Source organism: Lithobates pipiens, unplaced genomic scaffold (genome assembly GCF_037356315.1).
Source record: "Lithobates pipiens isolate NorthernLeopardFrog02 unplaced genomic scaffold, aLitPip1_a1.2 Scaffold_19, whole genome shotgun sequence".
NCBI lineage: Eukaryota > Metazoa > Chordata > Amphibia > Anura > Ranidae > Lithobates > Lithobates pipiens.
This window is the reverse complement of record NW_027507764.1, coordinates 413,466,686-413,538,774: the sequence shown is the minus strand read 5'-3', so window position 1 is coordinate 413,538,774 and position 72,089 is coordinate 413,466,686. Positions and strand designations below refer to the sequence as shown.

At 43.1% G+C, this 72,089-nt stretch overlaps 1 protein-coding gene across 2 annotated transcripts; it reads left to right on the top strand.

Moving 5' to 3' along the window:
• The first annotated feature begins 51,926 nt into the window (after positions 1-51,926).
• TGIF1 (TGFB induced factor homeobox 1) lies at positions 51,927-67,823 on the top strand. Of its 2 annotated transcripts, none has more exons than XM_077492517.1 (3): positions 51,927-52,354; positions 60,818-61,044; positions 66,365-67,823. In XM_077492517.1, exons 1-3 carry the CDS (start codon positions 52,339-52,341, stop codon positions 66,938-66,940), a joined length of 819 nt encoding a protein of 272 aa, XP_077348643.1. In that variant the 5' UTR covers positions 51,927-52,338; the 3' UTR covers positions 66,941-67,823. The 2 variants fall into 2 exon arrangements, with proteins under 2 accessions (XP_077348643.1, XP_077348642.1); XM_077492516.1 differs by lacking the exon at positions 51,927-52,354 and adding an exon at positions 53,507-53,718.
• Positions 67,824-72,089: the final 4,266 nt, after the last annotated feature.

Here is a 72,089-nt window from a genome sequence, read left to right as displayed (position 1 = left end):
CTAGTGAGTGGGGATACAAAAGGGGGTGTCACTGTACTCCGGCAAGTTTATGAAGCATTTCTTGCACTTACTCCACTGTGGATCAACACTTCAGTTTTATTTATTTGGACTTTTTTGTTTATTTCACTAATATTGTGGCCACCGTGTAAACAGGAAATTCTCCTGTATGTACGGCCCTTGTCCCGCCCCCTCCAAGGCAGCCAGAATACATATTTTTTGTGGCCCCCGGCGCTCGGGCATTCGTTGGGGGCCACAAAAGATATACATGTCAAAATGACCAGGCTGGCCATCCGAAACCAGAACACAGGCCGGACTTTGGACATGCCTAGTCTATCACGTAAAATCTCAATAAAATACATTTACGTTTATGGTTGTAACATGACAAAATGTGGAGCATTTCAAGGGGTATGAATACTTTTTCAAGGCACTGTACGTTTGTGTCTAGGAGGAATACTAAATAAGATTACTGATATCTAGAAGTAGGGTATACCAGGGTGAGGAGAGTTTCATAACCCAATATGTTTGACTGAAGCATAATCAGAAAACAATTGGCATGTCTAAAGCAGGCCATACATTAACCAATTTCCATTCCTTCAACCATAGGTTGAAGGAAAGAAAATTGCTTGATTCCTTCATTAACACATTCAGTGTTGATGGAGAAATCCCTGCTGCAAAGCTATTGTATTCTGACAAAGGGAGGCTTCCCAGCCATCAGAATACAATGATCACTGCTTGCGTCTATAGCCACTGGCAGTGATCAAATTAAAAAAACTGACAGGCTGGTTGTACTGAAGACAACTGATAGATGAATTTCAGTACAACCAGCCTGCCCATAGATGGATCATAATTTAGCTGATTCCTACTGAACCAGTTAAATTTCAATCAATCTATGGCTGGCCTAAATGGTACATTTATCTGGTCTCAATATTATTGGGGTGGTTCTCATCAATGAGATGAAAGGGCTATTTGACATTCTGCATATGAATGTTTCAGCATATGGCCTATTATTGGTGGCCTATAGGAACAGACTAGTAAGGTATATGAAAATATAGTTACCGGTATGTGCAAGCTGAGGAAAAGAGAGATCCTATCACATATTAGTTGTTTGCTAATGTTCAACCACTGTATAAAGTTCATGGCCATCTTTAGGAAGACATACTCTGCTTAGACAGGTGGCACTAGAAATCACTTACTACAGGTTATCTGATTAGCTGTAGACACAACTGACTCCTTAAGTATAATTAAATGGTGTAGGGTGTTTCTCAGGTAAGAAGGTAATATAAATAGTAATAAACTCACAACTCAAGTATGGCATAAAAGATGTTTATCTGTCTTTACAGACACCACAGTATTGTACTGTACTGTATTCATCTGATAAAGAATTTAATCAATGTAGGCCACATATGGGTTGAATTCTGAATGATTTGTTAATCAAAAATCAGACATTTTGTGCATTTTATAATCTGATCGGGCCACCATTGATTTTGAAATTCGCCCAGCCAAGGCTCCAATTTCACCTTATGTTGCTACAAAAAAGACATTTTGTGGCCGGGAATCTTGTTTTCTTTCCATGTCACAGGCCATGCATGTTTTTTTTCGATTATATTTCTCGCACAATTCTCCCATCATTGATTAGAAATTTGTTTGTTTTTCAAAAAATTTCCAACATGCCCGATCACTCAAATTTGTTGGCTGCACAAAAATCAGCCCACGGTGTGAAATTTGAGTGAAAATTCATAAAAAAATTGTTCAGAATTCGACCCATGTATGGCTGGCTTTAAGGTCTTGCTTAAAACGAATGTGGTCTGTACTTATTTGTCATTCATGACAAAACTGGGTCTGTTGATTTCAGGATGTTGCTGTGTATGGGACAATGAGTATTTGGATACAAGGAGCAAGTTACACCTGGGGAACACATTTCTGGCACCCTAGAGTTACTAGGGACACAATAAAATCAAAGTAGATTATGGTGTTGGGATGAAGGGGAGGTTAGACTTTGGTGCAGAGCATCCTCACCAGAAGAGATGAGTATGCAAACAAGGGGTTAAAGTGGTTGTAGACCCAGTTACACCACTTTTCACTACAGGTAAGCCTATAATAAGGCTTATCTATAGGTACTGTGAATATCTTGTGCTGCTCAAACTGTTGGCTCTATATAAATCCTGTATAATAATAATATTAATCTCCTAAATTTGCACAGATTAGGAGATATTCACTGTATCCGCATATGCCGACGTCATCGCTCGCTCCTGTCGTTTCTTCAGTAGCCATGCCGTGACATGCCGTTTCTTCAGTAGCTGTACCGTGATGTCATCGGGGCTCCAGCCAATCACAGCGCCGGAGCCCACGAACCCGGAAATAACTCCGGGAGACATGTCGCCGGTCACAGCGTTGTGCAGGGACCGCTGCAACAGCTTTGATCTAAGGTAAGTATTTCATAATGAGCTAGAGTAAAACTTAGCCCAAAACCAGAATTGTACTACATTGCATCTCACCAGTCATTAGAATGAAGGAAGATATCTAATGAAAGGAGAAGAATCAACATAAGGGACACATCATACTAACTCTAAGTTACTGTGTATCCCTGGTGCTGATTTTAGGTTTTTATTTTTAGTTAAACTTAGGCTTAAAGCCTATCCAAACCCAAAAACAAAATTTGCATCTGTGTGTGCAGGAAAGAAATTTGCTCCGTGTATGGGCTGGTGCCAGAGGTCCCGCAGGCTCCTGAGATAAATCTAGCACTGACACTTGTCAGTAGTTTACAGTGCTTTTCACTCAGTTGTTTCATATATCCTAATAATATGTCATGGAAATCAGAACCATATTTTGTACATGTGCCATTAATTAAATACTGTAAAAAAATGACTTCTGAACATTTAAAGTCTGCTCACTACAGGCTGCCTGCAGAAAACTTCAGGAGGGGGCGGAGACAAGACCAGTCATCCTGCAAAAGTAGAGAGAGCAGCAGTGACCGGTCTTTATTACAGGACGCTCCTGCACAGAGGCAAAGAGTCACTCTGGATCACTGCACAGATCAGGAAGAAATTCACAAAACACACCAAGATACAAATACAAATACACAAGACTCTTGTACTTAAAGAGGGATTCCACCTACAAAAAAAATATTAAAAGCCAGCAGCTATAAATACTACAGCTGCTGACTTTTAATAAATGGACACTCACCTGTCGCGGGTTCCAGCGATGCCGGCAGCCGAGGCCGATCGATCGCTCGGCCCTCGGCTGCTGCCGCCACCATTCTAGGTGAGGGAATCAGGAAGTGAAGCGAATCGGCTTCACTTCCCGGTTCCCTACTGCGCATGCGCGAGTCGCGCAGCGCAATAGGAATTGTCCACGCTGTCTCTGAGACCCGTGTGTGTCCCAGCAGACAGCGCGGCAGGACAGGAAATGGTGTAGACTCCCACGGGAGTCTATGCCCGGAAGTGGGTGTAAATACCTGTCTTTGACAGGTATCTCCACCCCCCTCCCCCCTGAAAGGTGCCAATTGTGACACCGGAGGGGGGGAGGGTTCCGATCAGCGGAGGTTCCACTTTAGGGTGGAACCCCGCTTTAATATTTACTTTTCCTGGAGCTTTGAAGCGGAATTAAACCTTTACCATTTTTTCCTTGGGACTTTAGCAATTATGTACTACTATGCACAGTATAATAGCGCATTATGGCAGACTTACCTTCCACTACTGTACTGTCAGTGCTCCAGCTCATCACAGACACTGCTATTTTCTCCCCATTTTCCCTCTGGGTTCTGACTTTTCAGGTCACTTGGTTGGCCAGGCTGCAATGATGTCACTTCTGAGCATGTGCATGGGAGTCCCATCATCATGGCACAGTGTGCTGCCATAAATGCTCAATGAGCCAGCATGCATGGCTCAGTGTACATAAGTGCTGACAAGCAGGAAGAAACTGAAGATTTTAATAGGGTTTAACCGGTCAAAAAAATCCTACCTGTCAGTGTTTTCTAATTTTTTTAGGTTTAATTTCACATAAGACACACTATCTCTACTGTTTCAGATTGGGATATACAGTACTGAGAGTGGAGCAAACCAAAGTAAATCTTTTCTCATTATAAATCTCATGTTTTCAGTGTTAAAACATTACTGCAAATCTGCCACTAGAGGGAAGCAAAGCTCAGTGTGGTGCTGTCAAGAATGTGCATGTGGTCAGGATCAGGAATCACATAGACGATGAATAGTTACAGACCTTAAAAACTCCAAACACACGGATTTCTAAAATGACTTATTCATAAATCATACAAGCCCACCTCACTAGTTCAGCATTTGTGTATGTATGAGGGGAATATATTATAAGCCAACAAAATACTAGTAATAATATTAAAAACATAATTTCTTCATTTAGTTAGTATGAGCTTCCACAAATGGACATCAAGCTCTCACTGACATGTCTTTTTCAGTCTGTGCTGCCTGTATGATCTCTCACGGAATCAGGGAAAGTGTATTTACATTAATAGTATTTTATTAAAGGACGTGTTAATACTACTTACATATACACTATATTACCAAAAGTATTGGGACACCTGCCTTCACATGCACATGGTTAATGGTATCCCAGTCTTATTTGATGGGGTTCAATACTGAGTTGGCCCACCCTTTGCAGCTATAACAACTTCAATTCTTCTGGGAAAGCTGTCCCCAAGGTTTAGGAGTGTATCTATGGGAAAGTTTGACCATTCTTCCAGAAGCGCATTTGTGAGGTCAGACACTGATGTAGATAAGAAGGCCTGGCTCGCAGTCTCCACTCTAATTCATCCCAAAGGTGTTCTATCGGGTTGAGGTCAGAACTCTGTGCAGCCCAGTCAAGTTCCTCCACTCCAAAACCCACTCATCCATGTCTTTATGGACCTTGCTTTGCGCACTAGTCCAAATCATTTGATGGAGGGAGGATTAAGCCCCATACACACTATCAGATTTTCTGCTGATTTTTTACTTCAGATTTACCAAAACCATGTAGTAGAAGGGCCTGCCTAATTGTATACAAATTGAAACTCCTATGGTTTGACCTCATATTATATGGTTTTGTTAAACCTGAAGGAAAAAATCTGATAGTGTGTATGGGGCTTTATAGTGTGAGGTTGTTTTTCCAGGGGTTGGGCTTGGCCCCTTATTTCCATTGAAAGAACTCTTAAGGCGTCAGCATACCAAGACATTTTGAACAATTTTATGCTCCCAACTTTGTGGGAACAGTTTGGGGATGACCCCTTCCTTTCCAATATGACTGCGCACCAGTGCAGAAACAAAAAGTATTGAATTAAAAAAATCAGCCAAGTAGCGTGTTGTGGTGCATTGCAACGTATGTGTGTTGGGGCTGCATTGTCTTAGTGTAGTGGTGGCCAACCCAATAAGTACAAAGGGCCTCAAGTGCGACCGCTGCATGTCCACAGAGCCACAAATTGGAATTTGTACTTAAATTACAGATAGCTTGCGGGCTGAACAAGAGAAACAGATTCCTCCATCCACATAAATGGTGTCAAAATAAATGATCTGTTTTAATAGCAATCAGTGGAGGCGGGTGCTGGGGGGTGTCAAACAATAGACTCCCCCAACCCCCCTCCTTTTGGCCAATCAATCGGTCAAACCCCCCCCACTGCTCGGTCGGTTAGTTGGCCAAACCCCCTATACCCCGTCACTTGCTCGTCCGTCCATCAGCCCCGCACTTACCCCATCTAGGCCACAGGCTAGGCCACCTCAACACCCCCTGCCCCCCCCCCCCCGCTCTCGGCCAATACGATTGCTTCTCCTCTTGGCCAATCTGGTCTTAAGACTCGCTTCCTGATTGGCTGGGATGAGAAGCAGGAAGACAATAGTGAATATTAATTTGCTATTGTCAAGCAACTGAGTGAGTTCGGCACCCTGCATGTAGATTAGGGGCCAGGCGCATGGATTAGGGGGGGCGGCCCCTGCGCCCCAATGGACACACACACACACTTTACCTTGTATGGCCCCCACGCACAAGCCCTTATGTTAACAGGAAAGGTAAGGTGATCTTGGGTTATGCTTTTTTTTGTTTATTCAATAGGAAACAACATTTTGCAGCATGAAGAGAAAGTGTTTCCCATAACATGAAGATAGAAAACAGTGCCATATAGATCTGGTATAACACGGGCAGTCTTATTAATCATTACAGAGACATAGAAAACTGTGAATACAGACATTTTATGTGTAAAATAATTTAAACTTTTTTTTTCCCCCATTTGGATGCTGGAACAAGTGGTTAGAGTTGATAGTTACTTATCTAGGGGGTATCAAATCTTGTGAAAGGTGTTTAGCCTGGACAGCAATGTTTAAAATATACACCCCATAATGTAAATCCAGCAAACGTTGCCTATAAATATAAAAAGTCATGCATTTTAATAATTGATTTTTTTTATTGTATACTCAGTTTTATCTGTGTAGTTTTTTTTTGACAGGTTTAGAACCTATCGTGATCAGGCTTATGCAATAACCTGAGCATTCACACTACCAGCATTGTAAGGTTTACTCACTGAAATATTTATATTGAGCCCTAAAAAGCGATTCAGAAGAGCTGCAAAACGTTCTTTTTTTAAGGTCGTTGTCATGTGACCTTAAAAAAAAAAAAAAAAAAGGGCCCACTAGCACCCAAAAACCGTCGCAAGAGCAGAGCTAAAACGCTGCTAAAGCACAGAAATGTAGGTATTTAGGGCTGATTAGAATTATTAAGGGGTTATTAGGGGTTATTAGGTTATTAAGGGGTTAAGTAAGAATGAATTGAAAAACTTGTTTTTAAAAGTGTAAAGTTGATTTAAAGTGGTTGTTAAGCCACTACTATAAAAACCTCCCATCCCCTCTGTAATGTAACTATATGTGTCCCTGTGCCTGTGTTATATAAAAAAATGTACATGAGCACCAGGAGCCGCTCTGATATAGGTACAAATCACCATATTTTTCATATAACATAGACACAGGAACACATGGTTATTTTATCGAGGGGATGGGAGGATTTTATAGTAGTTGTGAGAGCAGTAGGAGGGGAGGGGGTGGGCACTGACACAGAACAGATAGGCAGGGAGGGAGGGGGGAAGAGGAGGACAGAAAAGGACAGAGCGGGGCTGCAGATGATGGAGGCAAGTAAACTGATCACGGTGTCAGGGCTCAGCAGCCATGATAAACCGTGGTCAGTTTACAGGGAGGAGGACATAGACAGGCAGGATAAGCCAGGTTTTTTTAGGTGATGGAAAGGGCCAAATTACGCGGCACAAGCACTGTGCTGTATAACATGCTTTCAGACCCTTTTCACACTGGGGCAGTGTGGGCATTGGCGGTAAAGCGCCGCTAGTTTTAGCAACGCTTTACCGCTGTTATAGCGGCGGTTTTCGGCCACTAGAGGGGCACTTTTAACCCCTGCTAGTGGCCTGAGGAAAGGGTTACTAGCGCCCGTGTTCTGATGCTGCCGAAAGAGCTTTGCAGACGCTTTGGCGGCACTGCCCATTCATTTCAATGAGCAGGGCATTTTGGAAACTGTGTATACACTGTTTCCGCACCACCTCAAAGATGCTGCTTGAAGGACTATTTTCCCGTCCTGCAAGAATCTCGCCCCAGTGTGAAAGCACTCGGGCTTTCACACTGGGGTGTCTTGAAAGGTGCTTTACAGGCACTATTTTTAGCACTAAAACACCTGAAAAGCGCCCCAGTGTGAAAGGGGTCTAACTGACATAATACACAATGTCACCTGTTTTGCAGATGTCTGAATTAAATGGAACAAAGTAAATAAAATGGAACATTAATGTTACAATGTGTCTCTGAATCATGCTTCTGAAAAGTGTTTTGTGAAAACCTATATCATACCCAAGCTCTACTGCTCAATTCAAGATTTTGTGCTGGAGACCGATGCACAGGCTGGGATGTTCAGTCCCCAGTGCTGTCAGTCCACAGTGAAAGATCCTGGCAACTCAGTATACTCCTCCATTAGAACTTTATTTGCTAAATATAAATAGACTGTGTACAAAATACTAACGCATTTCGGGTAATGCAGCCTTCCTCATTGATATGCGTAAGGCTGTATTAGCCAAAATGCGTAGCAAATAAAATTCTAATAGAGGACCTCAGCACCACAGCATGCCCAGCAAAAGAAGGCGGGCCATGTTCAAAGCTTACAATTGTAATCTACTCACTTATACAAGCATTACAATGGTTCCAATCAACCAAGCATATCAAAACCCTTGAAGAGAACCTGAGCTGTGGACGTTGTCTCCAAAAACGCAGAGGGCAAAAGACTAAGCAAGAGCATTACCTGATCTTTTTGCCATTGCTGACCTGACATTCCTAATGTGGCGTACACACGGTCGGACTTTCCGACGGTAAATGTTGGATGTGAGCTTGTTGGCGGAAAGTCCGACCGTGTGTATGCTCCATCAAACATTTGTTGTCGGACTTTCCACCAACAAATGTTGGCTAGCAGGTTCTCAAATTTTCCGGCAACAAAACTTGTCTGTCGCACAAAAGTTCACGCATGCTCAGAAGCAGAAGCGGCCGGTCTTGTAAACTAGCAATCGTAATGGAGAATTAACATTCGTGATGTGGAAAATTAGGAAATCTCCAAATGCAGTGCACAATTCTTCTTTAATGGGATAATAATGAAGCTGCTTTGCTGGTGATACTTATGGAGTTATTGCAAACACATTTTCAAAGGCTTTTTTTTATAGTGATATCAAGAATAATAATAATAGTGCTGAATGAAAAATGCAAAAAAGAAAAGGGTGAATCAACACTCACCAAACTTCTCCTAACACAAAATTAGCAGAAGGAGCCCAAAGGGTGGTGATAAAGAGCTGAAAAACCACGTAGCACGTCTAGTATGCCACTACATTCATAATTGTTGGCCAACATTTGTGTGACCGTGTGTATGCAAGACAAGTTGGAGCCAGCAACCTTGAACAAAATTCCACGGTTTTGTTGTCGGAAAGTCTGATCGTGTGTACGGGGCATTATACTATACTATGTCTCTATATGAAGGCAGCCATCTTGGGTAGAGGCAGGGCTTTGCCTCCTCATGTCAGATCTGCTCTTCCCTCTGATGACTGGTGAGGGAAAAATTTAATAAGCAGAAGTAACGGTTCAGGAAGTAAGCAGAGGGAATCAATGCACTACAGGTCTTCAGATACAGGTTTCTCTCCAGTAAGGAGAACAGTGAAAAGCCCCCTACCGACATCAACAATCCTCACCCCAAATCGGTTCAATAAAAACCATTGGACTTCCAGCCTGTGTGTATGTCAGCCGGTCCAACAGAAGCTGGCTGTTTGGGTGGCTTCTGTCAGATGAGTATGCTGGAAGGCCAGCAGCCGACTGGCTCCCAATCAGCACTCTCAGCCAATTGCGGGGGGACATCTCCCTGTCATAGCACAACAGCACAGTGGAAGAAATTGTACTAAGGTTGGATTGTTCGTACAGCGGCTCCGACTGGAGCTGTCATTTTTTATTTATTTTTTTGTTCAACCCAGCAGGCTTTAGATTCACACTGCAGATAAACCACTATGAGGCTCCCGGTAATAGGGTGCCTAGGCACAGGAAGTACAATACTCCTTTTCAGGCGGAATTCAAGACAAAATGCTAATTTTACATGGTGCTACTTAGGTACCATTGACTTTTATAATTGTTCCCTATAACATAGGAAATCCTATTTTGAGGACTAATAAAGCGCCTTTTCAATCAATGACATTGTATGTCTTTTTAACATGTTCTGAAAGCTTTTTTTTTTACATACTTAATTTTTCTGAACATGGACAATGGGGGTTATTTACGAAAGGCAAATCCACTTTGCACTACAAGTGCAAACTACAAGTGCAAAGTGCAATTGAAATTGCACTGAAAGTGCACTTGGAAGTGTAGTCGCTGTAGATCCGAGGGGGACATGCAAGGAAAATAAAAAACAGCATTTTAGCTTGCACATGATTGGATGATAAAATCATTAGAGCTTCCATTCATTTCAGATCTTCCCCTCAGATTTGCAGCAATTGCACTTCCAAGTGCCCTTTGCACTTGTAGTGCAAAGTGGATTTGCCTTTTGTAAATAACCACCAAAGTGTTTTATGAACAGTGCAAAGGTTCATTTGAAATGAAGCCCCCACATTATTAAAACTTCTATACATAGACTTTGTGGTATTTTTAGACTTAATTATGAGTTTTTTTTGGCACTGTATTTGCAATGGTTCACGCCTCAAACCACCCCATAAAGTCATCTGTATTAATGAATCTAGTGGGGAATATTTCACACACAACAAATGGAAAAATTCTTTGTGCAAGGAGCCTGCAGAACAACGCACTCTGACTTTTCCAGCAGTACCAGGAACTTGTCTTACACACAAAAAAAGAATCCTGCATTGACAGAGGTTAAAACTCCACAACCGGAGAAACCTGTCTCAAGTAATCTCAAGTAATTGTAATCTGTAGCCATCTGACCACCTTCAGAGGAGTAGAAACATGTAGAGACATCTAGAGCAGAGATTATACAGACTGTAAAGCAGCACTTCTATGCACAGCCGTCTCGAGAATATGAGTAAGACCACCATTGTTGTATAATTTATTTTACAGAGAACACAAGGGCACTGACTTCTCACTTCCCACTAATGGCAGCACTGGTGGGAAATGTTCTTTTTTCTGCCATTATGTGTATTTATTCGTACGTTCACTTAACCGGCCAAGACACGGAACTGCCTCTATCTAAATAAGCTATAAGTCAGGTTAAGGAAACAGAACGTCAAATTCACTGTGCTATAATGCAATATTGTTTTATGGATTTGGATTTAAATTTCATCAAGTGTTAGCTTTGAAAAGAAAAATCCTTTAATAGTTTAACATTGCCAAAAAGCTAAAATACTCTGTTGCTGTCATTTGTATTTAAAGGGGTACTGTAATGGTTTAGGGGGGAATTTTATTTTGTTTTCAACAATTTTAAAGTGATTTTATCTTTTTTATAAACTTTCTCTAAATAAACATTTAAAGCCCATCTCTACTTCAAAGTTCTTCCTGGTGCTTCCCCTTGACCCACTTCATCCATCCCTGCAACCAATTAAAAAAAAAAAAGTTTTATACATAAATACCCTAATTCCAGCTGGTCACACAACATATGCCCTATTCTCATCTAGAGCTAGCTAAGGGGGTGTAACATTGACAGCCTGGGTTCACAGTAAGTGGTTTTATGACACTGAGCGCCATTCAAACTGGAATTAGGGAGGTGACCATAGGCAGAGTAGGACTCAGATCGCTGATACGTGGAGAGGGTGTAGAGTAGGATGCAAAGAGTATGCGTGGAGAGGATGAATAGTCTTTTACCACCATTTTGTTTCACAAGAGGAGAAAAAACATTTTAAAATAAATCTGTAGCTGTAGAAGGAGCCCTGGTGGGTTTTCTAAAGAGATAATCATATTTATGTCCTTGCCGGCACACTACCGATGCCTCACGCAGAGCCATACGGAGGGAAAAGGGAAAGAAGTCACTGCTCCCACTCACACATAGCTGTGTAAAAAAATCAACTTGAACTATTGAGCTCTGTAAACCAGAAGATTTATACAGCAAAGGAGAACTTAGGTAAACATAGAAAAAGTAGCCACTCCTCCTGCTGGCTTCATACAGCAATACATCATTTTCAAGTGCAATATTTTATATTTAAGTGACTAAAAATGCATACATATTTTTAAACAACTGATGTAGCATTGTGTGCAAAACACTGTCCTTCTATGACTTACACCTGGGGTGGTTATACCAACTAGTATTCCAAACTTCTGCAAGTAGACTCCATTAAAAACTTAAAAACAAAGGAGCTGAGATTACATTTTTATGCCAGGAAAACTTAATAAGCTATGTGTAACTGGAGGGCCATGAAACTGAGTGAATCTCTGTTGTATTAAGTCTGGAATATTTTATACATTTTGACAAAATGTAAGTATATATAAAGCCATGATGTTTGTGTTCGTTTTAGGTTGAGTATGAGATGTCAGATTATTTTATTTGCCATCTGTGTCCCCTTTTGTGAGATTTCCTTTCACTTCCTGTAGACACAAAATGAAGTGTGAGTAAACAGCTGACAACAAATATCCCATTTGGAAGATTTCCACTTAAGGCTCGGTTCACGCTAACCCAACTCCAAAGTCACGTGACTTTCAGTGTAACTTTGGGATAGGACTTTAATGTGACTTTTTACACTATGTGGCATTGAAATCATATCAAAGTCAGACCAAAGTAGAGCAGAAACGTTTTCTAAAGTCGGACAGACTTGTGTAGTATCTGTTAAAGTGGGAGTAAACCCTTTTCTTTAACTTTAACCTACAGGTAAGCCTATAATGAGGTTTACCTGTAGGTACTGTGAATATCTCTTAAACCTGCACAGTTTAGGAGATATTCACACTGTATGGGCTCTGAAGGGACAGCATACCCGTGCCATCCCTTCAGAGCTCCGTGCTGCTGTCCGTGACTCCCACGCTCTATTTGGCTGGACTTTATATGCAGATAGAGAAGCTTATGGATTTCAATCAGTTGTACAACTGGAATGAGTGTTCATAATGATACACATAAACAATCAAACCAGTTGCTAGCATGTACTCCATTTTCCAGGATGTGGGCAATACAAGTGACAGTCAGTCTTCAAACAGCCCACTGGTCCCTGGAACCTACTTGGCTCCCTGGAACCTAAGGGCTCCCTTTATGGGACCATTATTCTGCCTCTTGCACATATGTCAGCACTAGCTGGTCCCTGACAGTCTGATCTTGCTGGCGTCACTTCTCTTTTGGATCCTGAGAGAGCCTTGCTGCTGGGCAGCCAATAGGAAATGCCTATATCAGTTAGTGAAGTTGACACCTGTAGAAGAGCCTCACTCATGTAAACAGAAGAGAATACTTGGGATTGGCTCATCCAGTGACCGTGGCTTAAAGTGGAGCTAAACTCTTTCAATCAACATTAAAGTGGATGTAAACCCGATTCATGAAATTTGACCCGGACACATATTTCTGTAGTGTTTTCTTATCTCTCTCCAAAGCCCTAAGTCCTGTGTCTTTCTGCTGCTCCATTCTTCTGTTATCAGTATGATAACTTCTGACAAGTTCTCCAACACTGGAAATAAAAGCAGCCTAAAATTTGTGTCCGGGAGGGTGCTATAAAAAGATTAGCAGAGAGCTGGCCTATTCACAGCACAGCTCTGCAAGTTTATTTGTTCCTCTGCCTATGTGGAGAGGGGGGTGTGTGCCTTTCCTCCAATCAGCTGTCACGCAATGTATGCCAAGACTCCCCTCCTCCTGCTGGAACAGGAAAAATTCTAACACAATGTTCATTTTCTAAAGAATATAGCAAGTTGAAGACAGCAGATATACATGTAAAACTTATGTAGGGAGATTTGTTTCATCCCTATTAACTTCACTGGGTATATGTGAGTGTTTGCATCCACTTTAACTATTTTTAATCCTTATGCTGCTAGCATTACTAAATAGATAGGAATGTATACTTTATTTACTCGTTTTAAAAAAAAATTCACATTTGTTTGGTTACTTCCTGATTTCTGGCCTAGGCCAAAATGATGTCATATACAAGTGTGTGGTTATGGGCATTTTTTTGTCTTTCATCTGAAGGAGAGGAGGAGGGGCTTTCTCAGGTAAGCATGCCTGCATACCTGAGCTAATGGCAGATGGATTCCAGGAAGTAAATGCTACATGAATGATCTGCCCCTACTCAAGATAGCCGTGGCTAGAAGTTCTGGGGGGGGGGGGGCATTTTTTAAATTGATTTCTCAACTAAATAAAGCATGGAGACATGGGTGGATGGGTGAGTTTGCTCTGAATATTAAAAACAAATTAAATACGTTTTTAGTTTGTAGTTCTCAGATACAATTAACTTTTGCTTTAATGTATGTAAAAAGGGTATTTAGATTTAGTTATTTTTTTTCATTCCTGCGACTGGTTAGAGGGGGTTGGGAGGGAGGGATTGGAGGGGGTTCATGCATGACGGAGTTGAGGAAACTTCTGGATGGCTGGTTTTCTTTCAGATCCACCTGTCTACTATTGGGAGTTGTTGGATGGCCAGAGCATGATGCTTATGTGCAGCCACTAGTTACCCATCAGGTCAACCTTCTTTGTGACTAACAGTAGGAAGATTCCATAGCCACTAACATGCTGATAGTCTCAAAACTTAGTGTTGATATGATGTAATATTTGAGAAGGGTGCATGAGTGTTGATGGTAGAATGTTAGTTTATCATCAGGTCCTCTCCTTCTTGGTGTAATAACGGAACTACTGCTCTGATGTGCATTGCTATTGCATGTAATAACTCTGGAGGCAGAACCTGATGATATTGGTATGGTAGTCCTCATGAAGTTCCATTCTCCATCCAATTAATAATGAATAGGCTTGATGCTTAAACATTGTTTGATGATATTAGGATGGTTGAAGCCTATAGGGAGGTAAAAATAGAACAGTTCCCCATCGGGTCCACTTTTTGGTGGATTGACAGCCCTGCCGATGTTCTTTGAACAGCAGGGAGCAAATACTTCTTGATCCCTATGAGGTGACCCTTCTGATCATTTTCAAATGTTGGCAACTCTGGTACTGCAAAAACCCTTCAAGGGCAGGAACACTGGTTACTGTCTGTGTTACCCAGGGAGGAAGACACTGGCACCATAGGCAGCCATAGGGAAAGATGAGCTGCCAATTTTAGCACATTGTATTAAGAGAGGTATGGACTCCAAAGAGAGAGATATAATTTTGCCCCTGTTCAAATCATTAGTAAGACCTCACCTGGAATATGCAGTTCAGTTTTGGGCACCAGTTCTCAAAAAGGATATCGGGGAACTGGAGAAAGTGCAGAGAAGGGCAACCAAACTGATAAGAGGCATGGAGGAGCTCAGTTATGAGGAAAGATTAGATTCACTCTTGAGAAGAGCAGAATAAGGGGGGATATGATCAACATGTTCAAGTATATAAGGGGTACATATAGTGAACTTGGTGTTGAGTTATTCTCTGTACGGTCAACCCAGAGAACACGGGGGCACTCTTTACGCCTAGAGGAAAAGAGATTTCATCTTCAAAAACTGAAAGGTTTCTTCACAGTAAGAGCTGTGAAAATGTGGAATAGACTTCCGCCAGAGGTGGTTCTGGCCAGCTCAGTAGATTGCTTTAACAAAGGCCTGGATTCTTTCCTAAATGTACATAATATAACTGCATACTAACATTTATAGGTAAAGTTGATCCAGGGAGAATATGATTGCCTCTTGGGGGATCAGGAAGGAATTTTTTCCCCTGCAGTAGCAAATTGGAGCATGCTCTGCTGGGGGTTTTTTTGCCTTCCTCTGGATCAACTGTGGGCATAAAATTGGGTATATTGGATTGTACGATATTTTTTATTTTTAAGGTTGAACTGGGTGGACTGGGTGTCTTTTTTCAACCTGACTAACTATGTAACTATGTAATTTACATAAATTCCTATAACTTTTATATATTTGTCCCTGAATTCTCCTAATAACTCTTTACTAAAATCAGACCTTATTACTAATTTAGGTAGCTGTCTATTTAAACCATATGTTTTATACATTGTAACTAATTCTACATATGTACATTTATTATACATACAATACATTTTTCATAAATTGCTTTATGTAACACAGGCTTAATAACATTGACGGATGCATTTTAGGAGCTTAGCGGAGCCAAATTGAACACATTCCTTATTTCCTGTCCAGCAATCCTATAGAAGAAAACATATCAACTATAGACTTGTATATGTAAAGTTTGCCAACGAAAAAAAAAATCTGTCCATGGCAACCAATCAGCTATATTGGCTGCTTGCAATGGACACAAACAAGCACACAGCTGTGAAAATTCAGCTTTTTAATCAGTAAACTTATTTTTATGAATCTGAACGAAGTTCTAATGTTTTTTCTCTGGGTCCATTCACACAGATCTGTAAAGATTAGGATTGCACCGCATTTACATCTTTAAATAAAAAATAAATAAAAAATAAATCTGTGTCTGTCTTCCTGCGTATGGACTATTTGTGCTGCAAACATGTATAAGTCAGAAACATAGAAAAGTGACGGCAGAAAAAAGATTGAGTCTGCCCGTTATTGCTTTTTTTTTTTGGTCTTTTTTTTTTTTTTTGCAATTTTCTTTTTCTTTTTTGTTGACTTGTCTGAGTATAGATCTATGTTTTTCCCAACCACGTTTGAAGGCATTTACTGTTGACTGTCTCACTACCTCTGCTGGAAGTTTATTCCAAGTATCAACTACTCTTCCAGTAAAATAATACTTCCTAAGATTCATTTTGAACTTTCCCCCAATTAGTTTGAGGCGATGTCGCTGTGTTCTTAATTTTGGTTTCATTTTGAAAAAAAAATGCCCTACTTAAAGTGGAGGGCCACCCTGAAAAAAAAAATACATTAAAAATTAGAAAAAAATCTGAAAAAAAAAATGAAAAACATTTTTTTTTAACTTACCAGAAATGCCTGTTGCTAGGCACATCATCCTAATCTGCCTCTTCCTCCTCCGCGGAGATCTTCTGGTCTTCTCTCCTCCGTGCGGCGTCTTCTGGGTAATGGGTCACGCTGTGTTCTGGGAACTGTGTGTCCCAGAACACAGCGCGCCCCATTCACAAAGTGCTGCGCGACTCGCGCATGCGCAGTAGGAAACGGCCAGTGAAGCCGCAAGGCTCCACTGCCTGTTTCCCTTAGCCAAAATGGCGGCGCCGGGACCTGAAACCGAGGGACGGGTCAGCCTCGGGCGGCCGACATCGCGGGTGCCCTGGGCAGGTAAGTGTGCTTATTAAAAGTCAGCAGCTACAGTGTTTGCAGCTGCTGACTTTTAATTTTTTTTTTTAAACTGGCCCTCCTCTTTAACCTTATTCACCCTCTTGATGGATTTAAAGGTATCAATCGTGTCTTTTCCTTCTTTCGTACAGACTGTACATATTAAGTTCCTGAAGTCGCTCTTGTTTTATCCGCAGACCTTTCACCATTTTTGTTACCCGTCTCTGGACTCTTTCTATCTTATCAATATCTTTCTGTAAGTGAGTTCTCCAGAACTGGCCACAGTATTCTAAATGAGGTCTCACTAAAGATCTACACTATATTACCAAAAGTATAAAGACACCTGATTTTACACATACATGAACTTTAATGGCATCCCAGTCTTAGTCGATAGGGTTCAATATTGAGTTGGCCCACCTTTTGCAGCTTCAACTCTTCTGGGAAGGCTGTCCACAAGGTTTAGGAGTGTGTCTATGGGAATGTTGGACCATTCTTCCAGAAGCGCATTTTTGAGGTCAGGCACTGATGTTGGACTGGAAAACCTGGCTCGCAGTCTCCGCTCTAATTCATCCTAAAGGCATTCTATCTGGTTGAGGTCAGGACTCTTTGCTGGCAAGTCAAGTTCCTCCATCCCAAACTCTCTCATCCATGTCTTTATGGACCTTGTTTTACACATGCGTGTAAAGGCAAGCATCCCAATACTTTTGGTAACATAGTATATATAGGGGAATAAGAACCTCCTTCCTTTTGCTGCAGATCCCACTACCTGGTAACACTGTTTGCTCATTTTGCAATCATCTGAAATAAGTACCCCCAAATGTGTTTCTTCTGTAGTGCTAACACTGTACCTCTAATGTTGTACTCTCTCAAGGGATTCTTTTTCCTTACGTGCATTATTTTACATTTAGAAACACTGAACTGCAGCTTCCACTGCTTTGACCAATCCTCCTGCTAAAGATTACATGCATATAGCATACTATTGGAGTACAAGAGCAGCCTGCATCCTGGCAACAGAGGGCGCTAAGTAGCAGGAGCTGCCTGCATCCTAGCAACAGAGGATGCTAAGCGGTAAGGATGGGTTCGGGTGTGTTCACAACCCCACATACACCGAGCCGCCAGGAAGCTGACACTGCGCAACGCTAATTACAGGCAGTGGGACATTTCCTAAACCATGGCTGCACAGAACGGGACATTTCTCAATGCCTGTGATTAGCACTGCACAGTATCAGCATCCTGGCATGCTCAGGTATGTGGGGTTGCGAATGCATCCAAGCCCATCACTACTAAGCAGCTATAACTGCCTGTGTCCTAGTAATGAAGGGCACTAGGCCGCTTCGTAGACAAGTCATGTGCATTGTTGCAAGGGAGGGACATGCCTGCATCCTAGCAACAGAACCATGTAAAGCTGTATGCATTTAAACTTTTCTCAAATGTTACATATGTACAGTGTATAGAGCACTTTTTAGACAGGATCTTTTGGCCAGCTTCTGACAGATCCCGTGTACTAGTTGTTGCATTCTAATATGGCCAGTCTCAAGCTTTTATAGCTTAAAGCGGAGTTCTACCCATAAATGGAACTTCCGCTGATTGGATTCCTGCCACCCTCCGTTCCCACATTTGGCACCTTCTCTCCCCCCTTCCAGGAGACCATTCAGATCACGACGAGCAGTAGGAAACAGGAAGCCGTAATGCTTCACTTTCTGCTTCCCTTAGTACAGTTGTCGGTGCCTGCACCCCAAGCTGAGGGACGGTTCAGCTTCGGGTGAGGACATCGCAGGCTCCCTGGGCAGGTAATTGTCCTTATATTAAAAGTCAGCAGCTGCAACATTTGTAGCTGCTGACTTAAAAAAAAATTTCCCCAGGCGGAACTCCGCATTAAGTAAAGAAAATATTTATTGTTGCCTCCTTCTTTTTTTTTTTTTTTACAGCAGCTATAGACATATGTCTATAGCTTTATGTCAGCTATGATTCTGGGATAGACAACCTTAAAGAGGTGGAGATCTACCTGAACAACATGGGAGAAGTCGAAGATCACCAGGCACAGTTTCACTTCCTCACACCCAATTTAAAACCTTGAATTGCTGTACTACTGTGTTGCAATCGTGTGCATTGCACGGCAATCATGGGTTTAAATCAGCTTCATGCCGATCTGAAGATCTCTTCTTTCTTGCTGCTGGCACCACTCTGGAGACCCCTAGCCGGGATAATAAATGGAGTGCAGTTGGCATCACTCTGCATGGGACAGGAGCCAGCACTATAGAGGAGGCATCGGCTTATGTGGCTCTTGCTCCCTACTACAGCTCCAACTTTACAAGTAGTCTCTCTGCATTGGACTCGGTTTGATGCCCTAGAATGGTGGGTCAGCAAGCCTAGACCCCGATCTACAAGTCACCTAGCTGTGATCTACTGGTTGCTGACCCCTGATATAACGTTATGGACTACATAATACTTTTTACATATTAAATCAGCTTTTAATTTGGGTATAGTAATCACATTTTTGTTTAATATAATACACATATTTATGTATTCTTATTACATGTGTGGGATATCCAAACACTGCTGAGTTCATCCAAGGCTTTTTATGACAGCTTTAACAAATGCTGTAGGATGTTTAGGTATCTGTTTACTTTACTATGCGTTACCTTATACGGTACGTACACAGTGTATTTGTCTGACAGCTTTCCTGCAAGTCACTTCATAATGTGTCATTGGAGCACGTGATCTTCTTAGCTCTTTCACAATCAGTTTGTTTTTTGCTGAATGAGTCAGAGAGACGTCACTTCCCAGCAGCGTGGTGAATAGTAGAGTAACCAGAACTCATAGAATATGCTGCATAATACAAAGAAGAGCCGTTAGTAAGGAATGACAGTTACAGAACAGCTAACACAACAAAAATGCAACTGGTGTCTTTTTTCACGTCATTTACAAGTTAATCCTACAGTCAGTGGTGTACGTAATGAAATGTAATGAGTGTATAAGAGAATTACAAGTATTTTAGGGACTGAAGTGCAAGTGCCAGCCTAATTGAATAGAAATTGAAAGTTTTTAGGTCTGGCCTCCTATTATATGGTTTTGGTAAATCAAAAAGAAAATCGTATCATGTATGGGCAGCCTTAAGCCCCATACACACTATCAGATTTTCTGCTGATTTTTTCCTTCAGATTTACCAAAACCATATAATATGAGGTCAAATCTTACAAGTTACAATTTGTATGCAATCAGGCAGGCCCTTGCACTACATGGTTTTGGTAAATCTGAAGACAAAAATCAGCAGAAAATCTGATAGTGTGTATGGGGCTTTAGTAATAGTGACTTGTCAGTTTCTAGAGTTTCTTCGGTCTCCCTGCTCTGCCCCCCCCCCCCCCCCCAATGGATGGAGAACCCTCACAGCCACAGGGCCATCTTTAAGACTAGGGCAAAAAGGGCAGCTGCCCCAGGCCCAGTCATTGTTTTGGGACCCAAAGCAGCTGCTCCTTGTGCCAGAAAATAGTTGACAAGTAGATTCGAGAGGGCCCAAGAAAATGTATGCCCAGGGTCCAAACAATATTAAAGACAGCCCTGCACAGCCATATTTAAAAAGAATACATGATAACTTCGTCTTCCTTATGCTGGGATAGCCCACTGGTTGATCTCACGCATGCACCATAGGGGACATGGTGCCGTTTTGTTATTTAGTAATAACAAACCTTGTCAGATCTTACGTACGACGTACGACGCGTGTGCTGCCCTCACATTTTTAGAACAATTCCATGGGCAAGTACTCCAGGTTTCCTACTGCCCATGCACAAGATTAAAGCATGTGTCATACAAGATTTGGTAGGGTTTGTTATTCTTCAACAAACTCTCCCTGGCCTCCTACTGTGCAGGCGCAAGATTGGCACATGCACCACACAGGATCTGGCATGGCTTGTAAAAGAATAATAACAAACCACAACTGGGTCGACCCAAAATTGTTTTTATTGCACTAAACTTTCTTCACCCTTTAGATTATTGCACTGGTTGTTTTGAAACACTATTGCACGGTTAATGTGGGTTTAAAGAGAAATTGTCAAGAGAAATTAAGGGATTCCGATTACTGAACTCTCCTTTGAGAATGCTAGTTCCCTGACTGCCATTTTGATGCTTTGATTTAATGCTGCCCAATTTGCTGACCTGGAACAAGTATAGAGATAAGTAGTTCCCACTCTTTTCTGACACTCACTTACATCATACTTGTTCCGGGACTGTGACTAAAACATACTGAAGTCAGACACGGGCATGAATCTAGCAGTTTCAGGAGGCCTGCACTCAGCCCCCAGATTTGTAAAGGTTTGTTTAAAAAAATAACAAACATACTTACCTCCACTGTGCAGCTTGTTTTGCACAGAGTGGCCCCGAACCTACTCTTCTGGGGTCCCTGGGTGTCTCTCATGGCTCCTCCCCACATCAGATAACTCCCTACGAGAAGTGCTCTCCCGGGGGGGTTACCTTGCGTGCGCGCTTCCGAGTCCAGCATTCGGAGTCCATAGAGGCCGAATGCAGGACTCGGCCCCACCCCCGGCACCCACGTCATTGTATTTGATTGACAGCAGTGGGAGCCAATGGCTGCGCTGCTATCAATCTATTCAATCAAGGGCCGAGCACCCCGGGAAGAGGGAGAGTGCATCCCTGTGGTTCAAATTCTAGGGTTCAGGTAAGTAAAGCAGGAGACTAGGGGGCCAGTCACTGCCAGGTGTTTTTTCACCTTAGTGCATAGGATGCACTAAGGTGAAAAAACACGAAGGTTTACAACCCCTTTAAGTGACTATTTTTGCACTTTGATTTGTACATGTAATCAGGGGCGTGTTTATTGCTGTAATATTTTGTGCTAAAAGGTGTCTCTCTTTCCCATCACAGAACGCTGGGAGCCGTTTTCCTTATAAAATGATCATGTCACCAAATGATTGTTCTTATGAAAGATTTCTCCATAAACATGCAAAACTGTCAGGCTAAGATTAGACGTGCATCTATTATTTCATCACCTCTGAATGTCGATTCACGGTGGAATGACTTTCAGAGGTGTTTGATAGGCAGTGAGGAACAGGGGAAAGGGAAATGGGACTTTATATGAGGCAATGAATGGGTAGGTTCATATGCCTCCATTCCTAATCTATGTGTTAAAAGGGGGGATAGGTTGGGACTTTATATGAAGCGCACCACTCAAGAATAGATATGCAAAACCATGTTTATTGATTCCTATTGAATAACCATTCAATAATTGGGAGAGAAAAAAAATCAATAACAATAGATAACAGCTTGATACTTCAAGTATATACATTATTTCAAAATGATTGATATAATATAATAGTAAAGGTATTGACATGTAACCTAATAACATGATAAAATATTAGACATGAGTCATCTTATAGAAATTGATATAATTGATAAATACATGATGCTAAAGAAATCTCAAACACATGATTGCAGTGATGTAGCACATAACAGAAGCTCCAAGTGTTTTATGGGTATTCCCAATCATCAGGCGCAAGTAAAATAGATGTATCTATAATAAAAAGTAAAAAATGCAAAATAATCTTCATATAAAGTCCCAACCTATCCCCACTTTTTAATACATAGGCAGTAAGGAGGTGATGTGTTGCCTCCTCAGCACCCGTTTTAACCTTGTAAGTGCCACACCACCATTAGGGATGGGCCTGGGCGTGTTCGGAGCCGTCACTGCACACCGCCACTCATAGACAGTGAGGCATTTCCCGACCCGTAGCTGCATATACATAGGCTGCCTATGATTGGCGGTGTGCGGTGATGGCTTCCTGGTGGGTACAATCCGAATACACTTGAGCCCATCATTAACCACCATGCTGCAACCACATGCATTACACACAGTAGTAGGGTAGTTGCCTATTCATTTGAAAGGGTTGCATTCCGTGGTGGTACTGCCCACTAAATGTCTTGGGGGCATTGATTCTGCCACATATGGGGCATATGCACAGCCCCCATCTGCCTGCCTATGCAGATTAAGAGGAGGTAGCTCAGGGGGGGGGGGGGGGAAAGGGGGTCTCAACTGCCTGTTTTTCCAACCACCCCAACTGCAAGTGTTAACCATTTTAGCACTGGAAGTTTTACCCCCCCCCCCCCCATGACCAGGCCATTTTTTTCCGATACGGCACTGTGTTGCTTTAACTGACAATTGCATGTATGTGTGACGCTGCGCCCGAATAAAACGTATGCCCTTTTTTCCCACAAATAGAGCTTTCTTTTGGTGGTATTTAATCACCGTATATATGCGATATATACAAAAAAGACCGGCATTTGTGAAAAAAAAAAAAACTTTTTTTTTACTTTCTGCTATAAAACACTCCCAATGAAAAGATTTAAAAAATCAAATTCATTCCTCAATTAAGGCAATATGTATTCTGCTATATGTTTTTGGTAAAAAAAAAAAAAATCCCTATATTTGTATAATAATTGGTTTGCTCAATTATTTATTTATTTTAATTTTTACTAGCAATGGTGGCAATTAGTGTCTTATAGTGGGATTGCGATATTGCGGCGGACAGATCAGACACCTAATTGACACTTTGCTGGGGACCAGTGACACTAATACAGCGATCAGTGCTAAAAAATATACATTGTCGCTGTACTAATGACACTGGCAGGAAAGAGGTTAACATCAGGGGCGATCAAAGGGTTAACTGTGTTCCCTAGGAGTGATTACTAAGTGTAGGGAAACTGCTTTGACTGGTGGAACGTAATGATCCGTGTTCCTGCTTAGCACAAGCTCAGCACATTTTCCTTCTTAAAGCACGGTGGTCAGCCTTGTTTACATAGGCAGACTGGCGGTCTGCCTTTCTCCAGAATGATCGGCGGGTCCCAACGAACATTGCGTCCAACGGACCCTCTGATTGTCTGCGTACGAGCGTGAGCATGCTGGAAGTGCCAGATCACGTACTAGGTATGTGATCTGGCACAGAACGGCCACCCTACCACAGTAAGGCCTGAGTCACACCTATGCATTTTTAGCGCTTTTTGCATTTTGCAGATTTTCACTATAGTCCATTTAACATGGTTTCTCCTATGGAGCACGTTCTGTGTTGAAAATCTGCAAAATGCAAAAAGCACTAAAAATGCATAGGTGTGAATCCAGTCTACGTTGGGCGGTCTGCAACTGGTTAAGCTGGATACACACTATACAATTTTATTTACATTTCTTCCTTTATATTTACCAAAAACATATGAGGTTAAACCTAAAACACTTTCAATCTGTATGCAAGCCCTTGCACTACATAGTTTATCTAAAGGAAATCGAACAACAAAAATTGTATAGTGTGTATCCAGCTTTAACATATGGGCTGAAAATGGTCAGTTCGTCAGTCGGCAGTACCCCTGTCAGAGAACAATAGCACAACGGGGGAGACTGCCACACTAATATTGCTTGTGTTAGTACGTGAACTCTCCGTTTTTTTATTTTTTTTATTTAACTTTTAGCCTTAGGGCCAGTTCACACCTGTCTGTGTTTGTGTGTGATTCAGTGTGGTGCCGTTTTCAGCCCATTCATTTGAATAGGCTGAAATCGCACTGGATTGCACCAAAAGTAGTGTATGCATTACTTGTAAATTTGCACTGCAGTCAGATCACATGGTACAATGTGATCTGGTGCAGGCAAACGCACTGCTGTATTTGCAATCTGCGTTTGGGCTGTCATTAGGAATACACTGACACCCACAGCAGATTGTACACCCAGTACATTTTGAATGCACTGTATTTTGGTGTGAACAGGCCCTTATGTGCATGTTAATTGCCCCGGCCTATCACTAGGCCTTGTGAAAGCAATATAATTTATCCTCAAACAATCACATCTTTCCCACACAGTCAGCAAGGGGTGCATGCAGAAACGTTTTTGCATGTTTATGGAAAGCTCATACAATCTGAACACTATGTCATGTCTGAGGCGAGCCTAAGTAGATTATAGGCATTTATAAATGACACTTTACACATTGTTGAGAGTTCAGTCAGGTGTGCTCCTCACCTGCAAACACAGATCTACTCTCCATTTATAGCAGCTGTACCCTGATGATGGCCTAGTCAGTCATTACAGGCGGAAAGGCCTAATGACTCACCCAGAGGAAGCAGACTTCCTTTTCCATTCCTCTTTAACTTCCACCAACCAGTCCTTTTTGTTCTGATCATTCAATGACAGCAGGAAGACGTGTATAATGATTTCTCTTTTATTACCATTGCTTCTGTGGCAAATGTTACAAAGAAGAAAAAAGTTCAAGCTGATGGAGGAATGGTGATCTTTACCATATGTTACACATGTCCAGACAATCCAAATGGTCATTAAGATCCCTCACAGGAGCAAATGTGTACATTGGATTTACACACGTGACAGACTTGCTACAACGTAACCAGCGATGGATTGATTTTCAGAAGCGTTTGACAGGCTGGCAGCCGAACCTAGCCACTGAGAGCAGCAACAGGAACTGATGCTTTAATTCACACTGGCCTTAATCGCCAACGTGAAAATCTAAAAAGTAAGGCCCCTTTCACACTGGGGCGGTGCGGGCGTCGGCGGTAAAGCGGCGCTATTTTTAGCGGCGCTTTACCGTCGTTTTAGCGGCGGTCTGCGGGCGCTAGCGGGGTGGTTTTAACCCCCGCTAGCGGCCGAAAAAGGGTTAAAACCGCCCGCAAAGCGCCGCTGCAGCGGCGCTTTGCCGGCGGTATTGCTGCGCTGTCCCATTGATTTCAATGGGTAGGAGCGGTGAATACACCGATCCTTCACCGCTCCAAAGATGCGGCTAGCAGGACTTTTTTCACTGTCCTGCCAGCGCACCGCTCCAGTGTGAAAGCCTTCCGGCTTTCACACTGGAGTGAAAGGGGCCGGTTTTTTTCAGGCGCTACACAGGCGCTATTTTTAGCGCTGTAACGCATGAAAACCACCCAAGTGTGAAAGGGGCCTAAATTAGTATTTTACGTTACCCCTCATTTTCTTTTTAGCTTTTCATCCCCTTGTCCTTTGTTGTGCCCTGGCTTAGTGCCTGCTCTCCTACCAGTTTCTGGACAGAGTATATTCTCCCTTTGGGGTAGGGTTACCACCTCATGCCTTTAAACCCGAACACACATGAGTTACACAGGTTCTGGGGCTAATTTAATGCAGATAAAGCCAAGTTAGTTTAATTACCACCTTAATCAGCCACAGAACCTGTGTAATTATTATGTGTTTGCGTTTAAAGGGATGTGGTTGCAACCTTACTTTGGGGTCTCCTGGAGGGGGGACTGCAATGTGCATTGATTTTGGCACTTATATCTATATAAGTATGGTCGTTTCGCTTGTGAACCATCCATGAACTTTGTTGATTTCAATTGATATATCTATCTCTTTTTTCCACACATGCAAAAATGCTATGGCCTTCTCCTGATGAAGTGTACGTTGCTCAACGAAACACGTAGAGATCTCAGCTCATGAATGCTCCAACTTGAAAATGTATACCTTTTTACTAATTGTGTAATCACTTAATTATGGCACAGCTCATCAAAGTCCCAGGGGCAACATAGTTTCCCTACGCAAAAATCTGGACTATGCATTGTGGTAAAGCTTGATCTGCAGTGCTATGTGTGTGCACTATGTTATTGCGTTGCAATAAAATGATGAAGAAATATGTTTTATCACAATGCAGCGCGTCACATGGCATGTCAACACATTGCAACTAGTTAAATGATTGTAATAATAAAAAAAAAGTTAAAAGAAATCACTCTAATGTGTTGTAACAACCTACTGCAGCCGCACGCCAGCACACCATGACATGTACTTGCTGGTGAGAATAGGCCCTTGGTGAGCAGTTCACCAATAAAAGTAGTGTGCAGTACAACAGTGTGTGTAATTTGTGTGTGTGTGTGTGGGGGGGGGGGGGGGAGGGATTTGTATTTTTTTTTTTTTGTTATCCTTTCATATTTATTTAAATAACTTTTATTCTTATAGTACTGTCGGGGGTCTCTAGGGAAATGTCAGGGGTCTAAAAAGACCCCTGTTGTTTCACTTTGACTCAGCAAAAGAGATTGAGGATGGAGGGGGGAATTACCAAACAGGTGGTGCAGGCACTAGCTTGTACCACTTCTCTAAACATAAAAATGGAGGAAACACTGCTCCCAATTAACAAGAGGAGCACAAGCCCCTTGAGTATTTAGGAGCGATCAGTTCTCTGTTCTGCCCTGGCTAAGGCCGGCATTGTAGAGAACATGACAGCTGGAGCTCACTTTTTGGAATGAATAGCCGTTGATCACAGCTTTTCTTTTACGCAGCAGAGTCTGGGGACCGTGTCTTCACGTTGCTGAAGCGACCATATACAGTACTTATAGGAAAAGAGGAATGCCATGGATGTAAGGATTACTGAGCTATAATAGTAATAATAATAATAATACATTTTATTTATAGGTGCCTTTTATAACACCCAATGTCACCTTACACGAAAAGCAGTCTGGTTAAAGAAAACCCGTTACAACCACTTTTACCTACAGGTAAGTCTAGATTAAGGCTTACCTGTAGGTGCTCGAAATATCTCCCAAACCTCCACGGTTTAGGAGATATTTAGAAATTAGACGAGCGCCGATGTCTATGGCACAGGCGCACTTATGACTGGCGGCTCCCATGCGGGAGTAACGTCATTGCGGCTCTGGCCAATCACAGTGCAGAAGCTGCGATACCCGGAAGGAAGATGGACGCTTTGTGGAAGAGGGGCCAGCTGTGACATCACAGGCTGCTGTTTCAGGTAAGTGACACATAATGGGCTACTATGCAATGCATAGTAGCCCATTATGCTTTACCTTTGCAGGGCAACAAAGAGGAAGTAAAACCCATCAGGGTTTACTTCCTCTTTAAGCCAAGAAAAAAATTGTGACAGGACTTCCCCTTTTCTGCTCCAATCAGCTGAACTTTCAATCAGCATGATGTAGTGAACAGGATGGACGCTGAAACTAATTTCAAGGGCATCAGTTCCCAACTTGATCAATTATAGTCAATCATGAGAAAGGTCCTAAGGAGGGATGATCTCAGACGGGTTCGGATACTAGTCCAAGACCGCCTGAGCTATGCCACCAGGAAGCTGCCATCGTGGACCCCCACTCAAAAGCAGCTGTACATATAATCACCCCTTGTATAGTGCAGTTGCAGGGTGGGAATGTCCTGGCAGCTTCTGATTGGTGTTCTGCAGTGGCATGAATGATTAAATCTCTGCTGCCGGCTACTGTATTTAGACAACAGGACCCATGGCTGTCAGAATATTTGAACAGGGATTGCATCTGATAGGCAGGTGCAGTTCAGCGTCCCCTCTATAGGAGGCATGGTTCTGGCAGCCACTGTGCCGAGGGAACAGAGGTTGAGAGGAGTGTTTTGCATCTCTCAGGCCTCTGTAGATGTCATCAAGGGAGCAGCCACCTGATTGGTCGCTGCTGCACTGAATGACCTCTGAGGCCATCTTTAGTGAGGGCAATGCTAATAAATAAAACTTTTAGATTGTAAGCTCTAACAAGCAGGGCCCTCTAATTCCTCTTGTACCAAATTGTACTGCAGCTGTAATGCCTCCCCTAATTTTGTAAAGTACTGTGCAAACTGTTGGTGCCATATAAATCCTGTATAATAAAAATAATAATAATAAAAAAACACTGCCCCACTGCAATTGGTGCACATTTGCGACGTGGCTAATGTAGGGACAGTGCATTTAGTGCTAGAGAGAGGTTCTAGTCGAGGATAGTGCAGGGATACTACACCTGCCTCCACCATCTGGGAACTATAGAGAGTTGGGATGAGGCCTGCACACAGTGGATGCAGGCAGCATTTAAAACCCCACCCCATTGGGTAATGCTGCTGCCAACTGGCTAGTGTGAGCAAGCCCCTAGGCTTCATTCCCATGGCCAAACAGTGAAGGCCAAGGGTGGTCACCTGCAATATTCAGTAGATCCTTACTGGTGACCACCCTTGGTCTCCCTTGTGAGGCCATGGGAATGTAGCCTAATGCACATGGGGGGATTCTTAGGAGACATCGGCTGATTCATTAAAAACCGGCCAACATTTAGCCTGTGTGTATGTCATTCGGTCTGAAAGCATGGGCCGTTTGGCATGGTCGGATGAGCATGCTAGAAAACCAGCAGCCAACCGGCTCCCACTCAACACTCTCAGCCAATGGCTAAGAGCGCTGATCATCCCCCTGTCAGAACACAACAGCTCAGCTGGGAAGATTGCTGTACCAACATCGGATTGTTAGTACATCGGCCCCAACCAGAGCTGTCAGTTTTTTCTTGTTCAACCTGCTGAGTTGAATGAAAAAAAAACTGTTAGTTTGGGTTCACATATGAGCACGCAACGGCTCACAGCAGGAGTTTGGTGCGTCCTCGTTCACTGTTTCAGGTCTGATTTCAGCCCGAATTCGTACCTGAAATGGACCAAAAGACGCACAGGGCTCCTGTGCAATTGCAGAGGAGATATGTGAACCGGCTCCATAGAGAGCCAGTCACAATCTCCTGCTGTGCAAATTGGATGCGGGGAAAAACGCATCCAATTCGCACTAGTGTGAAGCCAGCCTTAGTGTGTACCAAACATAACGACTTGCTCACACTAGCCCGGTTGCCAGCAGCATTGTCCAGTGCAGCAAAGACAATTGCCTTATATCCTATTGTTTCAGTTCACACCAACGCACCTAAAAATCAAGACATGCATTTTTTTTTAGGCAACGATGTGTGTTGCAATGCACTACACTGCAGCGGATAAAGTGGAACGGCATGTCATTTTGTGATCCTTATTAAAAAATAAATAAAAAATTGGAAAAGTAAATAGTGCAATGCAACAATATAATAATGCATCTCAACACCCCTCTCCATAGGTATGCGCAGCCTATTGCATTAGGCTGGATTCACACCAATGCAGTTTTAGTGCTTTTTGGATTTTGCAGATTTGCCCTACAGTCCATTTAATATGGTTTCCTATGGAACACATTCTGTAATGCAAATCTGCAAAATGCAAAAAGCACTAAAACTGCATAGGTGTGAATCCAGCCTTAGGGTGTGCACCCCAAAGCTTAAACACACATGTGCAGGGGTGGACTGACCATTCGCCCGCTCGGGCACTGCCCGAGGGCCCCGGGCCACTAGGGGGCCCCATCAGGGTTGCCAGCCTCAGTAAAACCAGGGTCAGTATGTAAAAATATGTGTTTTTTTTTTTTTTTTTACATCTGTTTCTGAAATGTCCCTTACTGACATAGTTTTGGTCTAAAAATCCAGAGATTATAGCTAACCCACCTCTCCAGTACCTTTTCAGCCAATAGAAACATGTCTGTGTATACTGTGTGTACATGTATGTATATACTGTGATTGTATACTGTGTGGGCCCCATAATCTCTTATTGCCTGGGGGCCCCATGCGTTGTCAGTCCACCCCTGCACATGCGTGTGTGCGCAACGTATATATATAGAGCAGTGAATGATGTCAGTGGGGCAGTGTTAGTAGTAGTTTTTATTTTTATATATTATTTTTGAAATTCGATTTTTTTTTTTTTTACTTTTGTTTTGGAGACCCGTTTGGGGGCTTTGATGAAATATCAGGGGGAATCTGCGCCACACTGGAGGATTAGGGTGTGCCCAGGCACACCTGGCACACACCTATGACGCCCCCATACAACGTATATTATACAGAGCATATTGCACGCCTGTTGGTGTGAGTGAGCCCTTAGAGAGAGCTAAAAAAAAAAAAAAAAGCCAGTGAATGAATAGTGGGAATCTGGTGAATCCATGCACATCAAACACCTCCCCATCTGCTGTCTGTTCCCCCCATAGACTCGAATGTCCTTCAGACAGTAGTCAGGGAAGGCAGAATGCTGAGTCTGAGTCCTGCACATGTTTTTTTATGCTGCTGAGAATGTAAAGTGATCTGTTCTGAGAGCTCAGATTACACCGCATTCCACCATGTGCTAGAGTGACATAACCGCTGCATGAAGACTTGTTTGTGTTTCCAATTGTCCTCAATTCCTCTTAGCAAAGAGCCTTGCTTTAAAAAAAAAAAAAAAAAAAATCCAGGCGTCCCCTATATAATAGTTTCATTAAATTGCATGCACCTATTTGTTTACATTACAGCCTTTTCTGGTGATGTTAATTAAGGTTTTCCCATGTTACAGCCAAGGGGGCTCCAAAGCAGACAATCACAAAGGAGATTTGCAAATGTGGCTGGTTTGAATTAACCCCTTGGCAAAGCGCCATATCCTTCCAAAATGTTCTCTAACAGCTAAAGTTTTATAGGAGCCCATAGCTCTCAGGTCCTGCAAAGCTTTGAAAAATGAGCCATCGCTTGGTTATGTATAAAAATAGTTTACCTGTTGCAAGTCACCGAGGGTTTTTACAGCTGTGCAGTCCTAAAGACAGGAGGTCATGGGGGGTCATTTTAAGTGGTCTTAGAAAGCCATTTGTTTTCCTTTCCCTATGTATGCTTGATTTACCATGCAGATGGAGAATGTAAAGAGGATGACAGGTCTGTAGGGCCCTAAGCAATCAATTACTGCCAAACAATATCCGTGAAATACTATACAAGTAAACACATGAAGAATTTGAAATGATAATAAATACATACATAATGTATAGGAGTAAAAATAGTAGAGTAGTAGTAAAGTATAGTATGACTTTGTATAAGTAGAAGAAAACGAGCCTCTTTCTGAGATTTGTTGTTTACAAGTTAAAAACTGTTCGTTTTTTGCTAGAAAATTACTCAGCACCCACCAACATTATACTTTTTTTTTTTCGAACACCCTAGAGAATAAAATGGAGGTTGTTGCAATATTTTCTGTCACACCGTATTTGCACAGTGGCACTTTTTTGGGGGGAAAAAATAAACTTTTTTGAATTAAAAAATAAAACAATAGTAAAGTTAGCCCAATTTTTTTTTTTAAATAGTGAAAGATAATGTTACGCCGAGTAAATTGATACCCAACATGTCACGCTTCATAATTGTGCCCGCTCGTGGATTGCTGACAAACGTTTACCCTGAAAAATCTCCATAGGCGACGTTTAAAAATTTGTTTACAGGTTGCATGTTTTGAGTTACACAGAAGGTGTAGGGCTAGAATTATTGCTCTTGTTCTACCAATCGCGGCAATACCTCACATGTGTGGTTTGCCATATGCGGGCGCTACTCACGTATGCGTTCGCTTCTACGTGTGAGCTCGTCAGGATGGGGAGCGTTTAAAAAAATGTTTTTTTTTTTTCCTTATTCATTTTACCTTTTATTTTTAATTTTTACACTGTTTTAAAAAAATAAATAAATTGTGGGCCACTTTTATTCCTATTACAACGAATGTAAACATCCCTTGTAATAGAAAAAAAGCATGACAGGTCCTCTTAAATATGAGATCTGGGGTCAAAAAGACCTCAGATCTCATATTTACAATACAATGCAATAAAAATAAAAATAAATTGTAATTTAAAAATATAATTTAAAAAGCTTTAAGAGCTATGGGCGGAAGTGCCATTTTGACATCGCTTCCGCCCTGCATTGTTATGGAGACGGGTGGGGGCCATCTTCCCCTCACTCATTTCCATGCCCAGCAAGGGAGAACAGCCGATCTCCTCCGCCGCCGCTGCTGACGGCTCCGGTAAGTGGCTGGGCGCCTGCTGCTGATAAAAGTGATCTTGCAGCGAACCCGCCACAGAGACCACTTTTATCTGAAACTGGACCGCTCACTGAAGAAGAGGATACCAGGGCTATGGCAGCTATCTGCTGCCATAACAATGATATTCCTCTTCAAAGTACCGATGAATAATGATGGTCGGCAGTCCAGAAGTGGTTAAAGCTCTTCTTCCTTTTTTTTTTTTACCACCTCAGCTCCAGAAGGTTTTACCCCCTTCATTTTTTTTTTATTTCATTTCATTTATAGTGCTGTCAATTTATGTAGCGCTTTACATATCTATTATACATTCACATCGGTCCCTACCCTTAGCTTACAATCTAAGGTCCCTAACTCACATTCATACATATACTAGGGCCAATTTAGACAGGATCCAATTAACCTACCAGCATGTCTTTGGAGTGTGGGAGGAAACTGGAGTACCCGGAGGAAACCCACGCAGGCACAGAGACAACATACAAGCTCCCAGGTAGTGTTGTGGTTGGGCTTCGAACCAGGGAACCTTTTTTACCACTAGGTCAGGGATATTCAATTAGCGGACCTCCAGCTGTTGCAAAACTACAATTCCCATCATGCCTCTACCTCAGGGTGTCATGCTTGTGGCTGTCAGAGTCTTGCTATGCCTCATGGGAGTTGTAGTCCTGCAACAGCTGGAGGTCCGCTAATTGCATATCCCTGCACTAGGTGAAAGTGCTGACCACTACACCACAGTGCTGCCCATGACCAGGCCCTTTTCTACTTTAACTGGTAATTGCTCAGTCATGCAACTCATGACTGCGCAATTACCAAGCAAAATTTATATCATTAAATTTTTTTCACACAAATAGAGCTTTTGATGGTATTTAATCACCACAGTTTTTTTTTTACAAATATATAAATGAAAAGGGTCAACAATTTTGAAAAAAAATACAATATTGTTTACTTTCTGCTATAAAACATATCCAATAAAAAAAGAAAAGAAAAAAAAATTGGACATTAACTGACACTGAGTGGGAGCTGACTAACTGCCACTAATATCACCAGTGACACAGTGATCAGAGATAATACTATACATGGGATATGCAAACTGTGGCCCTCCAGCTGTTGCAGAACTACAAGTCCCATGAACAAGACTCTGACAGCCAGAAGCATGACAATCAGAGGCAGAAGCATTATGGGACTTGTAGTTTTTCAACAGCTGGAGGGCCACAGTTGTGTATATTCCTGCTATACACTGCTACTGTACTATTGACATTGGTAAGGGGTTAACATCTCGGGTAATCAAGGGGTTAAATGTGTACCTAACAACGTGTAATGTATGTATTATGTGTTGCCTTTTTTTTACTAAAGATTTGCTTTGCAGGGAGAAGAAACAGAGATCGTTCCTTCTGCACAGAGCCCTGTGTTGATAGTGATTGGACTGCGATTGGACACAGCTGATCAGCAGATTTGGGGACCTGCTGTAAATTAACGGTGTTAGGGGGGGGGGGGCACGTATGCCCGTGCCCTAGACCCGGAAACAGGCAGCCTCATGCTAGTACACCTCTGTATCTGTACAGGCTGCCCGTCCACAGTACATTCCACACAAGTGGTCTGGACGTAGTTAATCAACAGAAGGGACGTTACTACATTCAGTGTGGGTGGCTGCTGTCTTAAGCTGGCCATACATGGATTGAAATTGGGCCAGTTCAGCAGGAATTGGACACATTTTGATCTGTGTGTAGCCCACTCTGTTCAACAGAATCTGGTCTTTAGCAGTGGTGTTGCTAGGCAGGTGCAAGGGGTGCGGGCCGCACCCGGGTGACACCCGCCAGAGGGGCGACACCCGTGGGTAGTGGCACCGCCAACACCGCCTGCTGCACTGTGTACCACGCCGTGGCTGTGTCCCTCAGCGGAACGAAGTCGCCTCCCCCTCCTCTCTGTTTACATCCACAGAGGAGCCTGAGCTTGAGGGACACACACCGCTGTGTGTGTGTATGATTACTGCTGTTCTGGGGGGGGTGTCTGCACGGGGGTCTGCACAGACCTGATTGGTCTGCAAATGTGAAAAAGGCCTCAAGAGTATGTGGCAAAACATAAAAACGTTACAACATACTGTATATCAGGTACATGCAATTAGCGGACCTCCGGATGTTGCAGAACTACAAGTCCCATGAGGCATAGCAAGACTCTGACAGCCACAAGCATGACACCCAGAGGCAGAGGCATGACGGGACTTGTAGTTGTGTAACAGTTGGAGGTCTGCTAATTGCATATCCCTGCTGTATATACTTAAATGAATGACTTTTGCTAATAATACTGGACTCTGATCATGTCCTGTCATGCACAGCCTTCATCTCTTAGGGCTTGTTTACACCACAGTCTCTGCGTTCACTATGCGTTTCTTCATGCATGTTTGTGTGTGCTTTCAGTGTATTTGCATTGCATTTTCAGTCTGTTTTTTATAATATATATATATATATATATATATTATTTTCATTTATTTCAATTTATTTTCATTGCATTTGCACTTGTTTGCGATGCAATGGGAATACATACATTTTTTTTCTTGCATATATGTTTGTACTGTGTTTTTGCTGCTTTTAAAAACACACCTGACTGTATCTGGTCTAAATAAGCCCCTAAAAACATAAATTTCCACTTTGCTAAACTATATTTGACATAGTCATTCAAAAATACAAACCTTGAACATACTTATTTAATTCTAAAAACTTAAACACATGCAGAAAACGATTTGTTTATTGCAAGCAATACTATATATAAAAGCAATGTCTTACTAATGCATATGCAATATTTGCATTCCTGGTAGATCTAAAACCAGACAAGTTCTAAAAGCTCCAAGCTGCCATATCGGCTTCCAAGTAGAAGAAAGGCGGGGGGCCCAAGAGGGGGGCAGAGGCCACTGCAGTCATTACAGAGTGAATAGGTACTTTTTTTTTAGTCAAATAAAAATGGAAGACCCATTTGTCATTTATTCCGCTCTTTAAATACATGTATTACTCCAGTCCAAGCATTTATATATTTATTTTACAACCTTCTTTTTCCATTTAAAAAAAAAAAGGGGGGGTCTGCGAGGAGGAGGGAATTACTGGACATGTGCGTTTTATCCCTCTGTTCTCACCTGCTGAGCCTGTGAGTCACTGGATTAGTCCATCTAGAAACCAAATTCCCAGGCAGAGCAGCATGTCACCCTAGCAAACTGACAAAAAGCCAGCCAGTACTGTATTTAACGCTGCACTTTTTTTTTTTTAAACAGTCTGTTCAGTTATATATTTCATTCAAGGGAAAGTATGATAACATAAAAATGAGTGAAGCCAAAAAGAATCAGAAAAAATAGTAAAAAATAACACATGTAGAATACTTATTTTTAAATGGATACTAGTGAAAAAAAAATGTATAGATTCAAAATATTCCCATGTTTTGGGTATATACATTTATTTATATAATATATATATATATATATATATATATATATATATATATATGTACTTTTTTTTTTATCACATTATTGTGTGGTCATGATCAAGCACATTGTGATGGAAAAAATACCCTGAAAATTTGTATAAATGTCCTTGTTTTTTTTTTTTTTTTTTTTTTTTTCATTTTGTTTAATTTATTTTTTTACAACCTGAAAATACATTAAATGGAGCCTAAAAAGCAACTTGAAAAATGTAAATGCCACTATTGTGTTTTTTTGATGCATTTTGTAACACGTTCACATCAATGCATTTTTGTGCCTTTGGAAAGGGTCGGGGACTTTTTTTTCCCTCGCAAAATGCAGCGTTTTGCATGTAATAGACTTCAATGGGCCCGCATCCAAAACGCAAGTACCATGTCTTTACAGTGATGTTGCCGTGATTTGAGTTTTGCGATTTGTGTTGTTTTTTTTTAGCTGTACATTTACTGTATATAGCTGGTTGCTAAGGAGGGGGCGGGGAAGCCGACCGCAGCGTCCTTAACAACCGATGAGTCACTCGCTGACAGCTAAATGTAAAAAAAAAGAGAAATTGCCTTCTAAAAAACATAGTGAGAAAAAACAGTGTGCCCCCCCCCCAGGTCCATACCAGGCCCTTGGGTCTAGTATGGATTTGGAGGGGACCCCCCATGTCAACATTTTTTTTTAAATGGCATGGAGTCCCCCCCCCCCCAAAATCCATACCAGACCGTTATCGAGCATGCAGCCCGGCAGGTCCGGAAAGGAAGGGGACGAGCAAGCGCCTAACCGAACCATACCAGGCCTCATGCCCCCCCGCCCGCCCCAAAGCACCTTGCCCCCATGTTGATGGGTACAAGGGCCTCTTCCCGACATCCTTTGCCCAATGGTTGTCGAGGTCTATGGGCGGGACCGGAAGAGAGAAAATATATGTGTGGAGAAGTTTCTGGGATTGCACATTCACTGAAAGGCTTTCTAAGGCTCGATTAACATCTATGTATGTTGCTTTTGAGCATTTCTGCAGTGCTTTTTGCGGGGCTTGCCACGTTTTTGGACACGTGTTTTTGCAGCGTTTTGCAGGTTTTTTTAACAGTGTAGTTGCTTAGCAACCATCAATATACAGTGTAAAAAATGGAAAAAACGCAAATCGCGGTAAAAACGCGGTACTTGCATTTTGGATGCGGGTCCATTGACTTCTATTACATGCAAAACTCTGCATTTTGCATGAAAAAAAGTTCCCGGCCCTTTCCAAAAAGGCAGAGGCACAAAAATGCATTGATGTGAACATGTTCCATAGGAACCCATGTTAAAAAATTTCCCTGCAAAATGCATCAAAAAACGCATTTGTGTGAATCAAGCCTAAGGCCTGGTTCACACCTATGCATTTTTTAGTGCATTTTCAGTTTTGCAGAAACACACTACAGTACATTTAACATGGTTTCCTATGGATGTAGTTCACATCTGTGCATTTTATGGAAAGGGCCAGGGACTTTTTTTCTGGTTTTTGGTTCCATAGACTTCAATGGAGAAAAGATGTGTATTGAAAAATGCAAAATGCACCTGGAATATGCAAACTGCAACCTGCATAGGTGTGAACCAGGCCTTCAGGACTTTTTTTTAGGCTGGATTCACACCTATGCATTTTTAGTGCTTTTTGCATTTTGCAGATTTGCACAACATTTTCCATAGGAAACCATGGTGAATGAACTGTAGTACAAATCTGCAAAATGCAAAATGCACTAAAAATGCATAGGTGTGAATCCAGCCTAATATACCACTAGTTTTAGATATATTTGCATGCTTGAATTTTCAGATATATTCAGTATTTGATAATTTTGTGGTTGTGCTGCACTATATAGAGCAGCCATTCTCAACCAGGGTTCCTCCCGAGATGGCTAGGGGTTCCCTGAGCTGTGGCTGATTTACCTCCTGTTTTGATGGTGCCTACATAGTTCTGAGCCAATGTCATTTGGAGGAGCCAGTGGTATGACACCAATGATCTTTATAGCTCTATGTAAGGGGGGCATTTTTACCACAACTGCAGAAAAGGGCATTCTTAATGACCACCAAAGTAAGGGGCATTGTTCCCACTGACCCCCATATGAATAGGCTTTATCAGGGGTTCCCCAATACCTGAAAATTATTTCAAGGGTTCCCCTGGGGTAAGAAGGTTGAGAAAGGCTTATATAGAGGTTGATTTATAATTTCTGCATTGAGTACAGATGGGTGTATGCATACAAGTGTTGGCTGCACCTTTTTTGAGAGCATATATTGATCATTGTGTATTGATTCCGATAGTATATTTATATGTTAATGATAGTGGGGCTATCATGTTGGTTCTGACGAGTGCAGGAGGTATTTTACATATTGTAGGTGCTCTAATTAGTGTATCAGACCCCTTGTATTAAGGGGTTAGCGGAGAGATGAAAAGATGATTGGTGTTTGTGGGAAGCCATGTCAGAGGAAGAAATCACTGCTTTGCTCCTGGAAGCCCCTCAACCTATGGAGGAGGCCAGCAACCTGTGGACTGGGCCTGCAACCTGTGGAGTGGGCCAGCAACCTGTGGCATGGGCCAGCAACCTGTGGCGTGGGCCAGCAACCTGTGGCGTAGGTCTGCAACCTGTGGAGTGGGCCAGCAACCTGTGGCGTGGGCCAGCAACCTGTGGCGTGGGCCAGCAACCTGTGGCGTGGGCCTGCAACCTGTGGAGGCCTAGTTGTGTGCGTGGAGTGCATAATAAAGGATGAGGGTCCTGTGTGTTATCCCCCACCAGTTTCCTCCTGTGCACAGTGAAGGATTCCCCATTGTCATAATGGCTGGAAGAAGTTGCTATGCAAAGTGCACTTGTAAAGTGCTGTCCTCCCCCCTCAGACTGAGGGAGCTGACCCCGGCTGCCTGGTGCAGGCTCTGCTTCTCATTATGGCAGGCAGAGAGGTCATGTGCTGAGTACAAGGAGCTGAGGGCTGGCTGGGAGGGATGGCTCCCTTTTACAACCCTTACAAGCTGCAGCTTGGCAGTTGAACAAAAGCAGTTTGTGTTTTTCAGCTGCCAGTGAGCAGTAAATGAGTGGGGGGAGGTGGAGGCGGGAAGCAGGCAGAATCAGGTCTCCCCTCCCCCGGCTGTAGTGAGTCAGCCCCCTCTATGAGGCCGGATATGAGCCACCAATCAGCCTGAGTGAAGGAGAGTCCCAGCCACGTCTGCCATCACCGGGTACTTTCTGCTGCATGACTTCACCAACTGGCCCTGTGTGTCCTGTCCTCCTCCTCATTCCTGTCATAGAGGAGGTGTGTGCAGAGCAATGTGTGCTCTCCTCTGCTCCTCCCTCACATTACTGTCACCTCTTCATCAACAACAACAAGCCCTCACCATGCTGCTCTCCTCACTTCTGACTGACAACAGTCTGTGCTGTCCATAGCAAGCATAGGGGGATTAACTTGGCGCGTTTTCTGTGTGGTGAATCAACAATGGCATTACGCACGTTCTTTGCTGTTTCACCCGCCATGCCAAATCACATTAAAGGTTTGTTCACAGCAGCCCACATGGTAAGAGGTATGTGTGCTGGTATATATACAGACATCCCAACCTGTAAAAACTCATTTCACCCCCCCCCAATTAAATGCAGCCTGATCAGTGCCAACTAAAGTTTGCAGTTTTGACATACATAGGCATTCAGCGTCTCTTATTTTTCAGAGAGAAGGGGGAGTGCAAAACTGCTGGAACATGGAAGTGCTGTAAGTGATGGGACATGGAAACTTCAAGTTAAAGCGGTTGTATACCCGAACATCTAAAAAAAAAAAAACCTGCAGGGCAAAGGCATAATGGGCTAGTAAGCACCATATACTAGCTCATTATGAAATACTTACCTTAGATCGAAGCCCCCGTAATGCAGCCCGGTCCACGCTCAGGGAGCTGACATCTTGCTCTTTGTGTTTCTTCCAGGTTCGCAGCTCTCCCCCGTATGCACGCGGGAGTCTTCTTCCCGGTAGCGTCTGCCGGACCTTCACCCGGGCATTTAGAGCGCAATGCGCCGCTGACATCAGCGGCTGAATGCAAAGGGAATATCTCCTAAACCGTAGATGTTTAGGAGATATTAAAGCGGGGTTACGCCAAATTTTTTTTATTTAAGTCAGCAGCTACAAATACTGCAGCTGCTGACTTTTAAAATATGGACACTATGCCCGCGATGTCGGCACCTAAAGCGGATCTGTCCCTCGGCTCTCGGGGGGGAGGCACCGCCATCTTCGGTAAGGGAATTTGGAAGTGAAGCCTTGTGGAAATAATGGTTCCCTATTGCGCATGAGCGATCCCACTGGTCCCTGCTGTCTTCTGGAACCTGTGTGTCTCCCAGAAGACAGCGGGGGGATGGAGAAGGTGCCAGTTATGGTGTAGATGGCTGCGGATACTGTGGCTACCTATGCCCGGAAGTGGGAGCAAATACCTGGATTATACAGGTATCTGCTCCCCCCTGAAAGGTGCCAAATGTGACACCGGAGGGAGGGGGAGGAGTCAGAAAAGCGTAAGTTCCATTTTTGGGTGGAACGCCACTTTAATTTTATCTACAAGTAAGCCTTATTATAGGCTTACCTGTAGGTAAAAATGACAAATTAGGGTATACAGCCACTTTAAATTTGCAATATAATGTTATGTTATGGCAAGTTCTCCTGCCATATCCCCAGCACGCAGCTCTTCACAGAGGAATCTGCTTGGACTGCCATTGGCATAATCTACTGAAAACTTCTATTTGCAATATACATTAGCAAACAGTGGTATACCTTGGGGTGTAAGACATGAAGAACAGTCAGTCTCGGGTAGAGAAAACTGGGGATGCTCTAAAATCACATTCCAATTCACCTGCATCTACAAGCAGCACCTAGTGGTAGGAAGGGAGAAATGCACGTCTAGAGGGAAGCTGTCCATTTTATAACACTGGAAAGGGAATCGCACTCAGTAACATTTCGCTGCTCGGGCTGCTCTGTCTTTCTGAGTGACAGGCTCAGCCGGAGCAATTTGCGGGAGACTTGGGATGTCTGTATATAGTGTAAGGGGCATTGTACTGGGGTTGATTTACTAAAACTAGAGAGTGCAAAATCTGGTGCAGCTCTGCATAGTAACCAATCAGCAAAATTCCAACCTGAAATGGTGAACTGGGACTAGAGTTGCCACCTCATCCCTTTAAACCCGAACAGATATGAATTTCAGAGGTTCTGAGGCTAATTTAATACAGATAAGGCACCAAGTGAGTTTAATTACCACCTTATAAGTCACAGAGGCTGTGTAATTAATGTGTTAAGTTTTAAAGGGATGATGTGGCAACCCTAATGGGGACACACCAGGCCGAAGATAATGTGAACCAAGCCTAAATCAGAGCTTCACCCAAAAGGGAAAGTTCTGCTTGTTTGCATCCCCCATCCGCTGCCATATTTGCCACTTTGTGGGAAGAAGGGGGAGTGGGTACCTGGTTTTGACAGGTACCCATTCCCACTTCCATCTCGGATCACCGTGGAGATCTGAGCCAGAAGTTCACCCCTTCCCCCGCAGTCTTCTGGGACACATCACAGGTCAGTACCATTCACAAGGTGCAGCATGGATCGTGCAGTAGGAAACCAGCTGAGAAGCCACAAGGCTTCACTTCCTGTTTCCCTTACTAGAGATACTGGCACCTGCACCCAAAGGCGATTGAAGAATCGGCTCGGGTGAGGACATTGCTGGATCTCTGGACAGGTGAGGGTCCTTACATTAAAAGTCAGCACTTTTTTGGGGGGGAACGAACTATAGCTGAAAGACAACTACAGCATGAGCTTACTTTGCTGGGAGGGTGTGCATGGACGTCCTCCCGTGATTGGGCGGTGCGCTCTGTGATCGCCGAGTCCTTCGAACTCAGCTGATCAGAGATCGGGGTCAAGGGCGAATCACAGCGGCCTTTTACCACGTGATCAGCTGTGTCCAATGACAGCTAATCACGGATGTAAACACAAGCCAGTTATCGGCTTTTATTTCCTCACACTGACAGCATGAGAAGAGAAGAGAGCGATAACCAGGGCATTGATTATCAGTGGAGTCCCAACAGTGACGCCTATCGGTGCAGCCTATCAGTACAGCCTCATCAGCACACATCAATGAAGGAGAAAAATGAGAAAAAACATTGCCATTTTTTTTCCTAAACTTTTCGGTCTTTGTTTGTTTAGCAAAAAATAAAAGCCCCAGTGGTGACTAAATACCACTAAAAGAAAGCTCTATTTGTGTAAAAAAAATATTTATATGGATACAGTGTTGCATGACCGTGCAATTGTCATTCATAGCGTGACAGTGCTGAAAGAGAAAAATTGGCCTGGGCAGAAAGGGGGTAAAAGTGCCCTGTAGGCAAGTGGTGAAAGTAGAACTCTTGTATAGAGTGTCATTTTATTTTTCCCCACCATCTGGGTCCCATTTTGGAGATTTACCTTCACTTTCTGTCCAATAGCCAAAGAGGAAGTGAGAGGAAATCCCCCAGGTCGCCAGAACTAGTGTCCCACTCCCAATTAGATGATTTCCCCTCTATTACTTTTCTGGGGACAACTCAAACTTTGGGATTTTCTTTACTTTCAATGGTAATGGTAAACAGAGCAAATCCAAAAAATTATAGGGTTTCCAATCCCTCTCCACGCTAAAAATAAAAAATTGTTTTACATTTGGTTATACTTGAAGTGGTTGTAAACCCTTGCATATGCCCAGGGAAGTGACTGGCCTTCGGTGATACACAGAGATGAAACACATCCTCTTACATAAGCTGCACCTTCTCTGCAGTCTTCTTTTCATCCTTTCAAAGTGCAGATTTTATAAAGTTTGTCTGAGAGTTCAGAAAAAAATGGGGTGAGAGTTGAAGTTACACTCTGCAGAGCTCAGTGAGGAGAGCTCTAAGAGCTGATTGGAGGGAAGGGACACACCCCCTTCACATGGCACACAGGAACAAAGCTGAGGCTGTCAATCAGCTGGAGGTCCTTCCCCTGTCACCATTTTTCTCTTGGTGTCAGGAAAACTTGTCAGAAGTGGTTCCATGCTGATAGCAAAGGAACGATTAGATAGAAATTACACTTGGTGCTCTTAATTGAGACAAGTACACACTATGGAAAGATATGCTTTGTCCGCATTTTATGTCTGAGGTTTACAACCACTTTAACTGAACAAGTTAAAGTTAGAAGCTGATTGGTTCTTATGCACAACTGTACCAGATTCTGAGTGCTCCCGTTTTAATAAATCTCCCCGTGTGCGTCCAGGACCATGTACCTGTCTCTGCGTACCTGTGCGGGTGAGTTTGTACTCTACTGCCCATGTGCGCGCGTGCACCCGACAGAATAACAGACACCCTGAGGGATCTTCCAATCGCTGCAGTGCGCATGCAAGAGAACTTGACGAGTTTTCAAAAAAGGTTAGTGACGTACTTTGCTCATTACTCCCTGTGGCGTTTGGAAGATCCAACGGGGTGTCTGTTATTCTGTCGGGTGGATGCGTGCGCATGGACATTTCGATGAGTTGGCTATTTCCACAGAACGACGTGCTGAGAGGGGCAGTTAAATCTGGATCCCCAGCCATTTGCTAGGGATTTGGATTTTTAAAATATTTGTCCCCCAGCATGCAAACTAAAACTTCCACACTGTTCTTGATAGGAGGGAGGGCATAGCGTGGATGTTTTAGTTTGCTTGCTGTTTATTAGGCTGCTGGGAGAGTAGAAGAGCGCAGTAAGGCACAGCGGGCAGTGAGCGTACCCCACTTTCAAAGCAGATCCGAGGACAGATCAGTGGGCGGATCCCAAGTGTGTACAAGGAGGGGGCATAGTCCTGCTGTCAGGCAAGCTCCAGTGAGGGTTGGTAGTATGCGCCCGGCTATGTGAGGTGGGTCAGGCCAGGTGATGCAGGCGGAGGAGGAGGTCAGGGTAGAGGAGGCTCCCCGCTCTTTGCTTCTCCTGAGATCCTGGTGGAGTTGTTCTCCTGCCTGCCCAGGACACAGTTAATTCTCCTAGCCCTTTCTGCCACAAATTCCACAACTGACGCCATCTAGAGGAGCTGCAGTGAGAGGAGGGGGGAGGTGTGATCAAAGTGGGGAGTATCTGGGGGTGTGATCAGGGTGGGGTTATTTGGGGGGTGTGATCAAAGTGGGGAGTATCTGGGTGAGTGATCAGGGTGGGGTTACCTGGGAGGTGTGATCAAAGTGGGGAGTATCTGGGTGAGTGATCAGGGTGGGGTTACCTGGGAGGTGTGATCAAAGTGGGGAGTATCTGGGTGAGTGATCAGGGTGGGGTTACCTGGGAGGTGTGATCGAAATGGGGTGTATCTGGGGGGTAAACAGGATGGGGTTACCTGGGAGGTGTGATAAAAGTGGGCAGTATCTGGGGGGTTACCTGGGAGGTGTGATCAAAAGTGAGGAGAATCTGGGGGTGTGATCAGGGTGGGGTTACCTGGGAGGTGTGATCAAAAGTGAGGAGAATCTGGGGGTGTGATCAGGGTGGGGTTACCTGGGAGGTGTGATCAAAAGTGAGGAGAATCTGGGGGTGTGATCAGGGTGGGGTTACCTGGGAGGTGTGATCAAAGTGGGGAGGATCTGGGGTGTGATCATGGTGGGGTTATTTGAGGGGGGGTGATCAAAGTGGGGAGGATCTGGGGTGTGATCAGGGTGGGGTTATCTGGAAGGTGTGTTCAAAGTGGGCAGTATCTGGGGGATTATCTGGGAGGTGTGATCAAAAGTGGGGAGTATCTGGGGGTGTGATCAGCGTGGGGTTACCTGGGAGGTGTGATCAAAGTGGGGAGGATCTGGGGGAGTGATCAGGGTGGGGTTACCTGGGAGGTGTGATCAAAGTGGGGAGGATCTGGGGGAGTGATCAGGGTGGGGTTACCTGGGAGGTGTGATCAAAGTGGGGAGGATCTGGGGGAGTGATCAGGGTGGGGTTACCTGGGAGGTGTGATCAAAGTGGGGAGTATCTGGGGGGGTGATCAGGGTGGGGTTACCTGGGAGGTGTGATCAAAGTGGGGAGTATCTGGGGGTGTGATCAGCGTGGGGTTACCTGGGAGGTGTGATCAAAGTGGGGAGGATCTGGGGGAGTGATCAGGGTGGGGTTACCTGGGAGGTGTGATCAAAGTGGGGAGGATCTGGGGGAGTGATCAGGGTGGGGTTACCTGGGAGGTGTGATCAAAGTGGGGAGTATCTGGGGGTGTGATCGTGGTAGGGTTATTTGAGGGGGGTGATCAGAGTGGGCAGGATCTGGGGGTGTAATCAGGGTGGGGTTACCCGGGAGGTATGATCAAAGTGGGGAGTATTTGGAGTGTATGGTCTGGGAGTCTGGGCACTGGGCTGGCAAGTCAGATAAATTCCAGATCCCCAACCACTGGCTGGGATTTGTATTTTCTAAAATACCTATCTTCTGGATCCATGGATTTAGTTTGCCTTGCCAGCCAGCTGCCCATAGACAGTGAGGGGAAGTGGGCAATGCATATGCCCGCCCTCTTATTACAAACTGCCGTTTAGTGGGAGGTGTGATCAAAGTGGGGAGGATCTGGGGTGTGATCATGGTGGGGTTATTTGAGGGGGGGTGATCAAAGTGGGGAGGATCTGGGGTGTGATCAGGGTGGGGTTATCTGGAAGGTGTGTTCAAAGTGGGCAGTATCTGGGGGATTATCTGGGAGGTGTGATCAAAAGTGGGGAGTATCTGGGGGTGTGATCAGCGTGGGGTTACCTGGGAGGTGGGGTAACCCCACCCTGATCACTCCCCCAGATCTGGGGTGTGAAACGCGTCAGCCATTCTCTGGGGTATCGCTTGATCTACTTGACATCAGGTCCAGGCTTGTCGATGTTTGGAAAAGTTGTCCCTGCTTTATTAATTATGCCTTCTATCAATACTCATTTGTGAGTATATATTTTGCTGTGTTTTATTGAATAAAGCTCTATTAGTGGTAATGCACTAGGTCGGTGCGCCCTCCTTTTCTTTTTTGTTCTTTTTTGTCCCATGCGTTTTTGATGCAGAATAGAAACATACTGGACTGCATCTGGAGTGAACCAGCTCTAAACACTGACATGTGTGTAGGATACGTTCTCTGAATGCAGGATGTCCACCTTCAGGGAATAGGTCATAGACGCATGCTTGTGTTTTATGCATCTGTAAAGTACAGCTGTGTACAGCCATTCACTTCTATGACGGCTCAGCTGTCTGTTGGATGAGAACTACCAATAGCACACTAGTAACCAGAACATTTATCATTCATGGAATTCCTCGAATGGACCTCTTCTGGGAAACTGTTAAATCAGTGGGTTTAGTTCCACTTTAAAGAAGATTTATACCCATTGATTTAACGGTTTTAAAAAACAGTTACATTCCTGGAATGCCAGGATCGCTAACTGTCACATTTGCTTGTGTTCTCAAACAAACTTTCAAACCATCCAATAACTGATGTCCTAACTGATCACATGTGCAGCAACATGGCAGTTGCAGATCAGAGGCTAAAGCTGGCCATACGTGGTTAGAAAATTGTTTGAGAAAACGGTTGTATTTCATAAAGATCTGTGCAATGTGCATACAATAACGCCATTGTTGTATCAAAATATTTCCCCCGATTGTCAACATATCATTAGCATAAATAGTACATTTGTCATTGATCGGCGGAAACAATGTAAAGATTTTTTCACCTTTGTGAACTTTCCCATTTGCCAACTATATTAAACCACTTCAATACCAGGCACTTTTACCCCCCTTCCTGACAAGTTTCAGCTTTCAGTGCTGTCACACTTTGAATGACAATTGCGCGGTTATGCAACTCTGCACCCAAATTAAACTTTTATCATTTTTTTCCCCCCACAAAAGCCACTGGGTTTTTTTATTTTTTGCTAAACAAATAAAAAAAAATGAAAAACGTTTTTTCTCAGAATTTTCATTGTTTCTGTTTTTAGTTTACTTAAATTTGTAAATAAGTATGTTTTCTCCTTCACTAACGGGTACTAATGATGAGGCACTAATAGGCAGCACTGATGGGCGGCACTGATATGCAGCAATGGGTGACACTAATGGGCGGCACTGATGTGCAGCACTGATATTCAGCACTGATGGGCGGCACTGATATGCAGCACTGATAGGCGGCACTAATATGCGGCACTGATATTCAGCACTGATAGGCGGCACTCATATGCAGCACTGATAGGCGACACTGAAAGGCAGCACTGATAGGTGGCACTGATAGGCAGCACTAATAGGCGGTACTGATATTCAACATTGATAGGTGGCACTGATATGCAGCACTGATGAAGAGGCATCTGTGATGGGCATTGATTGGCATCCATGATGGGCATGGGTTGGCACTTTAGATGGGCACTTGTGGACATCCTTGATAGGTCTGCACTGATAATCAATGAGCTGATTATCGGTGCAGACCCCCTGTCAGGAGAGCCGCTTATCAGCTCTCCTCTACTTGCGTCTTGTCAATGTGAATAGAGGAAAATCTGATAACCGGCACTTCCTGGTTATAATGTGATCAGCTGTGATTGGACACAGCTGATCACATGATGGTGAACCTCAGCACCCCAGATGTTTTGGAACTACATTTCCCATGATGCTCACGCACTCTACAGTGTAGTGAAGCATCATGGGAAATGTAGTCTCAAAAACATCTGGGGTGCCAAGGTTCACCATCACTGGCCTACATCATAGGCTCTTTACCAAGATCGGAGATGTGGTGTGCCTGAGCGACATACCACCCTACTGATCGGTGTACGTGAGCGGCTTATGCTGGACGTCATATGACACCCAGTCAGGATGAAACCACTGTCTGCCTGTTATTTTGCTACATTTTTGCCAGGCGGGATATGGTTAAAAGTGAGTTTTGTTTTTTTTGTTGTCCTTCATAGGTTAGGTTTTAACCCGCACATGCACGGTGGGTTTTTTAGAAATGTTTCCGATCAATTCCATTACTAATGTTTAGAAACCAAACATTTACACTACAAAATTCCAACATGACAGTTCGTTTTTTGTCATAAAACTTTGCATTTCAAGAATCGAAATGAGACTACTAATGTTTCCAAAGTTGAACGATGGCGTGTATCGAACGATTTTCTAACTGTGTATGGTCACCATAAGATGGCAGTTCCTTCGGCTGTAAAGGATAGGAGGGTTTAGTCGCACTTTCTTTGTGTGATCCATGATAATCCAATGCTGGTGCCCACATTCTAATATTATTCTAGATGGACACCATTACTTCAGTGGTAGTGAGGAGGGCTGGATGTGATTGGACGGGCAGCACCACCATCTTGTAACAAATGACTCAATTATCGGGTGCCACTTTTATTTATTTGGTTCACAAAATGCTAAATAATGTTGGCCATACAATCTTTAATTGTATTATTTGATCGATCAGTCAGTCAATCAAAATGATCGAATCTGCAAACAACTGAAGAGCCATAACTTCCCTTCTCATGGATTTAGATCAGATTTGAGTGGATGGGAAAGGGTGGAAAATTATTGATCATTTTGTATTGATTGGCAGTGCTGAGAAAGCGTTGATCATGAATACGATCGTATGTCCATCGATCAGATTATATGGTGGAATCAGAGATGTGATCGATAATTTAGGACGATCTCCTAGCAGCTGAAATCCTCGTCCCCTGTGTGTCACATCTATAGAATGATCTGTTGTCTATAGATCAATCAGAAAAGATATCGATCATTTATCAAAGATTGTGTGGCCACCATAAGTGTGAAAGGAGAAATTGGCGCACTTTTCCCCCCATTGTGTCCTCTCGGGGGGATCCGATGACTTCCCCCTCCCCCTCCCAGCACAGCTTCACTCTGCGGATCGCACAGACCACAAAAGAGGAACCGATGCCGCCAAAATGTCACTTTGTCGCCCGCACATGTGACAGCTGACACGTCCTGACAGCCCGCATTGGCCGCCGCACACACACACTGCTCCAGCGGGCTGCTCTACAGGCGGGTCACGTGCACCACTGACGTCACCCGGCGGCGGTTGTAGTGACAGAATGAAAAGTGAAATCTGTGCTCCGATCAGCCGCAGAGCCGTGACGTCTCCGTCCACGCGGGACACCCAGTGCCATGACGTCACCCCTTACTGACATTCTGCTTCTATACAGGGTACTGATTGTTCCATTCTAGACAAGAACACCCCACAATGTGTTACATAGGAGATGATCATCTTTATTGATGGCAATCGATAATGTACCCCATAATGATCATCAGCTCTCATAATGGTAGTGATGATCTATAGAGGAGCCCCATGTACGACGGCGATCAATGATCCTCACTGTGGACTCTGATCAATGATCCTCACAATGGATCCTCACTGTGGACTCTGATCAATGATCCTCACTATGGACTGGGATCAATGAGCCCCACTATGGACTGGGATCAATGATCCTCACTATGGACTGGGATCAATAATCCTCACTGTGGACTCTGATCAATGATCCTCACTATGGACTGGGATCAATAATCCTCACTGTGGACTCTGATCAATGATCCTCACTATGGACTGGGATCAATGAGCCCCACTATGGACTGGGATCAATGAGCCCCACTATGGACTGGGATCAATGATCCTCACTATGGACTGGGATCAATGATCCTCACTATGGACTGCGATCAATTAGCCTCACTATGGACTGGGATCAATGATCCTCACTATGGACTGGGATCAATGATGCTCTCTATGAACTCTGATCACTGATGGGTGGCACAATGCTGTAGTGGGTAGCACCCTCACCTAGCAGTAAGAAGGGTCGCTGGTTAAAATCCCAACCACGACACTACCTGCCTGGAGTTTGCATGTTCTCCCGGTGCCTGCGTGGGTTTCCTCCGGGTGCTCCAGTTTCCTCCCACAATCCAAAGACATGCTAGTATATGAATGGAAACACACACACACACACACACACACACACACACACACACACACACACACACACACACACACACACACTAAGGACCATGATCCTTACTGATAATCTATAGAATGAGGAGACCCATGTATGACTCTCCCCAGTGAGGACTCTGATAGCTCTGTATTAATGATAATCATTGAGGAGTCTGCAAAATATCTGGGGTTAGAGCCCATAGCAGAGGTCACCAACTTTTTTGCAGGCCGGGGAGGGTGGGTGGGTTGGGTGGGCACACCAGTGGTAAACAATTTTTTGCGGGCAATAGCTGGTGTTGGAGCTTCAGTCATCATGGCACCATGGTTGATATGGTGTCAGGGTGATTGAAGCCCATTGTTTCTATTGTCACATTGGAATATATAATGAAGTGGTTCAACTCACCATAATGCAGTGGGAGCCCTGGGCGTGTCACTTGCCACATCTCCTGCCACCATCACCTGTCACTAGATGCAGCATGTCACATGCCCACCATTGCCTGTCACCAGATGCAGCTTGTTACTTGCCACCGTCACCTGCCACTAGATGTGGATTGCCAAGTCACCTGCCACCAGATGTGGATTGCCACTTGCCACATCACCTGCCACCATTTGCAGATTGTCACTTGCCACCATTTGCGGATTGTCACTTGCCACATCACCTGCCACCAGATGTGGGTTGTCACCTACCAACTGATATGGATTGTCACTTGCCATGCCAACCAGTGCCACCAAATGTGTATTGTCGCTGCATTGGTGGCAGCCCGGCAGCACTGGCCAATTTTATTGAGGGCAGAAGAGTGGTGATGTGTGGCGGGCAGTGAAAGATGATGTCATCTCTCTGCTCCCCGCCACACATCACTCCCACATTGAAAAGGCCCAGCTGTGAGGGAGGAAGAGCAGTGATGGAGAGAGATGATGTTATCTCTGCTCGTCCACCCGCTCGCCCATCTCCTCTCATCCGCCTCTAATGCATTCTGCCCGCCCGCTGCAGCCGCAACCCACTGGTTAGGCAGGGACCCTGTGGCAAGAGACATGGGGCTATGGGCCTTAGATTTGGGGCTACAGCCTCAATAGCCACCCCCTAGGGATGCCTCTGTCCCTCATTAAGGAATATGATAATGACCCCCCCCCCCTTTAATGAGGAATGTGATGACCTCCATGATGATGATGACCGCTCCCCCTTTTAATGAGAAGTGTGAGGATCTCCATGATGATGATGACTGCCCCCCCTTTAATGAGTGTGATGATCTCCATGATGATAATGACCCCCCCTTTAATGAGGAGTGTGATGATCTCCATGATGACCCCCCTTTAATGAGTTGTGTGATGATCTCCATGATGACCCCCCCTTTAATGAGTTGTGTGATGATCTCCATGATGACCCCCCCTTTAATGAGTTGTGTGATGATCTCCATGATGATCCCCCCTTTAATGAGGAGCGTGATGATTTCCGATGGTGGTGATGACCCCCCCCCCTAATGAGAAGTGTAATGATCTCCATGGTGGTGATGCCCCCCCTTTAATGATGAGTGTGATGTTCTCCATGGTGGTGATGACCCCTCCCCCCCCTTTAATGAGGAGTGTGATGATCTCCATGAGGGTGATAACCCCCCCCCCCCCCTTTAATGAGGAGTGTGATGAACTCTATGATGGTGATGACCCCCCCTTTAATGAGGAGTGTGATGATCTCCATGATGGTGATGATCTCCATGGTGGTGATGACCCCCCCCCTTTAATGAGGAGTGTGATGATCTCCATGGTGGTGATGACCCCCCCCCTTTAATGAGGAGTGTGATGATCTCCATGATGGTGATGATCTCCATGGTGGTGATGACCCCCCCCCCCCCTTTAATGAGGAGTGTGATGATCTCCATGGTGGTGATGGCCCCCCTATAATGACAGTTGGGATGTCAGAGGAGGCGGCAGCTGAGTGTGATGATGAGTGGACATGGCTTCCTCCTCCTGTGACATGTGATGGGATGGTATTCCCGGATTATGTGTGTGTTGTAGATGACAGGTCCTCCCCTCCCCCCGGTGCTGTCAGTAGATGATCGGTCATCAGAGGGGAAAGTTTCCTCGGGTGAAGTTGAGTGTTGGTGTTGGTGCAGCTGTCAGATCAGACTCCCCCCTCCTCCTCCTCCTCCTCCTCCTGGAACCGCCTCTGCAGTTTAATGATCAAACGGCTGTCTGGGAAGATGATGGAATAACAGGAAGCTCGGTGGTGAGTGTGCTCGGTGCCGGGCTCCCCCTGCCTGCAGCCTGTATGCAGTGTGTGCAGGAAGGGAGAAAAGGGGGCCATCCAGGAGGGCTGATCATCATTCTCTCCTCCTCCTCCTCCTCTCCTCTGTGTGTGTATGTGAGAGTCTGACAGTCGTGGGAGGGAGGAGCACACAGCCCGATCACTCAGCATTACTCATTAGTCCTGAGAGGGGAAGACACTCCATCTACCTCTCCCTGTCCTCACCTTGGCTGCTCCTGACTCTGGGATCACAGTGTGCGGGGATCTCACTCAGTGTGTGCAGGGATCTGATGGTGGTGCCGGGAGTACACAACAACTCGGACAACTGACAGATCGGAGGACACAGCGGGCATTTAACTCTTCTTCTTCTTACTCCTCCTCATCATCATCCCTCACTGACCATCGGACGATGAAGGCGAAGAAAGGTAGGTCCGGGCTGTGTACAGGGACGGAGGGTGTCTGCACTGACAGACAGGGATTGTTATCTGTCTGGACGTTCGTTCTTCCCATGCTGTCAAAGTCATCGCTCTGTGTATCCCGAAATCGCAAGATCTTCACCCCCTTCTAGTCCTGCTCAGACTTTTACCCCCCCCCTTTGATCTGCATGCAAACTACTTCTAGAGCCTTGTGTAGTCTGCAAAGTGCTTTGTGTGACTTTTTGTGACTTTTGTGTGTGTGATGGCCGATCTATGCATTGTGTCTGGTCTGTTCCTATAATAAAAAGTGTGTTTTGAGCACGCCACGGCGTGTGTTGGTGATCTGCACACAAAGGACCCCCCCCCCCTTCTTTCCCCAGCAGCATGGCTGAGCTCCTCACTTGTGGAACAAAGAAACTTTCTAGTGCTGCACGAGGGACGTCAGTGAGAGCACATGGGCTCCACTCTGACCACATCCACCCTGATCATCCATCCATCCATCCATCCATCCACCCAGTGTCATGTTTATGTGTCATCAGCCCACACAGCTGGGACAGTCTTTGTTTGGAAATCAGGCTTGCATTCCTGAGGGGAATGGGGAAATAACTTTTCAGGATGGGTGTTTTGCTGATTCTGTAAAAAATCCCCCCATGTTAACCACTTTCCCAAGAGTTGGATGGAGTTGGAAGCCGGAGCCATGAAGTCTTAAACTTTTTTTTTTTTTGTTGGTTGGAGCGGAGTACATCCCCTCTGGCTGCTGGAGTTTGAATTCCTTTGTTCCTCAGAGTACCATGTGCTCCATGAGGCACTCTGACACTCTGTTCTAGCATGCTGGCCTATTATTTCTTCCATATACCACGGATGACGTGTATGAACACCAGAGATTTCTTATGACAGGACCTGTCATACTTTCCACGTTTATTTATTTCTGATGCACCTTACACCGGGCGGAATTTTAAATCTCTCAGAAGAACTTTCAGTTGCAGTTGGTTTTCCCCGTGACAATAGGGTTGTTTTCCTGTCTGTAGTTGGATGAGTGCTACATCTTTTCGGGTACACGTAGTAGGGGGTAGATGGAACCATTCGGCAAACTTTTTTTTTAGTAGCACAAGGGCCATCTAAGACTTAGGAGCCCATATGTACTAGAGTTCAGTCAGGTGCTGGTGATAATGATCAGGACATTGATTCTAAACCAAGTGAAACATAAAGGACTCTTTTGGTGATGCCCTCACCGTTGTCCAGGTTTATTATGTCCCAAGTGGAACCAAGCAACAAGTATAATGCCTGGCGAGACTTACACAAAAACGCCGTTCTTCTCCAAGTTCCTCTTGACACAATTTGGGCTAGAAGTGAGAACATGGATTCTAGACCAGGTGAGAAGTAGAAGTTGCTCCTCATGGTGCCCTCACCATTCTCCAGGTTTAGTATGTCCAAGTGGTACTCCCTGCTTATCCAACATCAACACACAGCTTCTTCCCAATTCCTCTAGACACCATTTCAAACTTCTAAATGAGGACAGTGATTGACTTTAGACCAGATGAGAATTAGAAGGTGCTCCTCGTGGTTCACTTACCCTTCTCCAAGTTTAGTATTTCCAAGTGGTATCAGGCAGTTAGCCCCTTCTTCACCCCAATGCTAGCCAACATCAACACACAGCTTCTCCCAATTCCTCTAGACACCATTTCGAACTTCTAAATGAGGACAGTGATTGACTTTAGACCAGATGAGAATTAGAAGGTGCTCCTCGTGGTTCACTCGCCCTTCTCCAAGTTTAGTATTTCCAAGTGGTATCAGGCAGTAAGCCCCTTCTTCACCCCAATGCTAGCCAACATCAACACACAGCTTCTCTTAATTCCCCTACACACCACCTGGACTTGAAATGAGGACAGTGATTGACTCTAGACCAGATGAGAAGTGGAAGGCATTCTTTATGGTGCCCTCACTGTTCTACAGGTTGATGTCCAGGTGGTATGGGGCAGCTAGGACCTCCTTCACTTACTGCCTGACTAGCACCAACACATGTTTACTCCCGATTCCTCCTGACCCTATTTGAATTTGAAATGAGGACAGTGATTGACTGTAGACCATATGAGAAGTGGAAGGCCCCCTTTATGGTGCCCTCACCATTCTCCAGGTGGTATGGGGTAACTAGGACTTCATTCTTCACTTCCTGCCTGACTAGCATCAACTACAGATTGGTTCTCCCAACTTCTCTTGACCACATTTTGGACTGGGAGGAAAAAGGTTGTTTGTTGTCTGACCCCAGTCACATATTTGAGTCTTTGGGATATCATCCCCTCTACACATTGAATGCAGGACCCAAGAACTGTTCCTGCACAAGGACCCTTTAATGACTGTCTGTCGCTGGAGGAAATTCTAGAGTGACTAGCTGAGAAAAGAGCTGACTTTGTATGTGCCATGTGAAGGGGATTGTGTGTGCTCAGCATTGTTCAGATACTAGACAGCAGGGCACGTTGGAAGGAGAGGAACAGGGTGACAGGGAGGGGGCAGTACTGCTGACAGATCAGGATGTGAGAAAGTGCTTGCAGATGCTTGAAACTTTTTCAAGCCGTTGAAACAAAAGACTTGCCTTCCCATCCCCCTGCCATTTGGACATGTTTGGATCTTTTGTTCAGATTGTGGCGAGAGAGAGCGTTTATATTGCTCTTCTTTTGTGTGGCACCAATGTTTTCAGTGCAGTAAAGTAGATGTGGTCCTGAAGGACAATAAATTTATCTGGGCAGTTTTGGGAAATTAATCTGTGTTTATTATACTAACATTATTACACATTTAATTTTTTATTTTTTTAAGGTTGTTATTATAATAGATTCCATGCTAACATATATGTAGGAGGTACTTGATGATTCTCCCATGAAGGGGAACGTGACACTTGCTGCATTGGAAAGTCCCTTTAATTCCTTTATGAAACTTGTTTCCACTGTCAGATTGCCCAATGCATTCTGCTTTGTTTTACAAGTGACAGATCAGTAGCATGATCTTCATTCTCTAGCTGCTTCTTCCTTCTCCTATATTATTATTATTATTATTATTATTATTATTATTATTATTATTATTATTATTATTATTTATTATTATTAATTTTTTTTTTATTTATTTTTTTATATAATTTTGCATTCGCATCAGTTTTACTGTATAGTAAAACCAAGTTTTCTTTGTTGGTGAGCCCAACTCGGTGCTTTATCCCCTGGCAACCAAAGGATTAGCTTCCATATTTGATCATTTTTTGAGTAAAGAATGGCAATGTTTGGGTGCTGTAACTAAACTGTCTACTGCCACTTTTTGTTTTTATACTATGGGTTTTGATTATTTTTTATATATTATATTTAGTCTGAGTTAAGATGTATGACTACACACAGAAACATGTCTTATGTCTTATTTTGGTGTTCTACCATGTATTCACCTTTGTTATCAGTTTGTCTTTTCCCCTAGGGCAGATGTGTAAATAGTTTTTGTTCGTTAGCCTGAAGTTTCGTTAGCAAATGTGTGTTGTGTTCTTTCTCAGCAGCACCACGTGCTTGTTTTTTCTTTTTCCTCTTACCGCTTCCACCCTCAGAACTGTAATATGTAGTGACATCTGTCACTGTCACCTTTTTTTTTTTTTTTAAACTTTTGGTGTCTTAACAAGTTTTAAAGGTCAGTTTATAAAATCTATGCAGGAAAAAAACCTGTGGAACTGCCTACAGCTTTTATAGAGAGAGACAGCTGCTGCAGGGGCTTGAAGGGAACACTTTGAAGTTTGCGGTTCTATTGCGCTCCCATGGAATCTTCTGTATGCAGAGCAATGCAGCCCCCTGTTTACCTTTTTAACTTGTAGAAAATCAACTGTTGCTTTGTGGGTGGTAAAGCATTTTTTCCATCCAGCGTTCCAAGTAGATTGGTGTATATGACAATTGCTTTTTGGGCTATAGTCATGGGCACATCACTTTGACGTGTTTTGGCGTGAAATTTTATTGGCAGCATGGATGGAAGTTTGTTTAAAGGGTGTTTTATAAAAATGTCGAGTATTTTATTTTATCTCCTTTTCGATATAGATAGATATATATATATATAGATATATATATATATATATAGATATAGATATATATAGATATATATATATATATATATATATATATATATATATATATATATATATATATATATATATATATATATATATATATATATATATATATATATATATATATAATTTTTTTTTTTTTTTTTTTTTTTTTTTTAATGATTATTAAACTTTTATTAGGTGTATTTTATTTTCTACATTACGAATGAAGGAGAATGTGTAATAAACTGGTGAAAGCCATATTCCTTTAGATTGTAAGCTCCATGAGCAGGGCCCTCCTCCTTCTGTATTGTAAAGCACTGTGTAAACAGTCGGCGCTATATAAATCCTGTATAATAATTTATGGGGTAACTTTCACCTTCAGACTATACAGCACTTTTACAAATTGCTGGCAACCTTTTTATAAATGAAGCCGCACTGCCCCCCTTTATAAACCGGCTCCTTTGTGCTGAATATGTTGGCTATTCTAAGTTCTTTCAACTAGCCGTAGATAAACATTAAAGACTTGTATCTGGTATAATAAGTAACAATTAAAAAAAGAATGACAAATGCACTTCAAGCAGAAAGGGCTTTAACTGCGCTGTTTACTTACTCACCTGATAAGAACTATGACTGACTACTTGTGTTTTTGGTCTGGGCAGTTTCCTGTTGGGATAGACAGACACAGAGCCCTTGTTCTTTTCCCATATGTTTACATATCCTGGTGCAGTTATATTGTTTGGCATGTATCCTGAGCGTTAGCCCGCGCTTTATGAAGGTCACAATAACTCCTACAAAGCAACAAGTAATCATAGCTTCACTATTAACTTTTATCTGGGATCTGTGAAGCAAGAGAAGCAGATGGTAGAAGTTTTGGCTTGTAGTCGCTGCAGTGTGTTTGTGTGCTCACTTCCTTATTATTGTAATACACAATAGCCCAGGAGCTTGTGGTTATTGAATGTATAAAATTATAGGCTCTCCAATGGAAGATTATTCATCTTGCGTTTGTTTAAATGTCTAAAGTGAATTGTCACAGCAGCAAGTTTAAACCGTGAAATAAGCAGCCCTCGGGTTTCTGTTTTGCAACTGCCGTTGAGTCATCTGTCAGCCCTGTGTCAGGGGAAAATAATGTACTAGCAAAGTGATGTCAGTGTCAGTCATAGACCCTGGAGAAGGAAATGGCTCCTTAGGAAGCACTAAAACTTAATGGACAATAGAACAGTAAGTGGGGGGGCAGGTGTAAGCGGCATTGGGGTCATTTACACTAGGCACTCATTCACGACCGTATTGTGTTTCTCAGATACTTTTAAGTCATTGCTTCTGTGGTTATTTTCAGTGTTCATGCAGAATGACGTCTTTCTGTGATATAGGAGAAATTGTAGTGGTATACGTCTTGTCGTGCTACACCCTGGATCAGGGTTTCTCAAACAGGGTTCCTCCAGTGGTTTCTAATTTCTCAAGGAACCCCTAGAAATTTCTGCCTCCTTTAGATAAGTTTGCACAGATCGGAGTTTCTCAACCAGGGTTCCTCCAGTGGCTGCTAATTTCCCAAGGAACCCCTAGAAATTTCTGCCTCCTTAGATAAGTTTCCACTGCCACCATTAATCTTTTTAGATATTTGTAAGGGGGAATTTCTCCCCATGTCTACAAATGTAAGGCACGTTCTTCCCACTGACTGTTGCACTAATGTATCATGAGTTGTAGATCTAGTCATTTTTAGCAGGGGTTCCCTGAGACCAAAAAGTTGTATCAAGGGTTCCTCTGTGTTAAAAAGTTTTAGAAGGGCTGCCCTAGTTGGTTTGTGGTAAGTATTGACATTTTAAACAAAACATTATTGGCTTTAACCATAGTCTCAATGGCCAAGACGTGAGGTAGATTACCACCGCTGAGTCACATGGCGCTGTGTGAGTGTAAGAAGTGCTCTGTGAGACGCTGTCAAAGATCTGTGACAGATTGATTCCACCACACAACTGATACGGACCTTTTGAGGAATGTGCAGTGATTGATATCTGTTTAATCAGCATTCTTTACTCCATGAATGCTAGGACGGGCTCTGAGGGCGCTATGGGCTAGCTATGCATTTCAATCTCTGTTTTGGGGCTGAATTAAAGTCTACATGAGAACATAATACATTTTATTGGGTGCCATTTCATGCCACAGCATGTACCTCCCCCAGCTGCCTGCTAAGGAAGCTTTATTATGTTAATTTGGAACAACTCGTGTGTTGGAGAGTTCTGTCCCACCATCTCAGAGTTATGGGCCTTTAGACACTGTAACAGATGGGTCAGGGCTCTGGAACACAGGAGCTGGGAGTTATTTGCCTTAGGTTTTAGGAGATTTGCATTCTAGAAGAATGGATTTGCCTTGATCATGGGGGTTCTTTTATGAGCAGTTTTCTCCTCCATGAACTTGCCAGTCTGTAATGTCCATGATGGAGGACTAGGTAAAAAGTTACTGAGAACAGTCATACACTATATCTACTGTCTCTAGCCTGTGAAAAAAAAGGAAATAATTTGAGGCCTATACTGACTAAAAAGTCAACTTGAAAGGATGAACAATGACTAGATTCAATCAAATGCAGTCACTGGTCGGGTATGTAGATGGCCTATGATACTGCGGCTGTCGGAATACATTAGCCAGCAGTGTGTGTGTGAGATAGATGGATAGATAGATAGATAGATAGATATATATAATGTATATGTGTAATTATTTTTTTTTTTATTTTTTTTATATTGATGGTGACATTTTGGATAAAAAAAAAAAAAAAAAAAAAAAATTATAATCTGTCCCTCCGGCACTATTCCTCTCATTGACATCAATGATGGGACATTATTCCTTACACCAACAATGGGGCACTTTTTACCACTGCCAATGATGGGGCATTGTTTACTCCCACTGACACCAGGGCATTTTCTACTTTTACTGGCTACAGTCCAGCCCCTTCAAAGGACCATAAACTTGCCCTTTGTCTAGAAAAGTTTTCCCACCCACTTTATTTTTTATTTTTTTTTAATTTTGTGGGAATTGCAATTGCACTACATATAAAACCCTTGTATTGGATAATGAAGTGATAACGGGTGTGGACTTAAGAATTCAGGGATGGCAGGGTCCTACAAGACCATGGGCAATAATGGTAATGGCCATTTGTAATATCCCTATACCATTTACCATTCACAGTATTTGCCCTGTTGGCCCAAGAAATATTTGTGCAATTTGTATAATTTTTCTACAGAATGTGTTATATTACAAGTATCTGCAAAATGTAGTGATATGCTTTCCAGGGTTTGAAATTTAGTATTTTTATTAATAAAACCCCCAGGATCCCTATTGATCACTCTTTTTTAGGAATAGCCGAAATACTGTATCTTCGCCGTTTTTAATGCCTTCTAATTTAAAACCAAAATTTTTAAATGACTCCATATCTACCAGTAAAAACTAGAATTCAGTTGAGCTGTCATACTTGAACTTGACTGCCTTAGCATCTTATTTTATCCATGAAAAATTTGGAAATCGGTTTTGTTATGGTGCCTTTTTTTAAAGGTGGTATCCACTCGTAAAAGACCAGATTGCAAAAGTGTAGAGTTTTCTGCTGCCATTTCAATTTTATATTCAATAATAAAAGTAAGCAAATGGATTACCCTTTTAATTTAATTTAAATGGTTGTGCTAGGTTGCTTGATTGGTTGTCTTTGTGGTTTGAGTTTCCACCTGTTCCCTAAGTGTATCATCAGCACCCTGCTCTTTTATATCTGCCTCCAGCCCTGGAGCTGTAGATTTCATCAATTTGCAGGTTAGGGGGGAACTTCATACAAATGTTTAAAGATGAACCTCATGGAGCCCTTACCTCAAACCTATAAACTGGATGCAAACCTAGCTTGTGGAAAGCACTGCAGCCCACAGGTTAGGCCCCTTTCTTTATTTCCACCACAGGTGGAAGGAAAGAAAATTGCTTGGGTTAAATATCAAGGTCTAACATTAGGTAAAAAAAAAATTCTATTTGGTACTTTTAAGCCAAAGTATATTAAACGTTCCTCTTTTACGACTGTGGAAAGTGCCATTTTATCCTCTATTTAGATTTGCAGCTGTCACTGTGCTGCACATGTGATCAGCTATGACACCAACCCTTTGAGAGCATGAACGTTTGGTTGAAACCTGTCATAAGCACACTAGCAACTGTGACAGTTATCACCAGAGGCATGCCTTGAGTGTAACTGTTTTATGAAACAAAGTGGTGGGCTTAGTTCACCTTAATGTTTGAGGTACTTTGCAAGAAAGTTGTGGTGTGTGTGTGTGTGTTGGGTTTTATTTTTTATTTTTTTTCTATAATTGTGTGCTTCTTTTTAGATCTATTAAGGTCTGCTGATAGTATTTTGCAGCCTTGTGGTAATTACACATTTTATTTATTGCTTCTAGGTTTAGTTCCTCTGTCAGGCAGTGAGACTGAGGATGATGATGGTATGGATATTCCGCTAGACCTTTCCTCCACTGCTGGCTCAGGGAAGAGGAGGCGGCGGGGAAATCTACCCAAAGAGTCAGTCCAGATTCTGCGAGACTGGCTGTATGAACATCGATACAATGCCTACCCCTCAGAACAAGAGAAGGCTCTTCTGTCCCGGCAGACTCATCTCTCTACGCTACAGGTATGTTCAAGACATTCTTGTACACAACGCCTATGACTGCAGGGTAGAAAGTTTATTGCCAAAATATTTTTAGTATTAAAAAAAAAAAAAAAGTGAGAGAGATTATAAATTTATTTCTACCCTGGAATTCAAAGCATACTCTACGAATATATGAACTTTGCAAAGCTGAGCTATTTGCAGATCCAAAAGTGGGAGTTCTAGATGTTGTAAATACAACTGCCAGTAATAGCAACTATCTCACTTGGTTCAAGTGTCAATGGCTCACCAGCCCACAACAACCTGCCTGTTTCATCACTGTTGTAGACAGTCTTGAGGGCCAGTAGAGCGTTGTCAGAGTAGGGATGGACTAGGACAGTGGTGGCAAACCTTGGCACCCCAGATGTTTTGGAACTACACTGCACAGTGCATGAGCATCATGGGGAAATGTAGTTCCAAAACATCTGGGGTGCCAAGGTTTGCCATCGCTGGACTAGGGCAACTCCTAATTATGTTAGGAAGTGCCACTATGTGTATATTAGAGCTCTTCAGAACATGTCTAAATCCAGCCATAGACTGTTCGAATGTCGGCAGAGAGATTCGAACCACGTATGGGCAGGCTGATTGTACCCAAGTCATCCCGTTGATCGAGTCAGATTTTTCGTGTGATTCATTGCCAGTGGCTATAGCCACTAGCAATAATCACTGTTCTCCTGGCAGGGATAGCTCGCTGGGAGAACGCGATGGCTCAGCGGAAGAGAAAGAAAATTGCACCATCTATGGCCAGCTTAAAGTGGTTGCCACCAAAAAAAAAAATTTGCTTAAAATTCGTAAAAATAAAAAAAAATTATAAAAAAAAAAAAAAAAAAAAAAAAAAAAAAATTCTAACTCGCCTCCTAAATGCCTGGCGCTAGGGGTCCCTTGTAGTCTGCCTCCTACATTGACCGGGCTGGTGACCTCACTTCCCCCTCAGCACCGCACAGTCATCTGGGACCTGTCACGTGTCCCAGATGACTGTGCGGCGTATCGTGGAGCGTGGCTCTGCTTGCGCATGCGCATTTGGTGCCCGGCTGTGAAGCCACAGCCGGTTGCCCACAGTAAGAATGTCGGCGCCATGAGCAGAGCGGGGGAAACGAGGGGGGGGCTTCGTTCGCCCGCACCGCTGGACCCTGGGACAGGTAAGTGTCCAATTATTAAAAGTCAGCAGCTGCAGTATTTGTAGCTGCTGACTTTTAATTAATTATTTTTTTTTTTTTTTTTTTTTTTTTAAGGGGGTGCCCCACTTTAAGGCACTGAACTCTTCTATGAATTTTAGTGTGGCACTTAAGTTAGATATTTTGCTTTGCTGTATCTTTGGCACAATTTTCACCAAGTGCCTCTTTTAATAGGGACAGTTCTTTTTTTCAAAACTTTTGAATGGATTCTAATAGCACAATGTTGTACATATGTTGTACCTGCATTGTATTACTTGTGCCAGATTACAAAGTCAGGAATCTTGTGTCCTGAATGGTTAGCTGAAACTGCAGTGATGCAGAAACGACAGTATTAAAGGTTGTTTAAAATCCATTCTTTCATTCCATATCCTTAATAAATCATTTGAGGTGTTCAGTCTGTGTCAGTCATTCTGTCTTATGCTGATAAATCTGAAAATGTTAGTTGAACACAGATGTATTTGACATGGAACAGCTGGTATGATGGTGATACAGCTTGCTGAAATCTGGCATAAAGGAAATGTTTAGCTTGCAGTATAAATTGAATATGACTTCTAGCAGAACATAGTAATTGGTACTGTTTTCCCATCTTAAAGGGATACAGCTTATGTCTTTTAAAATCTTGTATAAAAATTCTAGGCAACTTTTTATTAGAAAAGTGAAAAAATTGTCCAAAATGTCTAATCATTGTGGAATTATCACTTGTCCCCATCACTAGATGGGAATTTATTTTAGAGGGCAATGCAAACTAAAGAGATAGAAGCCACATATCCCCATATTCTGATAGGAAGTCAACAGAAGATTGTTACTTTGTGTTTCAAGTAAATCTATATTGGAATATAAATCCTTTAAAGTGGTTGTAAAGGATACATTTTATTTTGAAAATAAAAAGGTTATACTCTCCTGTTCTGTGCAATTTTATTGCACAAAGTGGCCCTATACCTCCTCTTCTAGAGTCCCCTTCTGGTGCTCTCGGCTCCTCCTCTTCTAGAGTCATGGCGGAGCGGGGCTCTGCCCACCCAGCTGCTGTCATCACTTGTTGACAGGGCTCTGTGCATGAAAAACTGCAAAGTCCAGCAGCCTTTGCGTCTGAACTACCACCACGGCACTGAGGAGCACCATGGTAGTTCATTCATTCTTCGTGTCAGATTGTCACGAAGTGGTGATTTTTCTTTATTTACAAGGGTGGGGAAAAACAATCCTCTGTGTTGTGACCAGTTCAACCTCCTCAGGAATATAGATATCAACAAAAATATATATAAATATAATTTTTTTTTTTTTTTTTTTTTTTTTTTTTTTTTTCCTTCTCATCCATGCTTCTGAACGGTTATGGTATAACTTTTGGATGGTGCAATATATTTTGGGGATATTTGTTCATATAAATGAATCAGAATCTGGAACCTGCATGATTTCCAGAGCTTTGGATAGGATGGTGAAGTTTTCCTTGCTGGGGAAATTCACCCCTCTATCTGTCCTGGTGACCCCCATTCCCTGCACGTGTCCTAAAATAAACCGGTTTCCTTCATAATGTTGCTTCTTTTAAATTTGCTTCATAAAAACATTTTTAAATGTTTGGGTGGAAGCCCAGTAATTTTAAGATAAGTTTTGTGGGTTGTTTCTGAAGTTTGGCTTTGTGTTGGTGGTCCGGAGACAACATTGCAGTGTAATGGTTAACGCTGTGCACCTTGGAATGAGGTCATTGAAGACATGCCCGGTAGCACAGCAAGTTCAGCAGTCTAGTGAGTCACTATACTCTCTGCTAGAAGACAAACAGCATCTTGTTTCAAAGGAAAATTTCCCACCATTTGCCTAAGGTATGGGAAATGACATGCAAGGAACAGTTTAAAATAAAAGCATTCAGCCGGTTCATAAATGTATCTGTCCTCAGGCTTTATTAGGTAGGGCTTCTTCTATGTATTTTGACAACTGGCCCTTTGTGTCAGTGCTGGCTGCTGTTTCACACGTTCGATTCAACAGACGTGACTGTAGTTGTAAGACTTCCTTTTTTTTAAATTTATTTCTATTTATGCATTTTTATTTTATTTTTTTCCACCCTAATGAACCTTTTTAATACTTTGTGAAAGATTAATAATGGGGAGACCTCCATTCACAAACCTCAGACTGCTTTACATACACTGATAACACATCGTGATATTATCACATTGTGAATCACCTTCTGCCAAACGTGTAGAAAAAAAATAAAAAGTCTGCCTTTTAAAAGTAAAGGTCGACCAATGTGGGTTTTTTCTCTGGCCGATGCATGTTGCCTATTTTTATTTTTTTTGTCCTTTTTTATTTTTTCTCCCTTCATCTCATAAAATCTAGGGTGGAGAGGTGGGGTGTTACCTCATCAGTGCCCACCATTTAAGCCTATGAATGTCCTTCACTGCCACCTCATCAGTGCCCACCAGCCACACCTGACTCAGTTTTGGCCCCTCCCCTAGCCAGCCAGAAGACTGAGCTCCATTCGTCCCCTGACATGCTGCACGCCCCGCCTCTGCCTCCGGACTACAACTACCAGAATGTAGCACGGCCGGTAACGGACAATCAGCGGCCGACTTCCTCCTCAAACAAAAAAAACAGACAGTGGCCATGATGGCGGCCATTTTGAATAGAAGGTAGGCAGTCTGGGGGGAAATTTCCGCCCAGCCCGCCCCTGCCTCAGATCCCCGCAATCACCTTCTGACTCTGGTATCTGTGTTAATCAACCGATTGCTGATTTCTTAAAGTGGTTGTAAACCCTTACAAACCACTTTGACCTACAGGTAAGCCTAGATTAAGGCTTACCTGTAGGTCCAAGCAATATCTCCTAAACCTATATGGTTTAGGAGATATTTGCCCGAAAACGGGCACCGCTGTCTACGGCGCATGCGCCGTAGACAGCGGCGCACAGGCGCACTGAGCGCGGCAGTTCCAAGAATGGAGCTGCCGCATTTGTCGACTCCCGTGCGCATGCGCGGGAGTGACGTCATCACGGCTTCGCCGAATGACAGCGGCGGAGCTGCGAGACGCCACCAGCAAGATCGTTGCGGCGGACTACAGGGGACAGCGGCGACTTCACTGGCTCCTGTGTCAGGTAAGTGACACATAATGGGCTACTATGCGATGCATAGTAGTCCATTATGCTTTACCTTTGCAGGGGAAAAAAAGAGGAAGTAAACTCATCAGGGTTTACTTCCTCTTTAAAGGCCAAACATCGGTCGACCTCTATTTTAAAAGCGTTCTAAACAAGTGGTTAATAAATCAGCCAAACTCTACTGCTGTCTCTGGTCTTATGACAAGGAAATAATCTTTGGGGGAAGTTTCACAACTCCTTTAGTAAATTAGCCCAGTGGTATTATAGCGTATACACTTTATTTTTCAAATTTTTTTTTTTTCTTTGACCTTTCACTGGTCTTTTTTATTTATTCATTTTTATTTTTTTGGCTGATTCTTTGACCTTTCCTTGGTCTGGTTAAGCTGTGCAAAGTAACCAATCCACTACCATGTTGTATTTGTCAAAGCTTAATTGAACAAACCAAAGTCGGAAGCTGGTTACTAGGCACAGCTGCAGCAAATTCTGTGTGCACGTTTTTAGTAACGCTCTGCCGCCTGTGAGTCAAATTCTTGTGTGGGATATGAGTGTGTGTGTGTGTGTGTGTGTGTGTGTGTGTGTAAAAAAAAATTATATATATATATATATATATATATATATATATATATATATATATATATATATATATATATATATAAAAAAAATAGTATTTTTTTTTTTCTCCAAATAAGAATTCCCTTAAGTGGGTTAAACATATTAATTTTGTCATTATTGTGTGCAAGCATTAGCCAGTTAATCTTTAATGTAAGGTATACTTCTTCCTATGCATAGTTTTGCATGGGTGTAACTGGAAATGCTCCTAAAAATCCAGATGCTTTATGTAATGAAAATTCCTACCCCATCTCAGAATTACAGTAGGGTTGGGCAGCATTTCATCCTCATTCATTGATGCTTAGGCGGCTTGTCATTGTTCAGAACAGCTGATGATCCAAAGTGGGTTTGTTTTTGTTTTTTTGTTTTTTTTTTTGTTTTTTTTTCCCCAGTACTTAATAGCTTTATATAGTGCATAAAAGGCATTAATCACTTTTTTGTTTTTCAGGTCTGTAACTGGTTCATCAATGCACGGCGTAGGCTTTTGCCCGATATGTTAAGAAAAGATGGCAAGGATCCGAATCAGTTCACCATTTCTCGAAAAGGGGCCAAAATCACTGATGTGATCCAGATGGACTCTCCTACAGGGACAAAGCCTTACATTCCCACTATAGATGAAAACACTTTTTGCATCAGTTCAACGGGATCTAACCAGAACTCAGGGAAGTTACTGGCCTCTCAACTGTCTTCTCAGCAGTCTCTTCTGGCTCGCCCCTCAGTCATCTGTCATACCACTGTAACATCACTAAACGATGCTCCTTTCAACTTCACCCATGTGTTGAATGCTGGACAGATCCCAGACCAGCAGCAGTCCGAGGCAAACAACCTAACAGAGACCTCACTTGTATGCCACGAAGACACTATTAAACTAGGACAAAATTCAAGCCCACAAAGCGGACTTTTCAACACTCCTCCACCTACCCCACCAGATCACAATCAGGATTTCAGTGGCTTCCAGTTATTGGTTGATGTTGCCCTCAAGCGAGCAGCAGAGATGGAGTTGCAGTCGAAACTCTTGTCCTAACTTCCCCCCACTTGTAAAGTGTTCAGAACATTTCCTTAGAACTGCTCAAGTTGATATGTTAATATCAAAGACCTTTTTGCATTTTTTTTTATATATAAATATATATTCGTGTTATTTGCACACGGGATTGTCAAAGTGAAGCTTTCTTGACACAAAGTCTTACCCCTTTCGATTTGAAGACTTATTTTTTTTTCTTTTATTTTTTTTCTTAGCCCCCTAAAAAACAAACTGTGATTACAGCTTTTGACTTTTTTTGTTAAGATTCTCTGTAGCTGTTTCTAAAGGATGTTGAGTTTCAAAACTTTTCATGGGCTCATTCAAACTTTCAATAACTTAAACTCAGGGGTGAAGGAGAGCTAATAGCAAGTATTTTGTTTGTGTGATTGTATATATTATACAGTTACACCTACATCGACTATACTGTATTTTCATTCCAATGTTTCTATAGGATAGAGCTACTGTAGAAACAGGCATTACGTTTCTTGGTAGATTTTGCTTAAATGTGAGATACTTCCCAAGATTGTGACTTTTTTTTATGACATTTTTTGGTACCTTTTCAGACTGTGCAATATTAAAGGAAAAAAACCCAGACATTTTATCATTCCAGAGCAGCAGATCATGCTCACATACTGTCTACCACATTTTCGTTTTCCCCCCTTTTTTTTTTTTTTTTTTTTTTTTTTTTTTTCCAGTATATAATAAAATATTTTGATTAAAGTTTAATGTAAAAATGAGTGTTTTTGTTACTTGGGAATGGCATTAGAATACCATGTAACTGGATACTGTTCCCTTTTTGGACTATTAACTGCTATGTAAAGAATTTGTTTCTTTGACATGTATTTTTTTTGTATGTTTCTTTTGTAATATAGAAATAACAAAGAAACTTGTAGTGTGTTTGATATATGAATGAGAAAATTGTTGTATTCCTGTTTCTGTAGAGGGGCTGAAATGGATGCAATAATGTATACTAGTGTTCATGCATAGAAACTACTGTGCATACCATTCAATCTGGGTCAATCAACTAAAATGTTAATTTTATCTTTGGAACTCCCCAAAATTTTTTTTATTTTTTTTTTTTTTTTTTTTTTTTTCTACAGCTTTAGTTCCACTAAGAAACAAAGTCCTTCATATTTGAAACGTCTATTACTGTAAATGCTTGAATAAGTATTTTTTAGGTGGGCTTGCCATTTTTATAATATTCAACCTATCAATGATCGGTGTAAACATGTCGGTTTCAGTCAATTGTAAACACTTTCCAGCCACCTCCCCCTTTATTATTTTTGCAAATAAGCCTGCAAAGCATTGCAACCACAATCGATGGATCATAGGTGCAATACACAGGCTCATGTAGAGTCTTCCTCTAGCTCAGTGGTTCTCAACTCCTATCCTCAGGACCCACTAACGGGCCAGATTTTAAGTGTTAATCTGAGGAACGTTCACACAAGGGCAACTCCGATCTGACTTCAGGTCGCCCCTAGTCGCCTCAGGTCGGACAACATGTAAAAATCAATGTAAGTGAATGAGAGCTGTCTTAATGCACACTACTGAAGTTGCTCTGACTTCAGAAAAGGTTCCTGTACTACTTCAATCCGACTTGTAGGCGACCGGTACCCATTGATTTCAATGGAGGTCGCCTCCAAGTCAGATCTCCGTCTATACGGAGGCGACTCTGACAGAATTATCAGCTCTCAAGAGGGAACTCCACGCCAAATTTATGAAAAAAAATTGGCGTGGGTTCCCCCTCTGAGATCATACCAGGCCCTTAGGTCTGGTATGGATTTGAAGGGGAACCCCCCAACGTTGAAAAAATGGCGCGGGGGTCCCCCCTGAGATCCATACCAGACCCTTATCCGAGCACGCTACCCGGCCGGCCAGGAAAGGGGGTGGGGACGAGCGAGCCCTACCAGGCCACGCGCCCTCAACATGGGGGGGGGGGGGGGTGTCCCTTGGGGAAGGGCATCATCAACATGGGGACAAGGTGCTTTTGGCCTGGTATGGCTCAGGAGGGGGGGGCTGCTCGCTCGTCCCCACCCCCTTTCCTGGCCGGCTGGGTAGTGTGCTTCCGTTAAGGGTCTGGTATGGATCTCGGGGGGGGACCCCACTCCATTTTTTCAGCCTAGGGGGTTCTCCTTAAAATCCGTACCTAAGGGCCTGGTATGCTCTCGGAGGGGGGAACCCAAAAAATTTGGCGTGGAGTTTCCCCTTGAGAGCTCATTCTCTGATTGGCTGGCTGCGGAAAAAGTCACCTGGCCTGGGGCGACTTAAAGTCATGTTGTAAGTCGCCCCAAGTTGTGTTCAGGTCGTGTCCAAGTTGCCTCCAAAAGTCGTGTTGCCCCTGTGTGAATGGACCCTGAGGAGATGCAGACTGGAATACTGCAATCACTGAGCAGCAGATTATATCACCTGTGATTTATTTCAGTTATCTTTCAAACCTGGCCTGTTAGTGGGTCCTCAGGACAGGAGTTGAGAACCACTACTTGTTTGTACTGAGCTGCAGAATTCCAGCTAGGAGCTGAAGCAAGTGTCAATGGACTAAGGGACTGTTCTGATGAGGCCTGCCTGTCAGTTGTTCAGGTGGATCCGATCGACCGGGCCAAATGGACTTCTGTCTGTTTACACCTGCCTAACTCCAATCTGGTCCACTAAGGAAAAAAAAACTGAGGGGGATCCATCCTCCTCATCTAGGCAGATGGAATCTGAGGGCAGGCCACCCATAGAACAGAGCAGGCTTTGTGTGCGCTCTGCAGAAGCTGAGTGGACACGCACCATCTGGTCAACAGGGAATCTGTGGACAGATCCCCCTACTGATCAAAACAGAGACTGCCCTGTGTGAAAGGGGCCTAATGCCACGTACACACGACCGGACTTTTTGACAGCAAAGGTCCGACAGAACAAGTCCGTCGGACAAATCGATCATGTGTGGGCTCCATCGGACCTTTGCTTGCCAAAAATTAGAAATGGAACATGTTTTACATTTTCCCACTGGAACTCTGCCGGACCGAGAAATCCGTTTGTGTGCATGCTAGTCCGAAGAACAAAAAAAAACGGACACTAGGGCAGCTATTGGCTACTGGCTATGAACTTACTTATTCTAGTCCGGTCATACGTCATCACGTTAGAATCTGTCGGACTTTGATGTGATTGTGTGTGGCCAAGTCCATTCATTTGGAAAGACCATCGGACCTAGTCCATCGAAAAGTCCAGTCGTGTGTACGCAGCTTTAGAGTGTGGTAATTGCTGCACTTGTGTTCCAATGGTCATTACAATTTTTTGGTTTTGATGTGGTAGCAGATGGCATGTGTAGTTTTCTTCTTATGGGAATGAATGACATGGCTGTGCAGGTGGAGTGGTGCACAGCTGTGCAAACGTGACCGCTTCCTCTGGGGAGAAGAACTCCTGCATGCTGTCTTGGCACATGTTGCCCTTATGAATGGGTATAACATGCTGTAAAAAAGTAAAGTTTGCTTTTAAGAAACAGCGAAGTGCAACTGAGCCTTCAGGCATTCACCATTTTGCTTCCATCGCACACCAGCCTCTAATGGGCTTCCATGTCCCTGCAAGGTATTTAAAAACTGGAGGTTTATATAAATGTATTCTGGATCTTTTTACTTACAAATGTAACAAGTCTATTGCAATATTCTATTTTTTCCAGTGTTTTTTTTTTTTTTTTTTCCATAAAAAATTTTGGTTAACTAAATTCTTTCCTTCGGGCAAATATTTGAAAAAACATAAGGATGATAGTCTCCATTTGATAACGTCTTTTCATTGATCTCTATCTGTTAAAATTTCTCTTTCCACAGGTTATCTTGATATTATGTGCATTTATCTAATACACTTGGCTGACCAAAGGGTGGTGGGTGTTTTTTTTTTTTTTTTTTTTTTGCTATTTCCTTGTATAATTCAACCACAAAAATAGCACTGTATTGGACAAAATGGAAATTGAAATAGCTTTAGTTAAAAGAACAAACCTTTTTCACTGACGTTCTGTAAAATATGCAAAGACAAAACAAACCTCCGCACAGTGTAACTTTTTGGAAAGTAATGCTTCAAGGAGATATCATCTTTGCCACACTTTTGGGAATTGAAGAAGCCTGCTGGTATTGAGGTAGTTAGGAAAAAAAAAAAAGGGGTGCTTAGCCTTTACAAATTGCCCATACTAGTCTTTATTTATCAGTGGAAGAAAGTTGAAAGGTTGAGATGGCTAGATATCATGGATAAACTCTTTAAACCCCACCCCCCCCCCCCCCAAGCTTCGATCCCAGCTTTCTTCTGCTGCAGCAAGAGGATGTAATTGTTGTATTCATTCATTAAAATGATTGTAAAGTCTTTCTTATTTTTAAAAAAAATGACAAACATATACTTGCCACATCTGTGCGGTTGGTTTTGCACAGAGCAGCCTGGATCCTCCTCTTCTTGTGTCCCTGCTCCTGGCCCCTTCCTCCTGATGAGTGCCCCCACAGCCCAGCAGCTTACTATAGGGGCACCTGAGCTGAGTGGGAGCAACGTGTGTCTATTCAGACGTAGCTGCCGTTTGGCCCTGCCCCTTCCCCTGATTGGCTCCCACGACTGTTAAAGTCAGTTAGCCAATCAGGAGGAGAGTCCCCGGATGGCCGTAGGAATCGCGGACATCGCTGGATAGAGTGGGGGCTCAGGTTAAGTATTAAGGTGTACTCGGGGGGGCCTGCTCACACAAGGTTTTTTTTTTTTTTTTTTTTTAATATTGATGCATAGAATGCATTAAGATAAAAAAAACCTTTTTGTCTTTAGAACCCCTTTTTAAGTCCCCTCCCCCCTTTCTGTTGCAAGAGGAAAGGGAGGGCTCACCAGTGTAAACAGTACTGCACTGTTTACATTGGTGATCACACGGAATTAGAGCCATACCAATTGGCTCTGTGCCTTCAGCCCTGACAGTGGGAGAACTGACTTTGTGCATGTGATGGATTTTTTTTTTTTCCGAGGATTTACCCTAAACCCCTGTTATGTCAGTTGGACTGCAGGGGCACATAGGCTAGAAGGAGACAATTTTTTTAAAATTAATATAGAATGGAAACCTTTGCCAGATTTCTTCTTCCCTTTTTCTTTTCTTCTTTTTTTTTTTTCTTCTTTTTTTTTTTATTGCTGTTGGCCAGATTTCTTTTTCCTCACTTCC

Excerpts from the sequence above, each read along its gene's own strand:
- TGIF1 (XM_077492516.1), top strand. The coding sequence starts at position 53,568 with ATGCCCTCACCGTTGTCCAGGTTTATTATGTCCCAAGTGGAACCAAGC. Across the intron at positions 53,719-60,817 it reads GAACATGGATTCTAGACCAG|GTTTAGTTCCTCTGTCAGGC; the intron begins GTGAGAAGTAGA and ends TATTGCTTCTAG. Across the intron at positions 61,045-66,364 it reads CTCATCTCTCTACGCTACAG|GTCTGTAACTGGTTCATCAA; the intron begins GTATGTTCAAGA and ends TTTGTTTTTCAG.